Source organism: Nicotiana tabacum, chromosome 2 (genome assembly GCF_000715075.1).
Source record: "Nicotiana tabacum cultivar K326 chromosome 2, ASM71507v2, whole genome shotgun sequence".
NCBI classification, from domain to species: Eukaryota; Viridiplantae; Streptophyta; class Magnoliopsida; order Solanales; family Solanaceae; genus Nicotiana; species Nicotiana tabacum.
Window position 1 is genome coordinate 81,430,443 of NC_134081.1, and position 72,089 is coordinate 81,502,531.

Here is a 72,089-nt window from a genome sequence, read left to right on the forward strand (position 1 = left end):
TACATGCTCAGGATGCTCATGACATTCAAAGTCAGGTGGTTGTTTGACGAAAATTTCTTCCTTTAGATATCCATTCAGAAATGTACTTTTGACATCCATTTGAAACAATTTGAATTCCATATGAGATGCAAAGGCAATGAGGATTCTGATGGCTTCCATTCGAGCAACTAGAGCAAAAGTTTCATCATAGACGATCCCTTCTTATTGATTGTAGCCTTGCACTACTAACCTTGCCTTGTTCCTTGTTGTGTTCCCAAACTCATCAAGTTTGTTTCTGAACACCCACCTAGTTCCTATAACAGTTCTGTCTGAGGGTCGAGGAACCAGGTGACATACGTTGTTCCTCTCAAATTGATGGAGTTCATCTTGCATTGCAGTAATCCAGTCAGCATCTTTCCATACTTCCTTGATATTTTTGGGCTCAATTTGAGAGAGAAAGGCTGAGAAGGCAAGTGAGTTTCTTGACTTTGATCTAGTTTGAATCCCTGACTCAAGATGAGTGATCACATTTTGAAGAGGGTGTGAACTTTTGTGTTTCCAGTTAGACACATGAATCTCATTGCGAGAGGATCTAGGTTCCTCTGAATGAGATCCATTGTAGACATGAGTGCCACTTCTCAGCTCAGCATCAAGGGTTCCTTGCGCGACATCAATAACTCTTTTCTCTACTTCAGTTGTTGTGATTGTGGGACCAGGTTCCTCTACATCAGTTGGAGATATACCTGCACCATCTTCATTTAATTCCTTGACCTGACTCATCATGTTAACCTTTCCATTTGCCATATCAATGAATTCACCAGGTACCTTTGACTGCTCTCCATCTTGATCAATCTTATCATGTGAATCTTTCCCACATAGGTGGTGTGATTCATCAAAGATCATATGTATGTTTTTCTTAACACATTAAGTTTTTTCGTTGTAGACCTTGTAAGCTTTGCTCTGTGATAAATAGCCAAGAAAGATTCCTTCATCAATTTTGGCATCAATTTTAACCAGTGCTTCATTTCCATTATTGAGAACAAAATATTTGCAGCCATTTATCCTCAAATGTGTTAGCTTGGGTTTTCTCCCGTTCAGCAGTTTATACGGGGTTTTGTTCAAGAGAGACCTAATCATGCACCTGTTCACCAAGTAGCATGCAGTGTTGACTGCCTCTACCCAGAAACCTTTTGCAACACCATTGTCGATCAACATTGTCCTTGCCATGTCTTCAAGAGTCCTATTTTTTCTTTCCATAACATCATTTTGTTGGGGTGTTCTTGGAGCTGAAAAATTATGACTTATACTATTTTCAGCATAGAATTCGTCAAATTTTGCGTTTTCGAACTCTGTGCCATGATTAGATCTTATACTCACAACATTATGGAAAAAGCAGCAAACACTGGAAACGTTTCATACTTAGTTCTGAGGAACAAAGTCCAGGTGAATCTGGAGTAGTCATCCACTATGACGAAAATGAACTTCTTTCCTCCTCTACTTGGCACCCTCATAGGTCCACACAGATCCATATGGAGGAGATCAAGTGGCCTTGAGGTGCTTACTTCCTCTTTGGGCTTGAAGGAGGACCTACCTTACTTTCCTTTCACACATGCATCACCCACCTTGTGATCTTTGAAACTTGACTTAGGCAGCCCACGAACCAGGTCCTTCTTGACTAATTTGTTCAGCAACGTAAAACTTGCATCTCCCAATCTTCTGTGCCATAGTTCAACATCATCATCAACGACACTCAGACATGTAAGATCCCTATTGTGTAAGGACTCAAAATCAGAAACATAAATGTTTTTGTATCTTTTTTCCATCAGGACCACTTCACCAGTCATGAGATTTGTAACTGTGTAAATTTTTGACACAAATTCCACTTTGCTTCCTTTGTTGCAGATTTGAGAAACACTCAGTAGGTTATATTTCAAGCTGTTCACATAATACACATTTTCAATTGAGTGAGCGAGTGACTTTCCAATTCTTCCTACTCCCAGAATGTATCCCTTTTTGCCATTGCCAAAGGACACACTCCCTCCTTGTAGGGCTTTGAGTGAAAAGAAATCATCGATGCTTCTAGTCATGTGCTTGGAGAAATCACTATCCATATACCATTTTTGGCTCCTTCCTTTCATTGCTTCCTGCACAAGAGAATCAAGGATTAGACTTAGGAACCCAAATAAATTTGGGTTCCTTGTAGTGAGAAAAAGGGTGAATTAAACTTCTTTTTGTCCAGTAAGGCAATACACGTTTTATAACGAATGGACCAGGTTCCTTAGCAGCAATTACCTTTTCAACAAAAACCTTATTTTTCTGTAGGGACCGAATTCTAGCCTTACAGTTTTCATTAAAGTGTCTAGTGTTGCCACAGTGAGTGCAAAGCCAGTTATCAGGGACAATAACATACTTGCTATGTGGATTGTAGGAAGTCTTTTCCTTTTGGAACCCGACTCCCTACCTATTCCCATTATTGCTTGTATACATGGCAGTGATTGTATCAAAGGACCAGGTCCACTTTAGAGATTTTTCTAGGTCATTTTTAACTCTGCCTAGATCTTCTTGAAGTTGTCTGTTTCTTTCAAGTTTAGCACACATACTAGATTTCACAGATTTGAGTTTATTTTCAAGCTTAATGTGTGCCTCACTTGCGACTTCCTTTCCCTTTTGGATAATCACACAACTGTTTTCCCTTTTTTATTCCTCTATTATTTTTTTTAGGGCCATGACGACTACCAACAGGTCATCTCTCTCTCATTTTCTACGTTTTTAATTTTTTTTTTAGTCAGAAGATCCTTTTCTTTCTTTAGAACCTCGATGGTTTCTTTTAGGTCGATCACTACGATTACCGGACCATCTCTCTCATTTTCTACCTCTCCTAGTTCCATAATTAATGTATTTTTATCATTTATAAGACTGTGATCAGCATCAAATAAAACATTTGTCAAAGATATAAGCTTTTTCTGAGAGTAAGACTTGAAATTTCTTTGAACGTCCAGAAAGTTTTCCTCCTCATCATCATCTTCATCATCGTCAGATTTTGCCATCAGGGCAAAGATAGAATCATATTTAGCTGCTTCACTTTCAACTGCCATCATGGAAGTATCACCTTGTGCATCATCTTCTCCAGATTCGCTAGAAGAATCTCCCATGCAGCAAGAGCTTGTTTCACAACATTGTCAGCGACCTCTTTTCTCTTGAATCTTTTGTCAGGAACCGGGTTCCTCTTGGCTGCTTTGTTTGTGTTGTGCTTGTACTGGTCTTGCTTGAGGAGAGGACAATCCTTGATGAAGTGTCCTGGCTTCCCACATTTATGACATAAGTCATACCCTCTTGGCTTGGTGGAGCTGCCCTTTTGGAATACCTCCATTCCTGCGAACCATTTTCTGAAATCGCTTTGTCAAGTAAGCCATATTAGCATCATCACCACTTGAGTCATTATTGTCATCTTTAAAGACCTGGTTCTTATCCTTCTTGGGTTCTCTTCTTTCATGGTCCTTCTTTTTCTTCATTTCATATGTCTTCAGATTTCCAATGAGGTCATCAATAGTCAGCTTTTGCAGATCCTTTGCCTCTGTGATAACATTGACCTTGCTTTCCCAGGAACCAGGTAGTACACTAAGTATTTTCCTGACAAGTTGTTCCTTGGAATGATTTCTCCCAGAGAATGAAGCTCATTGATGATGGAGGTGAATCGAGTGTACATGTCCTGAATGGATTCCTCATCCTTCATATTGAAGAGTTCATACTCAGTGGTGAGCATGTCGATCTTCGACTGCTTGACTAATATTGTTTCTTCTTGTGCCATTTGGAGAGCTTCCCAGATCTCCTTGGATGATTGACTGGCAGAGATCTTGTTGTATTCGTCTGGTCCAATGCCACAGACGAGGATATTTTTTGCTCGAAAGTTCTTCTCTATAGCTTTGCGGTCAACATCTTTGTATTCCTTCCTTGTCTTGGGAACTGTCACTGCTAGTTCATCAATGGTCTTCATAGGGACGAAGGGTCCATCGCAAATAACATCCAGAGCTCTGAATCTTCAGCCATGATAAAATCATGCATCCTTGTCTTCCACCATCCATAGTACTATCCATTGAATCTTGGTGGTCTGTAGGTTGATTGACCTTCTTCAAAGTTTGGTGGAGCAACAATTTGGATCCTTTCTAGCTGTAAGCCTGATAGAAAGAACCTGCTATGATACCAGTTGATAGAAACTTAGGATCCACCAAACTGTATAGAGAACCTGGTTCTCTATCAGTTCCCACAGAATACACACAATAAGAGATAAGTAAATGACACATCAGAGTTTTACGTGGAAAACTCCCAGCTCACGGGATTAAAAATCACGACCTACACTCGTAGGATTTCAATTTCACTAACCGAGAAACTTTTAGATTACAACCTATTATAACCTAGGAATTAAACTCTTAATCTCTCACTCACTTGTAATAACTCTATTACAAGCCTCTTTGTAATAACTCTATTTTAAAGCTCACAACTCGACTAACTCTAGCCAAGACACAAACACAAGGTTTATGATTTTACAAATGGTTTCTACACAATGCTTCTAGCTAAGCTAAGTAGAAATTACAAGTAAATCACTCTAACAAAGGTGCAACACAACTAAGGATATATAATAACACAATGCTGGAAACTAGTCTTTCAGTATGTTGTTCTTTGTTCTTAAAGCCTGAAAGTCACTTGCAAGATGGCAACACACTTGAGAGGAAACTTGATTATTTCTCGGATGTGCAAGTGTGTATCTTCTTCATTGCTTCATGTTAATAATATCCAAGTGATGTCACTTGGATGATGCAAGCAAATATACGATACAAGGCATTCCTCATAAAGTGATTGCTGCACTGTTCACACTGTTGCGTGTGTGCAGAGGAACAATTGCAACAACTTTACAGCTGTGAGCAGTTGACCTGTACAGTCAGCAAGGGAACTGATGTTCATATGTTCCTTCTGTCGTCTCTTTGACTCTGATTGTTGGAACGTGTGCCCGACTTGAGACTTGTTGTTCTTGAGCATTTTAAGGATATGTAACAGGTTCCCTATCTGGTTCCTATCATTAAGTTTGTTAGATCATCAAAACATAACATGGCACATAACCTATCAAACTCCGATGTTCAAAAGATGAAAGTAGTAGAGATGAGCATGCTGAGATGAGTATGTGGGCATACAAGGAGAGACATGGTTAGGAATGGGAATATTCGGGACAAGGTATGTGTAGTATCCGTCATGGACAAGATGCGGGACCGAGGTTGAGATGGTTCGAGTATGTGAAAAAGAGATGTTAGAACGTTCTAGTGAGGAGGTGTGAGAGATTGACGATGGTAGGTCTGAGGAAAGGCAGAGATAGGCCGAAGAAGTATTGTAGAGAGGTGATTAGGTAGGACATGACGTATCTTCAGCTCACCAAGGACATGACCCTTGATAGGCCGGTATGGAGTGTGAGGATTAGGGTAAAAGACAGATATGTAATTGCTCGTTTTCCATTTTCTTCCAGTAGTAGTAGCGTTATTTTAGGATTCCCATATTCTTAAAATTCTACTACTACCTGATGCTGCTTGTGTTTTGATTGTTCTACTTCCTTGTTGTTCTTACTCTTCCCTGAGTTTTACACTATTACTACATTTCTTTTTTATACTATCGTGATTTGCATGCTTGCTTGGAGACGAGGGCCTACCAGAAACAGTCTCTCTATATGCATAATGTAGGGGTAAGGCTACATATACATTACTTTCCTCAGACCTTTAGTTGTGGAATTACGATGGGTTTGTTGTTGTATATTTCCTTTTAACAAAAACATGGGCAAAATGTGAGCAGACGTCAATTAACAAACAACAACAACAACCCAGTAAAGTTTCACTAATGAGGTCTAGGGAAGTCAATTAACAAAGTAAAAGAAAAATAGATGGAACAGATGATGGATGAGCACTTCGGATTTAATATTTGAAGGGGTCCAACATCCAAATGGATCCTAACTAACCAATCATAAGATTGTGACATTCTTAAAGAGGAATACTATGAGATCAGCATACCAAAACAAACCAAATATAGTAAAAAAATATCTCAATTGTTCTTGTTTAGTGGCTAATCGCAACTTGTGCGACTGCAATTTGTTCGAGTTTATATGTAATAAATAATTATGTTCCACTTAATCCTAACCAGTCAAGCTCGGTATTTCTGCATTCTCAATGTCATTCACCAGTGCTACCTAAAACAAGCTTTTCGACAATAGTTACCTAACTTCTTCGGATATACTACTTTTCTTGTCCAATAAGTTTTATTGTTTTTCTTCTAAAAAAATATTTTTTATGTAGTATTTCTTAAATACTCATAGTTCAACTATTCAAAATATGGAAAATTGTATAACCATATATAATCAATATATTCAAACTTTTCAAAAGTTGAGTTTATTACATTTTTTCAAGCTGAAGTGATTGAAATATATTAAGAACTATAGGTTTTATGTTAATACTTGCGCTCAAACTAAATGAAAGGAAATGAATCTTATGTAAAATTTCTAAAATTATGTAGCTTGCTGTGGTCTACATCATCTCCAGAATTTTGTATTGTTTTGGATAGTGGTACTACCAAAGGGCTTTTAGGCCACTTATATTCAATCCTTTTCTTCTATACATTACTATTAGCCAATCACAGGCTTACAACTCGGCATAGTTTCTATCTTCATTATGCAACCTATACTTTACTTCTTGATGTTATACTTGTAATTATAAAGGTTTTCTTTTCTAACATACAAATGTGTTTACTCATAAAAATTAATATGACTGATTTTTTTATGTCATTAAGATTATATTAGTAGATTTTAAGATTGCAGGCCTCCTCAATAAAACAAAAGCTAAGTTACTAAACTAGTACAGCATATCGAAAAAGACTTCCTCTCATCATATAATAAATTTTCTAAAAATGATTTTATCTACTACACAGTTGTTGTAATTTGTATTTGTACTGCCTTCATAGGAAAAAAGAACAAAGGAGAGAAATATTATTAAATTAAGGAACAAAAGCAGTCTTCTTACAAAAGTTGCAGACACATTCATTGTATCGAATCATATACTAAATTTTTACACATAACCACAAAGGAACAGTAACTATAACATAATATGCCAACTTAAATTCTGAAATCTGCCTAAATAAATTTTTTAGGAAAATCCGCCGCCGCCTTTGGGCGCACTGGGTAACTTGCTCACAGCCGCTGCTGTGTAATGTAAGTTGTTAACCCGTCATTATCAAATTTTCGTCAGGATAATGACAGTCCAAGAATCCGGTGATGAAGCCCAAGCCCAATCATTTCATCTGATTAACGGCACGTCCAAGTCGTGGAAGCCCAGTTGGTAACGCGTTTCACTACAACACAATTTTTTTATAAAAAAGATAAGAAAAAACACGCAATACCATTATGCAGAAATAAAAATTCCTGAATTTTCCCCAATCGTCAAATTCCCAATTCCTTTTCCAACCAAACAGCAATTAAATACCTTCGAGTGTAAAATCCTCTCCAAAATTTTCCTCCCGTCGGGAGCATTTCGTTCCCTCTTTTTTCCGGCGACTGATCGGAGATGGTTTCACCGGAGAATACCAACTGGCTTTATGATTATGGGTTCGAAGAGAGTGCCGTCCCTGATTCGAATTTCTCAGCTACTGCATCTGGGTTTAATTGGCCCATGCAAAACTTGAATGGTTCCAGAAATGTTAGGTATTTTATTTGCTCAAATTTTGCATTTTTTATGTGACTCAGTAAAGGTAGGATCTTTTAGTTGATTGATGAATCTTTATTGTTTCCGTGATTTGGAAAATTTTGGGTCATGATAACCAGTTTGACTGCAGCTGTGCTTTTCCTCTATGTGCCCTAAAGTTTAAACCTTTAGGGACTTTTTTGCTGCACATTTGGAATTTCTAATCTTGGGTTTTAGTTTTTCAGCTGTCTTTCTGGGTCTAGTTTTGGGCCCAAACATAGTCTAACTTGGCATGATTTATATTTTGAACATTTTGTGGTTTTTACCTCTTTACTTTATCTTATTGTGATTTGATGGCACTGTGTTACTTGTAGTGTTGTTCAGGTCTAAGTTTTAGAATATGAAAGCAATTCATTTTTGTCATTTTCCAAATGAAAACTTAATAAGATTTTGGAAGTAATGGATTTCCACTATCTTATCTACGTGCACAGGTGGTTAGTAGAAAATACATCGTTTTACGGAGAATTATATGTATCTTTTGGATTAGAATTTAGAGGCCTACCTAGATTCAACTGTAGAATTAAGATAGAATTGCTGAAAGTGTCGAATTACCAGAAGTTTCCTCTTTGTCCGAGTTGAGAAGGTATAAACTTAATGATTTTCAGTGCAAGCTACTATAAGGTTCCTAACATCCAGCCCTTAGTGGAGTAGCAGCTTGAAGATATAATACTATTGTCGAAAACTGAAATATTTGACTTGTCCTCCCTCGCGTGTTACCTACTATCCATCAGAATCCTGCATTTCGCTTACTGAGTGATGGCATCATCAGAATCTGGTAGTAGTGGCAATGATTGGATAAGAAATAATGCAGAATGAGGATGTACTGAGAATGGAGGATAGGGAGATACTTTTAGCACAGAGCATCTGATGTGCAGAAAGAGGGGAACAAATATTAGTGTAGACATTACGACAAGGTTTGAAGGGAATAGGCAACAATATTCATAAACATCGTTAAAGGGAAGCACAAAATAGGAAAAACTTAAACTAGGAGGATGCTATTTCTTTGGTGAGAATCTTGATGGCAGTAGGTTGAGGAAAAAATATTAGTACCACTTAACTTATTGAGAACAAAAGGAGGAAATGCTAAGAGAAGGTGCAGAGAAGAAAGAGGAACAGATATGGAGAGGAAAATTAGAGGAAAGAAGTGTTTGGATATTTAAAGATAGACTAAAAAAACGAAGGATATAGAAGGAAGCTAAATAGAAAGGAGAAGAAAACGAAGACAACTGGTACTACTACAAGAACCAACACGACAACTATGCCTCAATCCCACACTAGTTGAGTCAGCTATGAATCCTCCATATCGGTTCCACTCTGTTTTGACCAATTTTATTGCAATATTGATAATATGTCTTCAAAGATAATTTTACATCTCACACTTATCCCTACACTTACTTTTAGATTGACATAAGTTTCTAAACACAGCGAGGAAGCTCCTGGCAAACGTTGGACCTAATGTAATCATACCAACACGAGTAAGCCTTAATCTCAACTAGTTAGTATCGCCTGTATGGATCTTTTGCTTCTACTACTAGAACTGTAAATTAAGCACAAAATGGAATAATGTTCTTTAATCTTGGCTAAAGTTGAGCCATGCTGGGGAGGGGGATTCAATGTCTGTAGTACTCAATTGAATGACAAAAATTTGCTTGATTGTCAGCTAGATGTGTTCAGTGCACGTGATTTAAAATTTCTGAATTGATGTAGCTATTGCTGTATGAAAATTTTCGATAGATCAGCAGGGAGTTAACAGGATGCATCATGAAAGATTTTTTGCTTTCTAGTTCAAGTTTGTGCATTCTGCTAGGTTTCTGTTGACATAATTTTCAGTCTTTCATGTGCCTGATTCTTCTGTTTATTGTTTTAGTTTTGACCTCTGTTTTCCTTTTTCTTTTTTGTGCTTGTTTCTAGTGCTGAAGTTGATGGATCCATTGGTGAATCAGACTGCCCAAAGGAAAATGGTTCTAAGAAACGGTAAGAACTTTCACCTTTTCTGGACATTTTTGTGGTAATCTCGATTATTGTTGTTGAATAAAGATGTGATGCTGCACTCAATCATTGGATGTAGTTTAATTTGAGTGGCTACTGTTGTCAACTATTGTTAATCAAATCAGTGAGGTGACACGTTCCTCCCTCTCTTTTTTAAGTTCTGAGATTTCTTTACCTTTTTTATTTCTGTGATTCATCGTTCTAAGAACATCTGCTGCTTCTGCTTTCAAATTGGCGAGATGTAAGTCTGAAATCCTTTCAACCAATTTATGTGTTTCTCACAATTTTAGGTAATTGTTACAGGGCTAGAGTTGAATCATGTGCTCCAACAAGTTCCAAAGCTTGCAGAGAGAAACAGCGGAGAGATAGGCTAAATGACAAGTGATCTCACAACCCATTATATAAGAACTTTTCTCTTTATTTCATGATGAATTGCTAAAACTGACCTAATTATCAGGTTCACGGAATTGGGTGCACTCCTTGAGCCTGGCAGGCCCCCCAAAACGGACAAATCTGCCATTCTGGTGGATGCTGTTCGCATGGTGACCCAGTTACGTGGTGAAGCTCAAAAGCTGAAAGACTCAAATTTGAATCTACAAGAAAAGATAAAGGAGTTAAAGGCTAGTATTACTTTTTTATCTTGCATCTGTCCTTCCACGTGGTTAAGCAACCCCTTGACAAGAGTGGGTTGCTCTAGTGGTGAGCACCCTCCACTTCCAACCAAGAGATTGTGAGTTCGAATCACCCCAAGAGCAAGGTGGGGAGTTCTTGGAGGGAGGGAGCCGAGGGTCTATCGGAAACAGTCTCTCTACCCAGGGTAGGGGTAAGGTCTGCGTACAAACTACCCTCCCCAGACCCCACTAGTGAGATTATACTGGGTTGTTGTTGTTGTTGTTGACAAGAAAAGCTAGAACATGAGCAAAGCTAGAACTTGTGTTAACTATTCTGTTCCTGAACTTCAAACATGTGTTAACTTGTGTAGGCCGAGAAAAACGAGCTTCGAGATGAGAAGCAGAAGCTTAAGGCTGAAAAGGAGAAGCTAGAGCAACAACTGAAGACTATGAGTGCGCAACCTGGTTTCTTGCCTCCTGCCATACCTGCTGCTTTTGCCGCTCATGGTCAAGTTCCAGGAAGCAAGCTGGTGCCAATCATGAGTTACCCTGGTGTTGCAATGTGGCAATTCATGCCTCCTGCTGCTGTCGATACATCACAGGACCACGTGCTCCGCCCTCCAGTTGCTTAACTAGTGGCAGCTAAAGCCTACGATGGCTGACTTTACTCTCCAGTTAAATTATTCGTCTAGTCAATGGCCTCCGGTTGTATTAGTTTTTGCTCAAGTTCACGTACTGTGGATGATCTTTTGTGACCTTTGAACTTATAATGGATTAATGCCTGGCGTTATGTGTAAAATCTAATAAACTTAACCAGGAACTGACCTCTAGATTTTACTCTGTTGGATATCTGTCCTGTCCTCCTTTGCTGTGGCTGGTAGGGTAGTAATTAACCTCTGTGCTGAAATTGATGATAAAGTCGCTGTTTCAGTTTGCACTGTTTTTACGGTAAAGTCAAATGAAATACTCCTATCTATGAGCATATATTACCAATCCGATAAAAATAAAAATAAATGATTTCCATTTGAATTATCTTTCCTGCTAGTAATGTTGTAGACTGCTAATCAGCTAACTTAATGAATTATTTTTGTTTGACTTTTTCAACAAAAATGTACCAGCTCGAAGGCTTGAAAGTGAATTGGCATCCTAAATGTTGATTTAAACTCGCTGCATTTCCGAAATGGATAATTTACTGACTTTTCTGAAGAATGCTGGCTTAAAATTGTAGGAGAATACAAATAACGTTTTCCGACACTATAATAAAATCAATATTAGACAGCACTACCTCAAGTAAAACTTATTTCCTATGCATCGATCAGAAATTCAGAATGCATATTACCGTAGATTTGACATATTTTTATACGTAGAATTAGCTTATAATACACACACACGCACATACATACACAAGCACGAGATTGTAGAATATGACACATCAAACTACTTTACCATCAAAGGTTTTCATTGTCAATAATTGGGTAAATGTAATCCTTAATCTTGATTTAAATTCAAATTATTTTTGCATTTTTACCTTGTCCAAGTATAATACTAAAAAAGATGACCAAAGTTAAAAAAAAAAAAAGGAAAGGTAAAATGAAAAGATAAATCATAACTACATCATTCTTTTTCGAAGAATATAAAGTAACAATTACTCCGTTATTAGTGATTTATACAAGATGACAACAAATGAGTAAAATGATTTACTTATCATTACTAAAAACTAAAAAGTACTATACTAGTTAGTTATTTAAATTGCATTTCGATATTACTATATTAAAAGGATAATTGTTTTTTAGTGAAATGTCGTTCGCTTTTTTTTACCTTTAGAAATAGAATTTATATTGGACAAAATTATCATTTAAATAATTATTTTAATATTATCAACTAAAATCTTTCTCATTAAATTATTTCTTATTTGAATTAAGTAAGAAGTCCTAATATTCAGGACACTAAAATCAGTTAATTTATTTTTATAAATAATCTATATACTATTATAAGAAGTAGAAGGAAAGTTTCTTTTTCAAGGAAACTCCGCCATAATTTTTGCGTTTCTTGTCCTTGAATTTTAATCTACAAGGTCAATTTTGCCTCAATATTTCCTTTCACACCAAACTTTTTGCTACTCTTTTCAATCGATAAGAATTTATTTAAAGCTTGGTTATTAAATTATATGGATACTTTTAGAGATATCCTCACATTTCGCTCTTTCACACCGACTTTCCCCATGATAAATAATATTACGCTTACCTTTTTTTTTTTTTTTGGGTAACAATTGTTTTTACCTATTTTTCATTAATGTGAATAAAATACAATTTGAAAAACATGGCTTGTTTTCAATACTAGCTCTTATAATTATTATTATGAATATTTTCTTTAACAAATAGGAAAATATATCTACAAATAGTATTACCATTAGCGTTAGAAATAATAGTCATTATTGGAAAAAGATAGTAATCATTTGTTTGTGGTAATACTTTAATAATCATTTGTTGGAAAGGGAACAGAAAGCTAAAATATTCATGAAAATAATAGAAATATTTTTTTATTTGACTATTGGTTTCAGGAGAACTCAAAGGATACATAAGAAAAAACTAGGAAACTAAAAATAGCTTATGGTATTTTTTTATGTTGCCAAGCAAAACTGTAAGAGTCTGTTTAGAAAGCCACTTGAGAATTGGATTTGGGTGTAATTACACAGCTTGACATATTTGTCTGACCAAATAATTACTTGGTCATCATGAAATTTGGTGTAATTGGAGAGGTGTAATTATACTCTCTAATTTTTAAGGGAGGTGTGAATTGGTGGTACTTACGATATGTAATTAGAAGGTTACTTTTTAATTTTTTTCCTTTTTATTTTTATTTTTATTTATTTTCTTTATAACCTTTTATTTTCATTATTTTAATTCTTTTTATTTTTATTTTTTTAATTTCTTTAAAAAATATTTTTCTTTGTACATTATTTATCTTTTATTTCTCTCAATTTACTTCTTGTGAATCCATGTAATTGCTCGTATATTTTATTTCTTATTTGTTTTATTTTCTTCATTTAGCGTAACTGCGTTATTATTTTTGTTTTTGAAACTACACCTCCTAGTATTAGAAATAATGAGTCATTAACAAACTTGGCATATAATGGGTGATGTTATTAAAGTAGAATTTTGTTGTTGAATGAGACTATAAACTTATTATTTTTCCTAATCTTAAGTTGTATTAGAACTTATTTTTATTATGTTGGAATTTGATATATGTTAAACTATTTTTTTTTAAATTTTGAACTTGTGTTATATTTATGGTTTCAATTTACTTATTTTAGTAGTATTGACTTGTTATTTCACATCGCATATTGTTCATTTTTTTTTAGTTAGAATTGACATATTAGTTTTGTCAAATATTTGAATAATGTTATGACATTATATTTATAAATATTAATTTCTTTTATCAAACATGCATTCCATGATGTTCTTACAAAATGTATGTTTAATTTTTATAATTAATTAAACTAAATATTATTAATTTGGAAAATATATATTAATTAATTTTACAATATTAGTTATAAATTATGATTATTAATTAGTGTATATTCAAGAAACATTATGCATCTTAAATACCAAATCTAATATCATTTATACTTCTAAAAAAATTATTTATAGTATATATATATATATATATATATATATATATATATATATATATATATATATATATATGCTAATTACTTCATTTAAAATTTAATCTAACTGTGTAATTATAATTGTGGCAAATAATACGTTTGTAATTACACTGTAATTATATTATGACAAACAAATAGGTCATCATAATTACTATATTGAGTAATTATTAGGCTGTGTAATGATGGTAGGCTATAATCCCGTATTTTAGTCATAGTTTGCACTCTAATTACTGTATTTATTTGTGTTTGAGCTTAAATAATACTTATTGTGTGTTTAATGCCTTGCATGAAGTGATTCCAAGTTAAAAAAATAATTTGGAACTAAATCGAATAATGTGGAGCTTTGAAATCTGAGTAAAAACCCAAGGAATTAAACTGGGATCGCGTTCGGGGGTCGAGAGCCAAGTCTGGATGTTAAAAATTAAAAATAAAATAAAATACTTTGTAAAAATAACACTGTCGCGCCGCATGGGGTGGCGCCATGCGGCGCCCCATGCGGCGCGACAGTGTAAAATTCGGTTGCCTGTCAGAAACTCGCTCTCTGAACTTTCCCACTAGCGCCCTTGTCACGACCCAAAACCAACCGTCGTGATGACGCCTATCATTAAACTAGGCAAGCAAATTACTCAACTATTTCAACATAACCAAAAGGTTTAAAAAATTACGAAAGCATTTAATAATTAATGAAAACCTTTGGAAAACAGAAATAAATACGCAACCCAATACAATCTCTCCCAAAACTGGGGTGTCACGGAGTACATGAGCATCTACAACGGAAGATATTCTAATACAATGTCTAAAGAGTAAAAACTGAAATACAAGTAAAGATAACGAAGGAGGGCCAAGGTTTGCGAACGTCATGCAGCTACCTCGATAGTCTCCCGAGATCCTGACTCCACACTCAACAGCCGCCGTTATCGTAAGCACATGGATCTGCACACGAGGTGCAGAGTGTAGCGTGAGTACAACCAACTCAATAAGTAACAAATCCAAACTTTGGACTGAAAGTAGTGACAAACTCAACCGGCATAGTTCAATATAGAAATAACAATGCATAAACGTAGGCATGCTTTCAAGTTCAACAGATAAACTCAAAACAGTAAAATAGATCAAATCTGAATGATAAGAAGAATATAACTTCTCTACTTCTACATGCAAATGTACATGCTGTATGTGATGCACCATGCTGACAGCCTCATGTGCTCACACTCTCAATTGCTCAATCACCCAGTACTGTATATGGCCAATTCGACCGAGGAAAGATCCATCCCGGAATATATACATCGACTGACCATCAGTCACCCAGTACAGAGTAGGGCCAATCCAGCCCGTAGGGAAGATCCATCCCCAGGTATATAATGCTTCGGCCAAGATCCATGTCCAGGGAAGATCCATCCCTCAATATAATCAATCGCGCTCACTGGGTGTGTGTGCAGACTCCGGTGGGGCTCCTTCAGCCCAAACACTATCATAAATCAGCATAACCGATGTGGCATGCAACCCGATCCCATAAATGTTACTCATAATCAGGCACTTAGCCTCACTCAGTCATCAATCTCTCCAGTCTCTCTCTCATGGGCTCACAATGTCATGAAACTAGCCCGAAAATAATTATATGATGTATCAATAAATAACAACAGAGAGTGAGATATGATATGAAATGAATGAATATGACTGAGTACGAAATATCAATGAAATCAGTAAGACAATAGCAAGAAACGACCACTATGGGTCCCAACAGTATCGACATGTAGCCTAAACAGGATCTCTAGCATGATTAACAGCTCAACTACTTATCCCATGATGAAAATGCATACATTAACAAGATAAGTCAACTATACAGTGTCATGCAATTGACCAGGTCACAATCCTCACGGTGCACGCCCGTTACTTGGCATGTGCGTCACCTCAACGCCAATCATATAATACATATTTCGTGGTTTCGAACCCTTAGAGCAAAATTTAGAAGTGTTACTTATCTCAATACGAGAAAATCCCTATTCTAATACGCCTTTGCCTCGCAAATCAGCCTCCAAATAACCCAAATCTAGCCACAAACGGTACAATACAATCAATACGGGCTAAAAGAATCAATTCTAAAAGAAATTACTAAGTTGTAACTCAAAATCCGAAATTGGTTCAAAACTGCCCCCCGGCCCATGTCTCGGAATCCAACAAAACTCCTAAAATCCGAAATCTCATCCAACCACGAGTCCAACCATGCAATTTTTATCAAAATCGAACACCCAATTATCCCCCAAATCAACTCTCCAAATCCCTAGCCTCAAACTCCCAAATTACACCTCAAAAACACCTAAACTAGGTGGGAAAATCAATGGGAATACAAGATTATTGATAAAAAACAAGCACAAAGGACTTACCTCTAGAATCCCCTCGAAAACCCTCTCAAAAATCGCCTTAGTCCGAGCTCAAAATGTTTGAAAATGAAGAAAATCGCGAACCCTTATGTTTATATGTTCTGCCCAGTCAAACCGCACCTGCGGTCCAAAATCTGCTTTTGCAGTCCTGCTTTTGCGGTGAAATCTCTGTATTTGTGGAATTCACTTACCCAGCATGTCTTCGCTTCTGCGACCCTTGCCCCAGATCTGCGCGATCGTAGGTGCAGAATTCACCATCGCACCTGCGAGAATTTCGCTCATGCGCCCCTAACGTCGCATCTGCGACCACGCAGGTGCGGAAAATGATCTCGCACATGCGACCTCTGCTAAAGTCCTTCTTTCCCGATTCTGCGGCTCCCTTCTCGCTCCTACGAGCTTGCATCTGCGGTTCCCACTCCGTAGATGCGATTACACCAGTAGCTGCCAACTTCAGCAATTCTTTAACTTCAAACCTTGATCCGTTAACCACCAGAAATCAACCCGAGGCCCCTGGGACCTCGACCAAATATAGAAACAAGTCCTAAAGCATTATACGGACTTAGTCGAACCATCAAATCATCTCAAATAACATAAAAAATACAAATCACACATTGATTCAAGCATATTTAACTTTAAAACTTCCAAACTCAACACCCGACGCCGAAACCTATCAAATCACGTCCGATTGACTCCAAATCTTGCACACAAGTCGCAAATGACACCACAGACCTGTTCCAACTTCCGGAATTTGAATCCGACCCCGATATCAAAAAGTCCACTCCCGGCCAAATTCCCCAAAAATCCAACTTTCGCCATTTCAAACCCAATTCCACTACGAGCCTCAAAATCACAATCCGAACACGCTCCTAAGTCCAAAATCACCCATCGAAGCTAACAGAACCTTTAAAATTCAAATCCAAGATCGTTTACACATAAGTCAACATCCGATTGACTGTTTTCCAACTTAAGCTTTCCATTGTGAGATTAAGTGTCTCAAGTCATTCCGAAAACTCTCCGGACCCGAACCAACTAACCTGATAAGTCATATAACAGCTACAATGCACAAATGGAGTAGTAAATGGGGGAACAGAGCTACAACTCTCGAAACGACCGACCGGGTCGTTATATCCTCCCCCTCTTAAACAAACGTCCATCCTCAAACGGGTCTAGAAACATACCTAGAGTCTTAAATAGGTGTGGATATCTGCTCTGCATCTCCCACTCGGTCTCCCAAGTAGCCTCCTCCACGGGCTGACCTCTTCACTGCACCTTCACTGAAGATATATCCTTTGACCTCAACTTCCAAACCTGCCGATCCAAAATGGCCACTGGCTCCACATTATATGTCAAATCACCATCCAACTGAACCGTGCTGAAATCAAAAATATGAGACGGATCGCCCACATACTTCCGGAGCATAGAAACATGAAATACTGGATGCACACTCGACAAACTAGGTGGCAAGGCAAGCTCGTAAGCTACCTCCCCAATCCTCTGAAGCACCTCAAACGGCCCAATGTACCGAGGGCTGAACTTGCCCTTCTTTCCTAACCTCATAACACCCTTCATGGGTGAAATCTTCAGCATGACCTTCTTCATTCTCCTCCACCAATAGTGTTACCTCAAGTCCTGATACATCTTCGCGGCACCCGGATAAATGGAATACCGCAAACTGTGGGCCTCCTCAAGAATCAACTCACGTAGCCCGTCCACATTGGGCACACAAATCTGACCCTGCATCCTCAATACCCCATCATCCTCAATAGTCACATCTCTGGCATCACCGTGCTGAACTGTGTCCTTAAGGACAAGCAAATAGGGATCATCATACTGGCGCTCTCTGATGCGATCATATATGGAAGACCAGAAGACCAAGAAACCACACAAGCTAGAACCCGGCTGGGCTCCAAAATATCTAATCTCACTAACTGGTTGGCCAAAGCCTGAACATCAACTGCAAGAGGTCTCTCTCCAACGGAAATAAATGCAAGACTACCCATACTCACTGCCTTTCTACTCAAGGCATCGACCACCATATTGGCCTTCCCGGGATGATACAGAATGGCGATATCATAGTCTTTTAGCAGCTCCAACCATCTCCGCTACCTCAAATTTAGATCTTTTTGTTTGAACAAGTGCTGGAGACTCCGATGATCCGTAAACACCTCACAAGACACACCGTAGAGATAATGCCTCCAAATCTTCAATGCACGAATGATGGAAGCTAACTCCAAATCATGAACATGGTAGTTCTTCTCGTGAGGCTTCAACTGACGCAAAGCATAAGCGATCACTCTACCCTCCTGCATCAACACACACCCAATATCGATCCGATAAGCATCACAATACATTGTATAAGAGCCTGAAACTGATGGCAAAAATAGAACTGGAGTTGTGGTCAAGGCAGTCTTGAGCTTCTGAAATCTCTCCTCACACTCATCCGACCACCTGAAAGGAGCGCCCTTTTGGGTCAATTTGGTTATGGGCGATGCAATAGACGAGAAATCCTTCACGAAGCAACGATAATAACCGGCAAAGCCGAGAAAGCTCTGAATCTCCGTAGCTGAAGACGGTCTGGGTCAACTCTGAACCGCCTATATCTTCTTCGGATCCACCTGAATACCCTCACTGGACACCACGTGCCCTAAGAATTCCACCGAGATAAGCCAAAACTCACACTTGGAGAACTTAGCATAAAGTTTCTCCTCCCTCAACTGCTGCAACACAATCCTCAAATGTTGGGCATGCTCCTCCTGGCTATGAGAGTACACCAGGATATCATCAATGAACACTATAACAAATGAGTCGAGATAAGGCTAAAACACATTATTCATCATATGTATTAACGTTGCTGGGGCATTGGTCAGCCCAAAAGACATCACAAGGAACTTATAATGACCATAATGGGTCCTGAATGCTGTCTTTAGAATATCCGAGTCCCGAATCTTCAACTGGTTATACCCATACCTCAAATCAATCTTGGAGAACACCCTCGCTCCTTGAAGCTGGTCAAACAGATCATTAAGGAGCGATAGTGTTCATAGAGCCATAATTAATGATAACAGATAATCAAATGCACAAACTCATAGTGCCATCCTTCTTCTTCACAAACAGAATTGGTGCACCCCAAGGAGACACACTAGGCCTAATAAACCCCTTATCAAGGAGTTACTGAAGTTGCTCCTTCAATTATTTCAACTCAGCTTGTGCCATACGATATGGTTGGATAGAAATGGGCTGAGTACCGAAGTCAATGTCCCTGTCGGGAGGCATGCTCGATAGATCTACAGGAAACACATCTGGAACCACCCGCACCACCGGAACAGAATCAATAGTGGGAGCATCAGCACTAACATCCCTCACAAAGACCAAATAAGATAAATAACCTTTCCCAACCATCCACCGGGCCTTCAAATATGAAATCACTCTGCTAGGAACATAGTCTAGAGAACCTCTCAACTCAATCCTTGGAAATCCCGGCATTGCCAACGTTACGGTCTTAGCATGACAATCTAGAACACCATGACATGGAGACAGCCAATCCATACCCAAAATCATATCAAAGTCCACCATACTAAGCAACAAAAGATCAACTCTAGTCTTCAATCCCCCAATAATCCTTACGCTCGCCGGCAGCACCTGCTCGCCTGTGCGGCGCCTGCAGTTCCCCTAGCTGCAGGCCAGTCTACTTCTTTTCCCAGGTTTTCAAGCACGATCATGTGCATGTAAGTGGGACTCGCCTATAGGGTTAGCCCCAACTTGTGCTACCCGTAAGATGTCTAGGCCCTTATCCCTAGACATATCGTGGCGCTTCATCTTAGGATCACAATCCATGCGCGCCCTTGGGGATTAGCTCAGGACATGTCTTGTCCCTCGCCCAAGACTGAGCATCGCTCTCGCGTGCACAACCCAATCCTCAAGCTTGATACTCACCTAGTACATCCGCGACTAGCTCGTGACTCGCCCGAGTAAGGCAACCTTTAGCCCTTGGCCATTGTCATGCGCTTCTTTCGTTCCATGCCCATACATAGCCCTCGCGCCACGCTTCCATCCCGTCTAGTGCAGTTTTGCCCCACAACTACACGTTTAGGCCAACAGACCCTTGCTTGCATGGTTGAACTCAAGCCATGCTTAAAAGTCAACACATGATGCCCCTAAGATAGGTGTGTCAAGTATCCAATCGGCACGGAGGTCTCCTTCCAACATTCGGCAGCTCGCGGGGCTGGCCGTCCCACACATTGAGCCTCCAGTGCCAACTTGATGCCCAACGCTAGCCCGAAGGCATTGCGCCGTCCATAGAGTTCACAAACTCGTATGGATACCTTCGACACTCATTTGAGTCATCTAGGCAGGCCCTAGAGGTCGCCCCCAAGGTAGCTTGTTCTATACGGCTTGGTGGCAACACGTATGGGGGAGGCAGTTCAGAGATTTCATCACCTAGACCCCCCTTATATATGCTTAAAATTAAAAAGCCCAAGTTGCCCGAGTAGACAGTTCTACATCAGACAATCAGAAGAGCCTTTTCTCACCAGTTCATTGCCGAAATCACAACCCCAAAGTGCGAGTTGTGACATCCTCCCACACTCATAATGTCATCGTCCGCGATGACACATCATGGCCTACGACATCCCGGAGTCTTCCCCCTCAGGTATGCCCATTTCGGCTCCCTCTGTCATGTGGGTTGGACTTCCTTGAAGTCCTGTCTCAAAAAGAGTCGTTCCCCATGCATTTCTCCCCCAAGTATCTTCCAAGCGTGCCTCTGTACTTCACCTCCTTTCAGTGTTCGCTTGGAAAATGCCTCCACACTTGCACCCTCTGGTGTCTCACTTTGTAGTTGACCCACATTAGTCAACTACACCTTGACCCTCACGACCTTCATGTTAGTCTGAAGCTTTCCCTTCACAAGTTAGCACCTCAATGTGCTTTCTGGCACCGCTCCCGTAGCCTTTCGCTCCCGTAGCCTTAAGATGCCCTCTGGCATGGCTCCCCTAGCCATTCGCTCTCGTAACATTATAACGCCCTCTGGCATAGCTCCTGTAGCTTTTCCCTCCCATATCTTTTCCTTGCCCTTACTACCTTGAAGATATGTTGGCTTTCGGACTCACAACTTCGCCCATATGCCTCTTGCATAGGCGGTATCCTCCCACACTCAATGTGGAGGATTCTTCTTAGTGTTGTCATCCCACCCGGCATTCGGCCAGCTCTTGGGATGACTCTTGGTGAGTACTACATTCTCAAAGGCATAGCATCGCCGCATTCCAGAACAAAGCTCTTTGTTTTCCAACTGTCACTTCCTCAGCAAGTAGCCAATGGTCCCGGTAGTACTTCAATACTCGCCTTATAGATAGGTACTCTCTTGGTCCTGCTAGCACGGCTTCCCGATTCGGTGTGCCTCGCACTTGGACTCTCAACGATCCCCGATCATTCGGCGTACCTCTTTCCAGAATGATGACATCTTCCAACTTGGAAATTCGCCCAATTCTGAAGCTTAGCTATACCCTTGAATTCGATTCCTCACCTTGGCAATACCCTCAGGCAGCTCACAAGTCTATCCCGAAGGAAAGACATTCAACTGATGCGTTGCACGAATCCTTGGCAAGATCTCTGCTATGATCATGCCCAAAGTTTATAGTCCACGGTTCCCACTCTTTTTCAATATGGTTGCACGACCTGGCAAACATGGCATTCCGTTGACCATCCGACTCATCGGCATATCACCTCATTCAGTGGCGACCTAGACTTCTGAAAGACAATGGAATCACCCATTTCTTTCTTCGACCAGCAGTATCGGGTTTTCGATCTCTGGTGGCATATGAACATCAATCTATGCTTTGACATGATCTCCGCACTGACATCCAAAATGCACTCGCCATATCCACCCTTGCCTTGACATTGTGCCATGGAATAGTATGGCCTTAATCGCCTCTGATACCACGTGGTCACAGAACAGTTTTCTGGGAACTCCGTGAGGGCAGCAAGATAGCCTGACTACTACTCTTGCTTCAGCCCTAACCAACAAACAAGCACAATATCGTGCTTTGGACCAAGGCAATCACACAAACTCAAAGTTTGGAAGATAACGAAATGAAAGACACACAAAGATGGGAGGCCAAGGCCAATTTTTGGGGTTTAATTCATATACAAAAGAAGGAAATACAAGTAATGAGATATGCCTTCTAACAAGGCCTAAGTATGCCTATTTATACAAAAAATGTCCACATGCAGCTAGGATGGCTGTGGACCCGCCCAGCTGTGGTGCACTGCTTTGTGTTGGCTTCATGTGATTTCCAGGAAGGTGTTGGCAGCCCATGTGCCAATTGACTTATCCAGCTATTGTGCCCCAGTTCTTACTGGCAGATTGTTGCTCCCATGTTCATCTAGATAGGATGTGGCACTACCTAGCTGTGCAGCACATGCCTTTGCTGGCAGCATGTTGCTTCCATGATTGTCCTGGCAGACTGTGGTCCTGCCCAGTTGTGCTGCATGTGACTTTGCTGGCGAAAAGTAGCCCCTAGGAGGGCCCGGACAGCCTGTCAGATTGTTGCCTCTATGTGCAAAGACCTTCTGGTCTTTGGCAGCCAAGTTTGGCTCATTTGGCAGTCCTTTAGGCGGCAAATTTGGGCGGAAAATATGCGGGTCGGTGCACTCTCTCCCACTTGAAATGGCGACGACCTCGGCGCCACAACGATTCAAGTAGTCATGAACTTTATCTTTGAATGGCCACAACGCGTCATATTTTTCCCACGATGCCTCCTCTGGCGATTGCCCTTTCCATCGGACAAGAAATTGGGCGCTTGAATTTCCCTAACCTACTCCTTGTATCACCCGATGGTTGATAATGGCCTCGACTTTCTTGTCGACGACCGAAGAACTTGTGAAAACATTGGTCAGCTACATTGCCTCTGCCCCATATCACCTTTGTCTCTACAAGGTGCCTCTAACGCACTGACATGCCTCGACCCAAGTAACTTTTCAGGTTGCTTCCTTGAATCCTCCAAATTTGGAGGTGCCATGTACGGACCCATGGCAGATGGCTTCGACCACAGAATGAAGTCGTTACCCTTAAGGACTCGTTGTTCACAAGGAGTCAAGGCTTTGTCCATCTTGACCTCCTTAGTCCCTGTCCCGACTGCCAAAACCAGTGCTCCCTCTTCCTTTATGCCTTTCACGATTTGAATCGCGGACAATAGACTAACAACTTGCGATACCCGAACTGTTGGTACCACATATGGACCCCATGGGTCAAAAATGTAGATCTGGTTGAGAAATGGGCATATGAATGACTTTACTGCATCCCAATAGTCCAGTCCCAGTACCAGATCAAACACATCCAGGGAAGCGACAAAGAAACTCACGTTTCCCCGCCAAGCTCCTAAGTTGAGCTGCACATTGCGGGCAATCCCTTTCACATTAGTGGGTTTGGCGTTTACCGTCTTCAGTACAGAACTGCTAGGCCCAAACACAAGGCCAAATGACTTAGCCTTTGCTTCAGACACAAAATTGTGTGTCGCGCCGGTGTCTACCATGATACGGACAGATTGTCCGTTCAGTTGTGCATCCACGAACAGTGATCCTGGCTCTCCTGACTGGCGCGCCTTGCCAATCATATCGTCGCCTAATGCATGAACCAGTAGTAGCCGAACCCTTATGTTTATATGTTCTGCCCAGTCAAACCGCACCTGCAGTCCAAAATCTGCTTCTGCGATCCCGCTTTTGCGGTGAAAGCTCCGCATTTGCGTAATTCACTTACACAACGTGCCTTCGCTTCTACGACCCTTGCCCCGCATCTGCGTGACCGCATGTACGAAATTCACCATCGCACCTGTGAGACTTCCGCTCCTGCACTCCTAACGCCGTATCTGCGACCACGCAGGTGCGGAAAATGACCTCGCACCTGCGACCTCTGCTCACCTCATTCTTGCCCGCTTCAGTGGCTCCCTTCTCACTCATGCGAGCTCGCATCTGCGGTTCCCACTCTGCAGATGCGATTACACAAGTAGCTCCTAACTTCAGTAATTCTTTAACTTTAAACCTTGGTCCGTTAACCACCCGAAATAAACCCGAGGCCCCTGGGACCTCGACCAAACATACTAACAAGTCATAAAACATCATACAAACTTAGTCGAACCATCAAATCACCTCAAATAACATCAAAAACACAAATCGCACATATATTCAACTCTGAAACCTATCAAATCACGTCCGATTCAAACTCAACACCCGACGCTGAAACCTATCAAATCACGTCCGGTTGACTCCAAATTTTATACACAAGTCGCAAATCACACCACGGAGCTATTCCAACTTATGGTATCGGAATGCCACCCCGATATCAAAAGGTCAACTACCGGCCAAATTTCCCAAAAAAACTACGTTCACCATTTCAAGTCTAATTCCACTACGGACCTCAAAATCACAATCTAGACACACTCCTAAGTCCAAAATCACCCGACGGAGCTAACGGAACCATAAAAATTCAAATCCGGGGTTGTTTACATATAAGTCAATATCCGATTGACTTTTTCCAACTTAAGCTTTCCATTATGAGACTAAGTGTCTCAATTTATTCTGAAATCTCTCCGGACCTGAACCAACTAACCCGATAAGTCATATAACAGATACAAAGCACAAATAGAGCAGTAAATAAGGGAACAAAACTATAACTCTCAAAACAATCGGCCGGGTCATTACGGCCCCGCATGGGGCGACGCAAGGCGCGGCGCTCCTGTACAAATTTCTCGGAGTATTTCTCCTACTTCGGCTTGGAAAGGATAGTTTCATCCGGGTCCATTCCTACATGGTATAAATACACTAAAAAGACGTTTTATAGAAACTTTTGACCTGGGAAGCTTTGGGAGAGCATTGGAGGCTACAAGACACGGGATTTTATCATCTTTCCATCAATTAAATATGGGAGTTTGGATTGTAACGTTAGATTGATGCTTTCTCACTCTTTAATTATATTTGTGATGACTTTCTCCATAATTATGGAGTAGTTTATCTTAGGGTTTGACATGATTTGGTAATTTGGTTGTTGTTATGGATTTGATTACTGTTTAATTGCTTGAATTTATTGGAGGAGCTTTAATAGAGTTGTAATTTTATTCTTTATAGTGTTTAATCGAAAGAGGAACATCTTATTGAATATCATTACAGCATATGCCTTAGTTTATTTTGGTGATTCTTTGAAGTAATCTAGAGAATGTTTTGAGTTACCGTTTAAATTAAGATTGAGAAATATTCGAGAGAAGTTTCTCTTAGATAATTTCAACTAATAGATTCTTGCAAGTTTCACCGCACTTCATGTTAGTTTATTTGAAAGATTTAGATTTAATCGAGAGAGGAGTCTGAATCGGAAGTATAAGCTAATCACCTATTGAATTCGTAAGAATCGATAGAACCTCAAGAGTGAAATATAACATTATCATATCCAGAATAAAAATCTTGCATCTATCATGTCAAAACCCTTATTTCTCACATTGATAAGAAACCAATTCTACGAATCTCTAGTTTTTTGCAGTCAATTGTCAATTGCTTTACGTTAATAGTTAATCGTAGTTCATAATAATTCCACTCAGTTTTGATAATCCTGAATAGAAGTTAAACCAGGAATTACTAGAGCATTGTTTAAATCCAATCCATGTAGACACGATAATCTTACTATACTATTTTTGGCTAGCGAGCATCAATTTTGTGTTATGTTTTGCGCTTGTAAAATTTTGGTGCCATTGCCGGGGATTGGCAATCAATAGTGTTCAAAATAATTTTTGGTGCTAATTCCGGAATTAATTTTTTTTCCTTTTCTTTTTATTTTTTTTATTAGTTAACTTGTTGTTACATCTCGCGTTTCTCGTACGTTAAAGTTTCGTCTTCAGTTAATTGACATAGACTCGGGGATGAGATTATCTTGAGGTTAGCATATTTATGCTATTTATAACAAGTAATAAGTAAGTGCCATAAAGAAAAGGATACACAAATTAAAGAAAATGAGTTTCGTTGAAAGTTGTCGATTTGGGATAAAATACGGTCCGAGCTATAATACATGATACTTATGGACTAGTAACATACAAGGTACCATATGACCGTGATAGTAGGATGTATAAAGTGTGTTAAAGTGAGTAGTATTTTAAGTAATTTGAGATAATTCTTAATTATGTGGGTAATTGATTAATTATTGGGTAATTAATAAAAGAGTGGGATAAAGATTTACCCCCCCCCCCAACGTGGCAAGCAACCCCTTTTCCTTTAATGACTAAGAACTAAAGAATGCAAGGTGTCACACTTTGGAAGAAATGTGACACCAAGCATTAATTAAAGGGAGCCACTTAAAGTTAAGGATAATTCCCTAACTCAATTCATTTTTTCTAATCTCTTAGAAAGATTCTGCCAAAAACATTACAATACAATCATATTCTAATCCAAGGAGCATAGGAACGGGAATTTATTTTCCAAATAGCAACACTTCATATTTGGAATAAAACACTTCATATCAGAACGTTAGAAATTCCAACAAGAATTATTAGCATTAGCAACGTGAGCACCTTTTCCAAGAATATCATACGGGGGTTTCCTCTACTCCAGGTATGTTAAGGCTAAGCCCTTCTTTCATTTTGGTATGATCTCGTAATTACATATGTTTGATAACGAGGCATAAAGAGAAGTTCATACTCCCGAATTTATGTATATTTTTCTAGTCTCAAAAGTTACAATATTCTCCTTATCGGTACTACATATTTAACCGAGTATTGTCTTGTTCTAGTCAAGAAAGCAGAGAGCATATATATCCAGTATTACAGTATTTTCATTACCATCGAGCTATAACCGATGGGCAGGCCCCTATTGGGCAACCTCTGATCAGATGGTAAGTTATATATCGAGCCTACTGTGGCCGAGCGCTTATGAGCTAGCCCAGTTGGTCGAGATACAGAGCCTAGTATGGCCGAGCGCCTATGAGCGAGCCTATCACGGCAGAGCAGTTATATATATATACCGAGCCTTATAGGGCCGGACAGCTATTTTACTTACTATATTGAGAGAGTTGAGTCAGTATCAGCATGTAAGCATATGTTCAGATTATCAGTTCAGTTTCAGCTTTCTGTGTATTGCCTTACATACTCGGTACATTATTTCGTACTGACGTCCCTTTCTGGGGGCGCTGCATTTCATGCGTGCAGGTTCAGACAGACAGACGGGTAAAACTCCTCAGTAGGTGTTTCCCGAGTTCAGCTTTATCGGTAAGCTCCCCGTCCTTAGGAGTTGCCGGGTCTAGAAGTTTTATGTACATCTTGTGTATATATGTAGATAAGTTATGGGTAGATCGGGGACCTGTTCCGATCATAGTACATCTATTAGTAGAGGCTTGTAGACATATCCTGTTAGTTAGTACAGTATGTTGGGCTTGTAGGCCCTGTACGTATATTTTGTTGGCTTATCAGTTATAGTAATTATGACAGCCTTACCGGCCCAGCTTTATGTTGATATTTAGTCAGTGTTAGTCTCTATTCAGTTTTATATTTTGCATCGCACATTTTCTTGTAATGTGGCCCATGGCCAAAGTATGACATTACATGTTCAGAGTCTCTTAGTCGCAAGTGGTATGCAAGTATAGGTGAGGCACTGGGTGCTGGTCTCGCCCCCAGGCTCGGGGCATGACAAAAATGGTACATCTTAGGGTCTTGTTTGTAGATGTGTGGTGCACCACATTATATAAGCAGGGGACTACAAGGCATCTAGGAGTTGGCTACCCTTCTTTCAAATCTAAATCGTGCTGTAGAACTGAGTTATAGGAAATTTGAGTTAAACTTATGTGTTGGCATTTGCATGCACAAATGATGGTAACTAGGAAGACTACAGCCAGCCAGAGGAGAGAAACAACAGTAGGTGAGGGGACTAGCAGGGTACCCCCAGTAGATGGGGACCAATAGGAGGCCCAAGGAGAGACCCCTACTCAGCCATTACCGACTCCTCCGCCACATGAGGAGATTCCTAGGGAGACCGCACATCTAGTTCCCCCTCCGCTTCCATCAGATCAGGACTTAAGGAGTGCGGTGCATTTGTTGGCACAATTGGTAGCTACCCAACAACAGGCTAGGGCATCCGCTAGTGCAGGACTTTTTGAGGGATCTGGGAGTTCAAGGGTCCGAGAGTTTATTGCTTTGAGTCCCTCAGAGTTCACGGGGATAGATCATAGGGAGGACCCGCAATATTTCATAGATCAGCTTCACAGGATCTTTCGGATAATGCATGCTACGGAGAAAGAGGCAGTTGAGCTAGCAGCTTTTCAACTCCGAGATATAGCCATCCTTTGGTACGAGGGATGGGAAACGTCCAGGGGATGTGATGCACCTCCTACTATTTGGGAGAATTTTTCGGATGCCTTCCTTGACCAGTACTTACCGCGAGAGATCCTACAGGTCCGAGTTGATCAGTTTCTAGCCCTCAAGCAGGGCAATATAAGTGTTCGAGAGTATAGTCGCTGTTTTGACTCATTGGCTAGATTTGCACCATCCATAGTTGCTACTATGCGGGATAGAATCCACAAGTTTATAGCAGGGTTGGCCCCATAGTTGACCGAGGCATGAGCCACCGCTGAATTACAGGATAGTATGGATATCTCCCGGATTTAGGCATTTGCCCAGAATATAGAAAGGGGTAGGCGTCGGCAGCAGGGTACAGAGAGGACTGACTCAGGGGAGCGTAAGAGGATGAGATTTGCCAGGTCTCAGAAGCAGTCTCAAGGTAGTTATAGGCCCCAGTACTTCGAACAGCCACCTAGACCTCTGCCACCTCAGCTACGGGGTTACAAGTATGATCGCTATACTCAGTCAGGACCATGTGAAAGCTCTCAGGCGTCAAGTTTGCAGCGACAGTGAGGTTCAGGGCAGACATGGCCATTTTCGCAGCGGTGTGCCATCTGCGGTAGATGACACTTAGGCCAATGCCGAGCTGGTTCTGATGCTTATTATACATGTGGACGTCCGGGGCGTATGATGCGAGATTGCCCAAATAAAGTTTCTGGGGGTAAGGCACAACCAGGAAATTCAGCAACAGGATTATCTATGTCCGTGCATCCTTTAGGGCATGAGTCTCAGTCTTCTGCTGGTAGAGGTCGAGGCAGAGGTAGAGGTTTCAGTTCAGGTGATAACCAGAATCGTAGCTATGAGTTAGCAGGTCGACAGGACCAGGAATCCTCACCAGACGTTGTGACAGGTATGTTGACCATTTGCTCTCATGATACTTATACCTTGATAGACCCAGGATCTACTTTATCGTGTAATACCCTATTTGTCGCGGGGAAGTTTGGTATAGTGCCTGAAATACTAAGTGATCCTTTTGCGGTATCTACACTGGTCAGAGAATCGATTATTTCTAGACGGGTTTACCAAGTTTGTACGGTATCAGTTTGTGGTCGTCAGACCTCAGCCGACCTAGTTGAGCTAGAGATGTTGGATTTTGATGCAATCATGGGCATGGACTGATTGGCAGCTTGCTATGCCACAGTTGATTGTTGAGCAAAGATAGCTAGATTTCATTTTCCGGGTGAGCCAGTCCATGAGTGGGTAGGTAATACAGCGACACCCAGAGGTAGGTTTATTTCCTATCCGAAGGCGAGGAAAATGATCGCAAAAGGGTGCATTTATCATATTGTGCGAGTTAGAGATATAGATACTAAAATACCTACACTTCAGTCTATTCCACTAGTCAAAGAGTACGCAGATGTATTTCCAGATGAACTTCCAGGTATTCCTCCCGAGAGAGAGATTGATTTTGGCATCGATTTGCTTTCGGAGACTCAACCAATATCCACCCCTCTGTATAGAATGGCACATGCCGAATTGAAGGAGTTGAAGGAGCAGTTAAAATATTAACTGGAGAAAGGTTTCATCAAGCCCAGTACTTCACCTTGGGGTGCACCGATACTGTTTGTGTGGAAGAAAGACGGCTCGCTGAGGATGTGTATTGATTATAGGCAACTGAACAAGGTAACTATTAAGAATAAGTATCCACTTCCAAGGATAGACAACTTATTTGATCAGTTGCAGGGAGCTAGATGCTTTTCAAAGATAGATTTGAGGTTGGGGTACCACCAGGTTAGAGTTCGGGAGAGAGATATCCCCAAGACAACTTTCAGGACCCGATATGGCCACTTCGAGTTTCTTGTCATGTCCTTCGGGTTGCCGAATACACCTGCCGTATTTATGAACTTGATGAACAACCTATTCCGGACATATTTAGATCTGTTTGTGATAGTCTTTATTGATGATATTTTGGTTTATTCACGTTCAGAGGATGAGCATGCGGACCACTTGCGAGCGGTACTCCAAACCCTCCGTGATAGTAAATTATATGCTAAGTTTTCTAAATGTGAGTTCTGGTTGAAGTCTGTAGCATTCTTGGGGCACATTGTATCCGATGGAGGTATAAAGGTAGACACTCAGAAGATTGAGGCTGTGAAATCCTGGCCTAGACCAACCACTCCAAAAGAGGTTCGTAGCTTTCTAGGCTTAGCAGGATACAACCGGAGGTTCGTATAGGGTTTTTCTTCTCTTTCGGCACCATTAACGAAGTTGACGCAGAAAGAAACTAAGTTTCAGTAGACGGAGGCTTGCGAGCGGAGTTTCCAGGAGCTTAAAAATAGGTTGACTTCAGCGCCAGTTCTAGCACTTCCAGGGGGTCCAGATGGTTATGCCATGTATTGTGATGCCTCAGGTGTCGGGTTAGGATGTGTCCTGATGCAATATGGGAAAGTAATTGCGTATGCTTCAAGGCAGTTAAGGAAGCATGACCGGAATTATCCGATCCACGACCTCGAATTAGCTGCGGTTGTCCATGCACTTAAGATATGGCAGCATTATTTAAATGGTGCTCATGTTGATGTATTCACAGATAATAAAAGCCTAGAATACATCTTCAAGCAAAAAGAGTTGAATTTGCGACAGAGGCGATGGCTTGAGTTATTGAAAGATTATGATGTTAACATTCTCTACCATCCAGGGAAAGCTAATGTTGTAGCAGACACCTTAAGTCGCCAATCTATGGGTAGCTTAGCACATATAGAGGCAAAAAAAAAATAGTTAACTAGAGAGATTCATCAATTGGCTTGTTTGGGGGTTCGGTTAGTAGACTCTGGCAATGGTGGAGTTATACTCCAAAATACTACAAAATCATCTCTCATAGCTTAAGTAAAGGAGAAGCAGTACGAGGACCCAGAGTTGGTCGAGTTGAGAGAGCGAGTTCCGCAGCAGAAGAAGTCGTTGTTAGAACTCAAGGGAGACGGGGTTCTCTGAAACAGGGGTCGTTTGTGTGTTCTATATGTAGCAGGGCTACGAGACAGGATTATGTTAGAAGCACATTATTCGTGGTACTCCATTCACCCTGGGTCGACGAAGATGTATCATGATATTAAGGATGTGTATTAGTGGAACGATATGAAGAAGAACATTGCTGAGTATGTCGCTCAATGCCCTAGTTTCCAGCAGGTGAAGATAGAGCACTAGAAGCCCGAAGGGCTAATGCATACTATAGAGATCCCGACATGGAAATGGGAGATGATTAGCATGGACTTTATCACGGGTTTACCTCGTTCTCATCGTAAGTTCGATTCCATATGGGTGATAGTCGATAGGCTCACGAAATCAGATCATTCCTTACCAGTCAGATCTATATATACAGCAGAAGATTATGCAAAATTATATATTAAGGATATAGAGCAACTACACGGAGTACTAGTATCTATTATATATGACCGTGTGGCCCAGTTTACAACACATTTTTGGAGGTCATTTCAGAGAGGTCTAGGAACTCATGTGAATCTCAGCACAGTTTTTCATCCACAAACTGATGGGCAAGCCGAGCGCACAATTTAGACGCTCGAGGATATGTTACGAGCATGTGTGTTGGATTTTAAAAGAAGTTGGGATGAACATCTACCTCTTATCGAGTTTCCATATAATAACAGTTACCACTCCAGTATCCAGATGGCTCCGTACGAGGCTTTGTATGGGCGTAAATGCATATCTCCTATAGGGTGGTTTGATGTTGGAGAATATAGGTTACATGGGCCAGACTTGGTTCAGCAGGCCATAGAAAAAGTAAAACTCATCCGGGAGCGACTGTTGACAGCTCAGAGTCGTCACAAATCATATTTTGACGTGCGGCGATGAGATTTAGTGTTCTGGGTTAATGACTGATTATTCTTAAAGGTGTCACCTATGAAGGGTGTGATGAGGTTTGGAAAGAAAGGAAAGCTTAGCCCACGGTATATTGGGCCTTATAGGATCATTCGGAGAGTAGTCCAAGTAGCTTATGAGTTAGAATTGCCCTCGGAATTGGAGTCTGTCTATCTGGTCTTTCACTTATCTATGTTATGGAAGTGCATTGGAGATCCTACTCGAATAGTGCCCACGGACGATGTACAAATTACAGAGGACTTGTCATATGAGGAAATTTTGGTTGACATCCTAGACCGACAAATCCACAAGCTACGGAATAAGGAGGTAGCCTCCATGAAAGTTTTATGGAGAAGCAAGAATGTGGAAGAGATGACGTGGGAAATGGAGGAAGAAATGAAGTCTAAATACCCTCACCTATTTCAAACTGAAGATATGGCTCGAGGTGGGATACCTCAGCACAGTTCTATTCAGGCCAGTAGGTCATCAGGTAAGCTCTCATTTTTTACTCTCAGAATTTATAATGGACAGTTGTGTGAAGCCAAGTGTTGCTATTTATAGACAGTGGCCATGTGTGGCATGTATAGTATGTTTTCTGGCTGCGTACAAGTTGGTTTTAGTCTAGTGTACGGAAGAGACTCTGGCAAATTGTTTCCCAAAGTGTCTAAGAGTAGACATTCGAGGATGAATGTTTCTAATGGGGGAATGATGTTACATCTCGCGCTTCTCGTACGTTAAAGTTTCGTCTTCAGTTAATTGACATAGACTCGGGGATGAGATTATCTTGAGGTTAGCATATTTATGTTATTTATAACAAGCAATAAGTAAGCGCCATGAAGGAAAGGGTACACGAATTAAAGAAAGTGAGCTTCGTTGAAGGTTTTCGATTTGGGATAAAATACAGTCCGAGCTATAATACTCGATACTTATGGACTAGTACCATACAAGGTACCATATAACCATGATAGTAGGATGTATAAAATGTATTAAAGTGAGTAGCATTTTAAGTAATTTGAGATAATTCTTAATTATGTGGGTAATTGATTAATTATTGGGTAATTAATTAAATAGTGGGATAAAAATTTAACCCCCCCCCCCCAACATGGCAAGCAACCCCTTTTTCCTTTAATGACTAAGCACTAAATAATGCAATGTGTCACACTTTGGAAGAATGTGACACCAAGCATTAATTAAAGGGAGCCACTTAAAGTTAAGGATAATTCCCTAACTCAATTCATTTTTTCTAATCTCTTAGAAAGATTCTGCCAAGAACATTACAATACAATCATATTCTAATCCAAGGAGCATAGGAACGTGAATTTATTTTCCAAATAGCAACACTTCATATTTGGAATACAACACTTCATATCAGAACGTTAGAAATTCCAACAAGAATTATTAGTATTAGCAACATGAGATTTTGCGATTCTAAGGGAGTACGGTGCAACCTTTTCCAAGAATATCATACTTATTTTTTTCCTACTCCAGGTATGTTAAGGCTAAGCCCTTCTTTCATTTTGGCATGATCTCGTAATTACATATATTTGATAACGAGGCATAAAGAGAAGTCCATACTCCCGAATTTATGTATATTTTCCTAGTCTTGTAAGTTATAATATTCTCCTTATCGGGACTTCATATTTAACTGAGTATTTTCTTGTTCTAGTCAAGAAAGCAGAGAGCATATATATCCAGTATTACAGTATTTTCATTACCATCGAGCTATAACCGATGGGCAGGCCCCTATTGGGCAACCTCTGATCAGATGGTAAGTTATATATCGAGCCTACTGTGGCCGAGCGCTTATGAGCTAGCCCAGTTGGTCGAGATACAGAGCCTAGTATGGCCGAGCGCCTATGAGTGAGCCTATCACGGCAGAGCAGTTATATATATATACCGAGCCTTATAGGGCCGGACAGCTATTTTACTTACTATATTGAGAGAGTTGAGTCAGTATCAGCATGTAAGCATATGTTCAGATTATCAGTTCAGTTTCAGCTTTCTGTGTATTGCCTTACATACTCGGTACATTATTTCGTACTGACGTCCCTTTCTGGGGGCGCTGCATTTCATGCGTGCAGGTTCAGACAGACAGACGGGTAAAACTCCTCAGTAGGTGTTTCCCGAGTTCAGCTTTATCGGTAAGCTCCCCGTCCTTAGGAGTTGCCGGGTCTAGAAGTTTTATGTACATCTTGTGTATATATGTAGATAGGTTATGGGTAGGTCGGGGCCTTGTTCTAATCACAGTACATCTATTAGTAGAGGCTTGTAGACATATCCTGTCAGTTAGTGCAGTATGTTAGACTTGTAGGCCCTGTACGTATATTTTGTTGGCTTGTCAGTTTTAGTAATTATGACGGCCTTGCCGACCCAGCTTTATGTTGATATTTAGTCAGTGTTAGTCTCTATTCAGTTTTATATTTTGCATCGCACATTATCTTGTAATGTGGCCCATGGCCAAAGTATGACATTACATGTTCAGAGTCTCTTAGTCGCAAGTGGTACGCAAGGATAGGTGAGGCACTGGGTGCCGGTCTCGCCCCCAGGCTCGGGGCGTGACACTTGTCTTCAAAATTTCTTTTTTGCACCTGGCATGTGTTAGGGAGAAAGCTTGAAGAAAATTTCCTGATTTTGAACTCTAATGATGTGAAGATGGAACACAACCAACCTAAGAAAACGGTTGCAGAGTTAGCAGCTGAACACTATCACAAGTCTGCTATTTGTTTTAAATCTAGTGGAAATCATTTATGGGTTGACTGTCAAGCAGGTAAGTATTCTTCCTATGGTTCGTCTTTTGAACAGTCACACTTTATTTCCAGTCCGTACAGGTATGAGGTTTTATATGGGTAAAATCTTAACTCTGGTTGGGATGAATACCCTTATTATGACTGGAATGAAAGCGAAGTGAGATAACCAGCCCAAGAGGAGAATGGTATTTTAGAAGAGCTTATGTATAAGTTCACGAATAGTGTCGAAGACAACCACCTCAAGAAGTTCTTATACAAAATGCTGAAGCCATTAAGAACCTAACAACGCAAGTGAGTCAAATAGTAAGTATACTTTTAGAAAGCTCATTGCATTGTGATAGTGAATATATGGAGGAAATACGCTGCCAGAATGAGCCTACCCAGCAGATGATCATCTACAGAGAGAGCTTTCCACTCTGCAAGTGGACTCTGAGTCAATTGAAAAGATTGAAAATAAGGTTTTGGTTGAGTGTGAAGTAATGGAAGAAGAGTTTAAACCCCCATCCACCTTTTTCACATTTATGATCTTTAGTAGAAGAGAATGGGGGAACAAATGGTCTTGGGCATACCACATGAATATTCACATGACCTTTCTTCTTTGTTTTCTTATTCTAACCTTGATCATGTGGATTTTATTTTTGGGAATTTATAGGAAGATACATGGATTAATCCTGTGAAAGAATGAAGAAACAAGACGAGGATGATCCTACAAGAATAATTCACCGCTCAAAAAGAGGACAAGCAAGAAAGAAAAGAGCGGTCTTGCAGATATCCTCAAAAGATTTTGGCTTAATGAGCTCCATAAATAATCCCAAAAAGCGAAAACGGGGGATAAATTCAGAATTAGGAGTTGAGTTCATAAGTTCTCGAAAATAAAAAAAATTCAGGGGAGTTTCCTTTACCTCTTGCTATTTACTTGTGTGTCATGGGACATGTCACAATTTAAAGTGTGGGGCGGGGGATGTAAATATGTACACGTTTGTTTGTTTTCGTTTCTTTTGATTGATTTTTTTTTTACTTTTCCCGACGATGAATCTCTTCGACGGTTTTCTTGAGGGATCAAAGTCAAAGAAAAAGAAAATTTTAGTTTTTCATTTTTGTTTTATTTTCTTAGGTAGTGTAACAATTCCCCTTTGGGTTTTTTGTACCGCGATTCTTTTCCAAAGGTTTTTCCTGAACCTGGTGTAGTTAGTTTTTCTTTTATTAGGAATAATGAAGTCTTGTGCTATGGTATTAAATGAAGATAACTATTCTTGACTTCGTTGTGCCTTGAGAGAGATGAGTGCCTTAGTTGTGATGCCTAAGCTCAGTTCTTGACTTGTCTATAAGTGCCTTAAATTGTTTGATTTTGACTTTGCTTAACTGTTTTGACTAGAAAGTCAGGATAGATCTGATCCTGAGTAAGTTATGTGACAATGTGTGAGTGAGTTGTTGTGATATTCTGTGCATGTCAGTTGATGTCTAGAACTTGCCTCGTGTGTTTGCAAAGCGAAATAGTAGTCTTGTTCAGTCTAGGAAGTGATATAGACATTTCTTTGTTGAGCCAATTATATGTTTATGACCTGCCTACTGTTGTGTATCTTAGTAGCCCCTTTAATCTTGTAATCCTACTTCTTTGGCAACCACACGGCAAGCCCGATCCACTTTGTTTGAATTGATTTTTTGTTTGAACCTTCTACCTCTCTTGAGCACTTAATTTTGTTATGAGCTTGTAAAAGCTAAGTGAGGTATGGTCGAGTTTTTGAGTGGAACTATCAAAAAAGGAGAAAGGTGCATTGTTTGAAAAATATTTTGAGAGTCACTTGTAGAGAATTTAAAGAAACAAAATGAGTTTGCTTGAAAAGAAAAAAAATTAGAACTTAGAAGAGAATTTTTTTTGATTCCTTGCTAGTGGTAGTTCTCGTATTATCTCTGCTTAAAGATATGTGGAGCTTGATGCTATTATTATGTAAAGGTTAGGATGTGGTTCAACACAAGTGTGGGGTTTAAATTATGAAATTGTATGTATTAAAGTACTCAGGGAGGTGTAGTCACTATATCCAAATGTATCCTACCCTTCCCGTAGCCTACATTACAACCAAATTAAGTTCTACTTGTTCTTTGACTGAATGAGCTCGAATTAGTAGAGTTACACTACGGGCAAGCTTATAGTATATCTTATGTGGCACATGAATCTTAATTTTGAGAGAGTGAATTCTTTCTATCTTGAGTTCCTAATTGTTCTTGAAATCTGTTATGTGTGAAACTACTTTCTATTGCTTGGGTGAGGGCACATGATTTGTGAAAGTAAGGTAAATTCTTTGACCTCTGTGTTAGAGTAAGTGAGCTGGTGGAGAAAAATGCATGGCATTTTTGAGTCGAGTCTTGAGGCTAGTATGTTATGATAGGGTACTTGGTCTACTTTAAATTTTCTTGGCATGATGAGTTCGGAAAGTTGTCTGATAAGAAGGTCGTCTCTATGTGAAGTTCAGTTTGATTGCTCGAAGACGAGCAATGGTTTAAGTGTGGGGTGTTGATGTAGGCTAGAATTCCGTGTTTTAGTCATAGTTTGCACTCTAATTACTGCATTTTACTTGTGTTTGAGCTTAAATGATAGTGAATTGCACTTAATGTGTGTTTAATGCCTTGCAGGAAGTGATTCCGAATTAAAAAGATAATTTGGAACTAAATCGAACAATGTGAAGCTTTGAAGTCTGAGTAAAAGCACAAGGAATTAAACCGGGATCGCGTTCTGAGGTCGGGAGCCAAGTCTGGATGTTAAAAATTGAAGAAAACAAAATACACTTTAAAAACACATTACTGTGCCGCATGGGGCGACGCGGCAGTGTAAAATTCTGCTGCCTATCAGAAACTCGCTCTCTGAACTTTTCCACTAGCATCCCGCATGGGGCGGAGCATGGCGTGACGCGCCTGTACAAATTTCTCAAAGTATTTCTCCTACTCCGGCTTGGAAATGATAGTTTCCTCCGAGCTCGTTCCTACATGGTATAAATACAACAAAAGGACATTTTTGAAGGAACTTTTGACCTGGGAAGCTTTGGGAGAGCATTAGAGGCTATAAGACAGGGGATTTCATCATCTTTCCATCAATTCAATACGGGAGTTTGGATTGTAACGCTAGATTGATGCTTTCTCACTCTTTAATTATGTTTATGATAACTTTTTCCATAATTATGGAGTAGTTTACCTTAGGGTTTGACATTATTTGGTGATTTGGTGATTGTTATGGATTTGATTATTGTTTAATTGCTTGAATTTATTGGAGTAATCGAGAGAGTTTGATTCATTGTAGTAATCGAGAGAGCTTTTTGAGTTACCGTTTAAATTAAGATTGAGAAATACTCGCGAGGAGTTTCTCTTAGATCATTCCTACCAATAGATTCTTGCAAGTTTCACCGCACTTCATGTTAGTTTATTTGAAAGATTTTGATTTAATCGAGAGAGGAGTCTGAATCGGAAGTATAAGCTAATCACCTATTGAATTCGTGAGAATCGATAGAACCTCAAGAGTGAAATATTACAATATCATATCCAGAATAACAATCTTCCACCTATCATGTCAAAACTCTTATTTCTCACATTAATAAGAAACCAACTCTGCGAATCTCTAGTTCTTTGCAGTCAATTGTCAATTGCTTTACTTTAGTAGTTAATCGTAGTTTGTAATCATTCCACTCAGTTTTGATCATCCTGAATAGCAGTTAAACCAGTGATTACTAGAGAAATTATTTAAATTCAATCCTTGTGGAGAGTATACTATCTTTGTCTAGCGAGCACCAATTTTGTGTTGTGTTTTACGATCATGTTGGAAAGGGAACAGAAAGCTAAAATTATCAATGGAAAAAAAAAAAGATTTCTTTTATTTGAATGGTTTCAGGCGAACTCAAAGCATACATAAAAGAAAAACTAGGAAACTAAAAATAGCTTATGGTATTTCTTTATATTACCAAGCAAAACTGTAAATATGTCGAAGGCTGCAAAAGTTGTAATAAGGTAATTAAACAAGTCACTAACCCTGGTTCTAGAGACAAATATAATATATATATATATATATATATATATATATATATATATATATATATATATATATATATATATATATATATATATATATATATATATATATTAATCATGACCAAGAAGAAGAAAAAAGAAAGAATTGGAAAAATTAAGAATATCTCTTTAAAAAAATCAATGATATAGAATTAGATAATATGTTTATGTATATACTGAATTTTGAGAAAAATGCACCAATCATATTATTCAAGAAAATTCGTGTTTGATTGAACTTTGTTTTTTACTTCTTTCTTAATGCATTTAACAAAAAAAATTAAAAGTAGGGAGACCCAAAATAAAAACATTAATATGTCAAAATGATCATTTAGAATTAGACAACTTTTTCACCCTTCAATCATATAATAATATGTGTAAAAAATGTACATACACATTCTATCAAATATTATCATATATAGTTTCTCCAATTACCCACCACGATTAGCACATTGTGCTTCTCTCTATAGATTTCTAAAGCAAATACATAACCCATATAACAAAATCATAATAAGGCATTTGATGACTTCAGTAAACATATTTTTTTCTTTTATTGAGCTACATAGAATGGACACACATTATTTTCAAGAACTTACTATCTTTTAGTTTATATTTAATTAATAACTCAAAAGTATTGTTTAGTAATAACAGGAGTATTTGTACAATCTTAAAATATTGTACTCATCAATACACGCAGAGACTAGTTTTGTATATATTTATGTGCCTCGAATTCTTGGAGCCTAAGACAAGAGCCTTATTGGCTTGGGGTGTAAGGAACAACCCTTGATAAATTCCTAATCCGAATGTTAAAAGGAAAGAGAAAATTAGACTCTTATATATACTTACTAAAGTTATTAAATCCTAATCCTAATGTTAATAGGAAAGGAGAAACACTTTCTCTTCTTATATAAGTACTACTTACTACTAAAGTATATTACTGCCCTAAATGCAACTTGCATGTGCTTCTATTCACTTCCGCAATGGCTAACCACCTATTTCATCAATCATTGAAGAAGAAATTGCTGGATCTTTTTTCCTTTAATTTTCAGTTCAAGGAATCGGATGATAACAAATTACAAGGCGGCACTAAAGTCCAAGAACTCACATTGATGAATTATTACTACAGCCACGCTAGTTCAAGGGTCAGTACACAACAAGAAGATGAAAATAAGTTGGGTTATTATTCAATATCTCATCAAACAACTGATAAAAGTAATGGCATGTTTAGTGAAATATCCATAAATGAAGTGTACTATTCTCATAATCATGGTCATGGTCATGTTCGTGTTCGACGTGAGGTTAATTCAAAAGTTGAGAAGAAGAAGTGCCCTAGGTGCAGCAGATGGTGCAAATATTATTCTACCAAAACCAAAAGTACTGCTGCAGGTTCAGTTAGTACTATCATTACGTGCCCTAGTTGTGGCAAGAAGTTCGATCCTAAGGCCACTTTGTCCGCCGCTAATAAACTTGCTACCAAATCTTCCTTGCACTGGCAGAAACAAGATCAGCGGAGGTTGTCTCTACAAGTTCGTTGATGTTTTGAACGAGAGGCGCCCGCAGTGAATTTAGAATGAGAGTAATCTTATTTAAGGTTATAATTTTTCTTGTATATGTATACGTAGATGGAAGGAATGAATACTTTAGTTGAACGTGTAAAACCATCATAGATCTTACTATATTTGGCAATTTCTATTTTGCGACTTGAAGAGAATTTGGGTATGTTTTTGGTATCTTAAAATTACTTGAAGAATGTACGTTCCCTTGCTAATCGTTCATATAGTAGAGATAATATAAACTTGATGTAGTTCGGACAAATTAAATTTGTATACTAAGGTTTTCTGCAGTAACAAGTCGTATTTCTATTCCTGCTGAATGAATATCTTTTTGTTTTTTGTACTTTAACTTTTTTTTTACTCATCAAGAGAAGCAATTAATGGTCCATTTGATTATAAAAACAATTTTAGCCATCTTTGGTTGATGTTTTTAAGCAGAGGCGGATTCAGGATTTAAGAATTTGATGTTTATGGGTTCCTGCAACAATCTCGAGTAAATTTTATATTTACACTGTTTGAACAAAAGTTATTGGGTTCACGTGAACCCGTAAACCGCAAGGTGGATCCGTCCTGTTTTTAAGACTATCTTGGCAGTGTCAGTTTTTGGAGCAATGTGTAACTATGGTTCTAATTTCTTGAATGAATGAAATTTTGATATCACATAATTGTCGAACACGGTGAAGTTGTCTCCGTGTGACCTATAGACCATGGGTTCGAGCCGTGGAAATGGAAGCAGCTATTAATGCTTGCATTAGGGTAAATTATCTACGTCACATCTCTTGTAGTGCGGCCTTTCCCTAGACCTTACGTGAATGGGGATACTTTGCATGTGCAACTGCGCTAACCTATCCATAATTATCGAACACAATAATATTATTTGATATTATTTTTTCAGACCCCACTAGTGAAATTTCACTGGTTGTTGTTGTTGTAATAATATTGTTCCAAGCATCAACAATTTTAAGAGAGAAATAACCTGTACAAATTGGAGACCGAATATATTTTTAGAAACCCATCGAACTTTAGTCCCTTCACTTTTTAACCCATCCTTTGATAAGGGTGGGATTTTTAGTCCTTGTTTTTTCTCGTCTGTGATTAGTTACGTAGGGAAAGGGCGGCCGTAATACCACATTCAAGAATACTAAAGAATTCATCCATTTTTTAGCCCTAGTTCAAATTGAGCATGCAATCAACCGTGACAAGAGGACCGGACGTTAGACGTTACTGTTAATTAGGTGTTAAAATTAGTACGTACAACAGCGGGATCAAAGAGAAAACACGAGCCAAAAGATTTCACTTCTCTGCCTCAGGTTGAATCTCCAGTTAGTATTTTTAATTTGTTTAGATATCTGTATACCCATAAAAATGTAGAGAATCTCTTAAGTTAGAGAAGTAAATTTCTTCTAAAAGATAAACTTTTGAGTACCGAAATGAAACAAAGCCCAAATAGAGCAGATGATATATTCATACAGCCTAGCTTGGGTTATCAACAACAACAACAACAATAACAAGCCCGGTATTTTTCCGCAAGTGGGGTCTGGGAGAGTGAGATATACGCAGCCTTACCCCTATCCTAGAAGGGCAGGCAGTAGCGGAGCCAGAATTTTCAAGGGGTGTCAAAATATAAAGAAGTAAACACACGAACAAGTAAATGAGAGTCAACGTATAGTAATTAATATATACATATAAAATAAAAATTACGAAACTACACAGTGTAATTTCCGGACGAATGGGTATCAATTGGCTCTGCCACTGAGGACAGGGAGGTTGTTTTCGATAGACCCTCGACTGGAGAACGGATGACAAAAGTAATTGCAACAAGAAGGAATAACAACAAGATAAAAATACTAAAACCAAGAAGCAGTTAAACTCTAGGTAATAATAGCAATCTATGAATAAAAGGATATCATACTAACACTAATGCTAGCGAACTGGAAAGACAGAGATACGCTCGACTACCTACTAGCCTTGTACCATAATCCTCGATCTCCACACCCTCCTATTTAGGGTCATGTCCTCAGTCAACTCCAGTTGCGCCATGTCCCGCCTAATAACCACGCCCCAAGACTTGTTAGGCCTACCTCTACCCCTCCTGATACCCACTGAGGCTAACCTCTCGCACCTTCTGACTGGGGCTTCTATACTTCTCCTCTTAACATGCCTGAACCATCTCAACCTCGCCTCCCGCATCTTTTCCTCTACAGAAGTCACTCCCACCTTATCCCGAATAACTTCATTCCTAATATTATCCAACCTGGTGTGCCCACACATCCACCTTAATATTCTCATCTCAGCTACTTTTATCTTCTATACATGAGTATTCTTGATCGGCCAACACTCTACGCCATACAACATAGTCGGTCTAACTACAACCTTGTAGAACTTACCTTTAAGTCTCACCAACACATTTTTATCACACAAGACATCAGTAGCGAGCCTCCACTTCATCCATCCAGCTCCGATAAGGTACGTGACATCCTCATCAATCTCCATGTTACCTTATATTATAGATCCAAGGTACTTGAAACTACCTCTCTTAGGGATAACTTGTGTACCAAGCCTCACCCCCATGTCCGCTTCCCGGGTAACGTTGTTGAACTTGCACTCCAAGTATTCTGTCTTGGTCCTGCTCAACTTGAAACCCTTAGACTCTAGGGTCTGCCCCCAAACCTCCAACCTCACGTTAATACCACCTCGTGTCTCGTCAATCAGAACTATGTCATCAACAAATAACATATACCATGGCACATGTTAAGGGCCCGACTCTTTGACATTGGGCGTGGCGCGACTGTGGTAAAGATTGGGCGTGATAACCTTGTCATTGGCCTATGTGCGTGTAAAATGATCATGCGGGCAATGGACAAGACATTGTCATGTGGGTTGTTGTGTGCAAGTATTGGCTAAGGTCTTGGAGCAGGCAAGATATGCTTGGCAAAGGCTTGACAAGACAGTGTGGGCAAGTTGGGGCGGCATGGCATGGCATACGCCCCAAAGTCAATGACACGGGCACTTCAGGTTGTGGCAGCGCCAAGTGCGGGCTAAGCTAAAACACGGCAGTGCGGGATGATGGAAAATGATTTAAATATCTAAGGCAAGGCTATGTGAAGCAAAAGACAAGGAATGGCACGGGTGAAACAAGTGTTGATATGGGCAAGGCAGAAACTCGGCCAAGGCATGTGCGGGCGGCATTGGCGTCAGACGTGTGTGGAGAAATCATGGGCGGCAGGTTACGGGCAAGGCATTGGTGCGGAGCAATGTCAAAATGAGCTAAGGCTGGGCGCAATGCCAGCCTTGGGCGTGCAATAGCTGACCAAGTCAAAGGGCATATGCAGTGCACATGCCAAAGTAGTGGGCGGTTACCTGTTTGTAACTACTTGTACCCATGTTTGTTTAGTGCTTGTATCCACTATCATTTCGTGGAGATAATGAACCTATGTAGTTGGGTATGTCAACTACAAGTTAGGATCAGATTTAGCAATAGCCCGCCAAGTGGCAAAAGCTGTAGACAACAAGTGTCCATGTGCTCTCAAGTCCCAAAGGCTGCCTATGTGCTATAAATAGGCGCCTTTGGACTTAGTCAAATTTTAAGTGAGAATTTTGTGTGAAATTCAGTAAGGGATACAAGAGAGAAACGTGAGGATTTCTAAGTGTTTCAAAAAGGGACTAAGGCTGGGCATTGGGCAGGTCTTAGTGTACAAGATTGACTGGTGATCTTGGCTAGACGAAGTGGGCTGTGGACGACTTGTGTTCATAGCAAAGTGAGGGTTTCCTTTGTAGATTTTCGAATTAATTCAAAGGTTGGGATTTTTCCGTATTTGATTGTGTTCTCTTTATATTTGCTGCCTAATTTCGTGTAAGGCCAAACTTGCTGAAAATTTGGCTAAGTGTTGGAAAAGGCTGAGTCAAGTGCGCAACTTGACTGCTGCACGGGCGTGACTTTAGGATGACTAAAAACGCCCCCGTGACAGCACCTCTCTTGAATGTGTCGCGTCAATGCGTCCTTCGCCAAGGAAAATAGAAATAGGTTAAGAGCTGATCCCTGGTGCACCCCATCACAACTGGAAAGTGTTCTGAGTCTCCTCCCGCCGTTTTAACCCGAATCTTAGCTCCATCATATATGTCCTTAATCACCCCTAATATAGGCTATTGGGACCCCCTTTAGCTTCCAAGCATCTCCAAAGCACTCTCTCGGGACCTTATCATAAGCTTTTTCTAGGTAAATGAACACCCTATGTAAGTGCTTATTCATCTCCCTATACCGCTCCACCAATCTCCTCACCAGATGAATAGCTTCCATAGTCGAACGTCCCGGCATGAAACCGAACTGGTTCTCAGAAATGAACACACTGCTTCTCACCCTCACTTCAACCTCCCTCTCCCAAACTTTCATCGTATGGCTAAGCAACTAAACAGTCTGGCTTGGGGTTGAGACGTAGTAATTGTCTAATTGATGTTGTTGTCTCCTTTAATAAGATCTATGGGAAACAACCCCTCTACCCGCACAAGGTAGGGGTAAGGTCTGCGTACACACTACCATTCTCAGACCCCACTTGTGGGAATACACTGAGTATGTTGTTGTTGTCTCCTCTAATAAGAATATTTGGTTTGTGGAAGTAAAACCTTTTCGAATGAGGGATGCTCTCTTGTATCTTTGCACAATAATATGATTTGTTTTCAAATTTTGTGGAATAGTTGACTTACTGTTAGTCAAGATAAAACAAGATGTTAATTCTTACTGGAAGGAGGTGGAAGCTATGTACTGCAATCACTTTATCCTTTGGTCTGTGTAGTATTTTCATTTCCCAATATATCATCATATGTTAATTATTTGCTAATCCTGCTTGATAGACCTGGAAATACACTTAACACGGCGAACGAAAATAGTATCTTTTTTACCATCTGTATAAGCATTTTTGGTTGAAAGAATCCATCATACCGTATAGAATCTAAACTGCAAAATAAAATACATTGGAGAACCAGAAATTCAAGTGATCAGTAGGAGTTCCAGGGTGTCAAGCTCAGGGCTATTGCCATCTTGCATCAGGAATTGGAGGCCTCCATTCCTGTGACCGAACTTTGTTCTCTCATTTATCAACATTACTCTTATCCCAGGTCAACTCAAGATGCTCTAATATGACAGCTTTTGATAAATTTATCAGAGAAGTTAACGTACTTTGTCCACAATGGACGAAGTTGTGGAAATGCTATATCTAGCCAAGGTTTTGCTCGACCGTTGAAGTGGATCACACCAGCATTTTGAGCTTCCGCTACAGTTGTATTATCTTGGTACCCCAGTCCTAGCATGTGCCAAAAGGGATCAATGGCGTGGACGTGGCCATGAAATGCAATTAGACCAGGAGGTAATGTCCCTAGCTGCCATAAACTTAGGTCCGATTTCAAGTTCTGCATACGAAAAGCAAAACTTTATGATAGAATGTTCAATTATGACTTTCGATAACTTTGCAAACAAAAACCTTTTTTGATGTCACTTGTAGTTTACCTGTTCGAGCCAGTAGTGGTATGTCTGACTTATATTTGTTTTCCTCCATGCTTCTAGATCAAAAATATTCATGCCATAGGCCCACGCGCATTCGCTGGGATTAAAGCTTCTTGCTATTAGAGGATGGGAGAAGTTTAAATAACTTTTGAAGCGCTTTGACATGACATACTTGTCCCCTCCCCTGCATGTCTCCACTGCTCCGTTCACCTTGCCATTCATGTCAATGTCCCATAGAGGTGAAAGATCCGTTTGAACGACGATGTCATCATCCAGGAATACTACCTTATCCAGACTGGGATACAACTGAAAAGAGATTTATATTCTCAGTATATAATCATTATCCAGGAAAATGGGAATTTACCGTCACTCGTGGATGTTACATGTAATTCAAGTGAAAGATATATGTCTTTCAGTGTCTTACCTCTGGCAAATGTATCCTTATGTGGTTCATTAGTGAATTATACTTGGGACTGAGTGCTTGTAATTTTGCTGCGATGATCTTAGGCTTCTCAGTTTTGTTTGCCACAATTGCTGATGACCCTCCCCTGAACTGTGATCTAGCTTTTTGGTCTTTCTCCATAGCTTCCAGAACCGGTACCTTCCCCTTTGTGAACCAATCGAAATGATGCAACCCTTTAACCTCAATGACAGCCGGTGTTAAAGGATGCAATGAAAACCAAGCTTGCATAGGTGCATAGGTTTTTCTATCTGTGATTATGTGAAGGACTATTTTTTCAGGGCGCAAGAAATTCTGCACGAGTGATGAAGCAACAACTGAAGCAGAAAGAACATTGTCAGAGGCAAGGACGAAATGGAAGTATGAGTTATCAACAAGGGCGGGGACAAGTTCAGGCGATGGTAATTGGAGACGGGCATTGGAATTGGTGGAATGCTCATGCGCGAGCTTGAGAGCAAGGCAGTGCAGCTGTTTTGGGATGCTACTAGATGCCACATGTCGATACAGGTATTCTTGGATTTTGGCAGTTCTCGTCGTCTGTTCTAGCAGTGTGACCTACAAAGGGAATATGCACTAATCAGGCTTTGACTTGGAACCAGTCACATTATGAGAAACTGTTTACATTTAGATTGATCATAGGATTTCCTTTTTGCCTAGAGTGTCTGAATTGTCGATATCTTATGGCCTTTTGCTTCATTATATGTATATTCCTGTATATGTTGTGGAATGCACGATAAGAACATAATACCATAGCTTTGAGCTTGACAGCAAAGGTTTTTGCGTCTGGTCTTCCATCCTTCATTTCTGCAATAAACTCATCTAATGTTTGAGGAGATTCGGGCCTTGTTCGCATTTCAGTTTGGTCCGAAGGTTCCTCTAATACTTGGTATATCACCTCGGGAACCTAGCAAATGCAAGGTAAATAAGAGACAAGAATATGTAATCCCAAAATTAGCTAATAAAAGCACTAGTAAGGGGGGATATCTTCATTATTCAATAGGGGAATGTCACAGTGTTATGCACAGGGAAAAGATACACGACTCAGAAGCATACAGTTGATTCAAGCCGTTTCCCCAAAATCCTTGGTCCAATTTTTTTCCCCAAGCAACCTGTAGTAAAATGATATTTTTAGAATGCATATAGCAGAATGATTTTCAGCCTTATCGTCCATGAAAGTAAACAAAGGAGGAAAGTGAAAGGTGATATATGTGTCAAGCCTTTAATCTGCAGAAATAGATGTAAACTTTTTATCTGTTCGCTTCCCTGAGAAAGATCTCTAAGTATCCTCTTTCCAAATTTAACAGATTCTGCAGTTCCTTCAGTAAGGCAAGTTTAAATTCAATGCATATCTAGTAACATCAACTTAAGTTTTCTGTATTCATAAATGAGTAAGAACATTTGGATGATCACAAATATCTCAATGTCAGGTAAGTTAAGTAAGGACAGATTTAGTTTTCTTTTACAAGCTACAGCTAACTTGAGCAACATTGTTCTGATTATCTTCGACTCTCTAAAACATAGTATGCATTTGCTATTTTTATTTCCATTGTAACACATATATTTCGCGATGTACTTACTATGCATTACTGCTAGTATGTTATAAGAGATGGTAGCATTACTGCTTCTAGAGCTGTTATATCTGTAGCAACTGAATATTTGCTAACACTATGTAAGATTATGCATGAAACTAAATTCCTCCATTATCCTTTTCCTAATGCTGCTTAATTAATGTACCTGAACATATTTTTCAAATCTTGTATATAGCACTATAGAAAGAGAGAGAGAGATGCACCTAGGGTCGAACATTTTCGTTCTCCATCGATGGTGTCTATAGCTGTTAACACAAAGACAAACCGGAGCAGGAAAGTAAGGAACAGGAGGAAGTAGAAGACCATGCGATACGATAATCTTTTGGAGCCAACTTTTACTTTAATAAAGTCCTTGAAACCTTTAGCAGGGAGAACAGTGACATGCCTTAGACTTGGTGATATGTGGAGCTGCATTGCTTTTAGCATTCAATAACAAAAGGAAAAGGAGCCACCCAAAAATAGGCAGAAAAAAGCCACAGTGCTTGAACTCTGACTATAACCAAAATGTTGGTACTTTTAGTCTAGTCATTCATTAGGCAATAACTCAGAGAAGAAGTTGAGTAGAATGCAGAAGACCTCTGTAGAGAGATGCTGTAAAAGGAAGTACTTGGAGAGGGAAAGGAGTGGTAGAGTTGTTTTCAATCACCTAACCTTGCTTAGTATAGAGGTTACATATGCAGGTTTTACCAAGTTTGTATATTAATTTTTCACATGAAAGAAAACTCAAGAATTGTAGTAGTAGTAGTTTGAAGGAAAGAGACACAACACTAATAAAGAATTGTAGTAGCAGAGTTTGGTGTTGCTTCACTTTGCCTCCACATGAAGTTGTTAAAGAATAGAAGCTTGATTTATACAATGTAGAAGTTTAGGCTTTTGATTGAACAGAGTTTCTAAAATGGAAAATGACGCACTGTCTTTCTCCTTTTCTTTTCCTTAGTCATCATACCAGGGTGACTCCAAAATCTAAATCCTGGTGGGGTCAGGCCTCTAGTTGTTGGTTTGTTGGAGCTAAACCTATTTTGGAAACATTAGACTATTTTAATTATTGTAAATATTACACTGCCTTATACAAGTTAGCAGCATAATTTGTGGTAAAGTTATCCAGAGATAACTATTTGCTTGTTTCTGGGCAGTTTGGAGATTAACTTTAATACTCTTCCACGTGAATTGAGTTTGGTTTCCTAGAGTTTATATTATTTGCTTAATTAATCCAATTATGCTCAATGAATTCAATGTCTTTTGTCTGATCAGGCAATTAACATCATCATCTATTCATCTATGCACGCCATTTTGACTTGGGTGAGTTTAATATGTGTTTTTTAAGGGTCAAAATATTTGACAAGTTGTATGGACCATGTATTCATTCAAAGGTTGAATAAATATCAACTCATCCTAAAAGGTAATTGTAGTTCACTGCTTTCCAAATCAGTTTCCCATGAAAGTTTTAAGTTTTATCATTTAAGGGTATAATAAGTTATATCCTCCTTTCAAACCTGTTTCCTGTGAAAACTTTTAACTAATTTTTAATATTCTAGAAGAAAATAACTCTTTTTTATTAATGCTTAAAAACAAGCCAAAGGAGTTATCTAACCGTTTTCGTTATTGAAACGTTAGTTGATCACCTGTCATTTGGTAAGGACCTTTCGTTCAAGATTAGTCTTTTTTGTGAATTGAATCATTGATCTAGAGGAATAAGGTTCCTACTAAAAATGGAAGCGAAGGTGAAAAATAGAAACTTACTGATTTTATACTTCAAAATTTTCAATGTTCTAGACTTAAGCAGTACTAAATAAGTAGTATGACAATTGATAAGTAGTTTTATGATCAATTTAGTAAATCTTATTTTTTAGACATCAAAGACTTTATAATTATAGTATTTGACGTTCCTAATATTAATTGACTGAACAAAAAAAGGTTCCTAATGCAAGAACTCCTACGTTCTTATTAAAATGCCATTTCTATCACGTACTACGCCTTAGACTCATTCACAGAAAAAATAGTTCTAAAAAAAATTCACTAAAAAGGATTCGCGGTTAACAAGCTGGAGGAGCAGCGACAGCGCAGGCGAGGTAATTCATTTTTGGCGTTGTCTCCAAATATTTTGTTAACGATAGACTAAGATATAAGTTAACGAAAATAATCAAATAAAGCAACAAGTTATAAGATCCGAGCTATTATTTTTACATATTACAACTATTTATTGGACAAGTTTCAGAGTCTAATATTTACAAAGTCAGAGCATCCACATGACTTTGCTCGTTGGGTCAAGGAAACCTATACCCTTTCCTTCTCTACATTTTCCCCCACCAATATTAACACTTACAGAGACCTCCCACTTAATCAACGAATAACAAACACCTGACAAGATAATGAAGACAATATATTAATCAACTGCAAGATTCAAAAAAGAGTGAAATTTCAAATAATGAAAATTTTTCATTCATAAAAATGAGAGTGAAGCAGAGATAACTCATACTGTAGATACTTATTTTAGCTTTCATTCATCTCACCATGTTCAAAATAAGACACTTCTTTTAGCTTACAGAAGTTAGGGAGAGCGTGCAACGACTTCAATGATCTGAGGAAAATCTTATTATCATGTGTCCTACATTTATTTGAAAGTGCATGCATAAAGCTGATGAAAACAAGCAAGAAAGCAAAATCAGTTACCTTCAATCAACGTCGTCAACTTCATCTTCGAAATGATTCTCCATTTCTGTGCCATCTAGGTTATTATTTACAAACTTAGACTGTGTCTCTTTCACAGAGCTCTCCATACTATTTACAAAAGCAAGCCGGCTGTCCGCTTTAGGGCTCTCACTACTATTTACAAAGCCATTAGCTGTTTGACTTGTCATTGGGCGACCATCCAACCCAGTTACTTCTCGGCCACAGTGAACTTCGCTCCTGGGACCATTCATAGAATGATGCGATCCATAACCACCATTAGCCATAAGATTGCAGTTTCCAGAGAACTCCAGCCTAGGAAGTGACTGCTGGCTATGGTCACTGTTAAAACATGCCCTAATAACAAGCACTTAAACTTCAGAAAACATAACCATATTTCAACAAGAAAGTATGGGCAAAACATTACAAAATGTAGCAGTGCAACAACTAACGATTTAACACATGACCTACAAAACAGTCATTGCCCGCCCAAAGGAACATTTCAGCTTTATGCATGTTTTAAAACACGACTAACAAACCATCAAGCAGACCCAAATAGTTGGGTAACTTCCTATAACAAGGATGACGCATTCACAAACAGAAATAAACACTAATTACCTCCCTTGCTGGGTCTTGGAAGCTTGAATGTAATCAAAAACTGGAATTAAATCTTTTGATCTCGCCTCGACTAAGTGAGTTGAAATTGCTTCTATCTCAGACTCTCCTCTAAAAGCACAGACATCGCCTACATTAATCCCATCTGTAACAAATGATTGAAAATAGATCTGCAAGACAATTACAAAAGCACAAAGGAGATATCAGCCATTACACAATGACAGCATGAGATTTACTGACACAGACTGAGGTACCATACAAATAGTGAAGTACCTCCGATTTTGCCCATAATGGAATCTGGGGTTTATGCATTTCAAGCTCCACTTCAGATATATACATATGATGTCTTTCATCAGAACTTCTCTTTTCTTCTGTGATTGTGTTCCTAGTCTTGGAATAGAGACCATTTTCCACCTTTATGCTTTCAGGAAATACTTTACTGCTATCAGAATCTCCAACTTCACCATATATATCAATATTACCACCTCGCTCTTTGCGATTTTGTTTCTGGAAAATATTCCACTTCTGGATTGCATCTATGACTAATCTGGTATCAACTTCAACGCCTGACTCAAATGTTGTAGCCACTGCAGGAATGGTTGTAACAGAATCTAGGCCAGAACACATACGTAAAGCATATTGTATCACACAGCCAGGAGAAGAAAAAACCAGCAAGTGATAATTTGATTTTAGAAAGGCTGGATCTGTATATTGGTTATAGTTTTTGTAGTGCTGAAACGCTGAAGCAATGGACCCAGATAGAGAGCTAACGTTTCCAGTTGCAGCAGCGGCAGCACCACTTAGAGTATTTTTCCAACCATTAGCTCCACTCCTTATTCGGCCAACAGCAGAAAGTGCCACGGGTGGGCTAGATCCACAAATGCTTTGTTGATTAAGCACTTGAGAATTCATGGTCCTCTGAGCTGAAGGTTTTGTCATCACCCCAGAGCCATTAGTGCAAGCACTAAAACATGCATCAGCAGTGTGAAAATCAACTGATCTCCCTGAAGGAGATATCGCAAAAAGATGGCCAGTTCCTCTAGAAGAGCTTATCATAATCCACCGGCTATCACTACTAAAACTTATGTCTTGTATGACCTGAGATTTTCAAAAGGAAATAATAATTGACTTCAAGCCTCAAGAACCAAACAAATTCAATAAGGAAGAAAAAGCAACTTAGGAATACTTACAGCGTTGGTCAGTCCACGCTGCAGCGTATAAAGATGGACATAAGAAGACCCAGATAGTCCAGGCATTATACGAAATACATTGATATTATGACCTTGAACTGAAGCTGTCACCAGAAGAGTAGTGCTAGGATCAAAGCACAAAGCTGAAATGGGACTCTTATGTGCCCTAAACTGCGCAACAAGAACTTTGCTGACGATGTCCCTGACTATGACCTGCAGATGCACAAAATGAAACAAGTTAGATCAGAGTTCAATGCTGGTCAAACCCACCACTATATATAGAGCACTGAACGGTAATCACTTACCACCATTAGAAATAATAAAATACAAAGCCCAAAATGTGTGGACATACATAAATGTCCACAGAACGGTAGACACGGCATGAGAGTTAATATGATGATAAAAGTAAATGTTGGCAAAGCTCCCAAAAGCCTAAAAATGACTTCATAAAAATTTAAACCAACATTTTTGAAAGACAGTTGATAAGAGTAGCTTATACCATTCCAACACTGTCCGCATCTGGAAAATGACCATTAGCAGCTCCGGGCACCTTTACACGAGCACTCCCAGACTGAGAACTATTACCATCTGGTCGCAGTTCAGAATAGTACCTCGACAGCTTCTTGTACCCAATGTCCCCTAGAGTCACAATACCAGCAGCAAGTTGCTTGCTTGATTCCTTTGCATAATGAGCGACAAGGCTCCCATTTGGAGCTGGACTTGGGAAACTAGCCGAAGGAGTAAGGTGCTGTGGATTGACTCGACCAGAATTCGAGACTGAAACTGGCTTCCACTATAGGCTATCCACCTGGGACCTACTGCGAGAGGTCCCACACCTATGGTTCCAGGAGCAGGAAACCCCGTGACAACAGGATTGGTGACAATAGTATATTCCCTCTCTAGAGTTGCAGCATCAAAACAGTGTATCTGCAATAAAAGCAATGTAATCCTTATGTCTAGCCAGATAAACCTGAGTAAAACTTTGTGACATCATGTCAGATACCTGAGCTGCTTGTAAGATTGCAATCACTCGGGAGCTGCACCTTACCAAGTGAACAACTGATCTGAACTTCAATTGATGCACGTAAGAGTGAGATCTCAAGGAATAAAACCAAACAACAGTAGGCAGAAAAGTGGCACTTGCTTGGTTATGATTATGTTGGAAGGCTCCATTATGAGGAGTTCCTATGCCCTCCCCACTGTTACTACCACCAGAAAAAGATCCATCGGCACAAAGTATCAACATTGGGCGACTAACAGAAAATTTGTCGTCAGGAATCTTCGATGCTATTAGTTTCGGTAACACTTGCACAAAAGAAACAGGACCATCATGCCTGGAAACTAAGTTGCACACATTATCACCATCTTCAACATCCCAAACTTGGAAGCCATAACGACACCCCAGGAGCAAAATTTGCCGAGTTGTGCCTCTCTCACATTCCAACATGTCAAACCCGGCCCAGAGAACCTGTGTGTGGTAGAAGAGGAATATGAAATACGCTACATTTCCCTTTGCAAGAGCATCAAAGTTCCGACCTTATTCACATAGCAACACAATGAATCTCTAAGCACGAGCAACAAAAATATTTGAACTAATATCATAAAATGCTATCTAAAAATTAGACATCCAACAATGAACAACCTACTTAATACATACATATAAATGTGTGTGTGTGTGTGGTGGGGTGGGGGGGGGGGGGGGTATATGCATGTATGTGCAGTTTGACCAAATCAAACAACCAAAGTAAATATTCGCTAGCTTTCAGTATTAGGATCATCATGAAAATTGATCTGGAAATCTTATGGCCCCTTAGCCATATCTTTGAAACCGGATTCAAAATTACAATTGCACAAAAAAAGAATCACAAGTTAATGTTAACTCCTCAACTTATCAAGGTATCAACCTAATCTACACTTAATACTTGAGAATCAGCCCATCAGAAGACAATCATCAGGCTTTTCAGCCTTAAAATAAAGCAACCAATAGTTGTATAAATCCCTCTTATATTCTTCAAGCTTATCACCAGCTAGGATTGCCCCAAGAAGGCCCCTGACTTTTAATTAAATCTTCCTTCCAGAGCATCCTGGCTCCAGGGGCGAACTCAGGATTCTTAGAGGATGGGTTCACCACTAGTTTGATTTTATTAATAAAAAAAATAGATGAGCTCAACAAGGATCGAACCCTGGTCCCCAAGGAAAAATTTCAACTACTTAACCAGTGAACCAACAACACAAATCTAACCATGGGTTCACAAAGGTAGTACTTAGACAAATTATATGAATTATTACACATAATATACACAATTTTTGTCGAAGACTACGGGTTCAGGTGAACCCTTTGGTAGACCGTAAATCCGCCTCTGCCCGGCTCTACCTTCCCATCATGAATCAGACCCTAAAGCTTTTCCAACAGCAGCATCTAATTTTTAATGTCCAACCCTGCAACTGCCTTCTGAAGTTTGGCATCTATGCCAAAGCACTGTTATACAATTTATATTATTGTCCACGAATAACTCTTTTTCTTTTTCTTTTTGTTCTACACATGGAAGGGGAGTTTGAAGCAACGATAAAGTTGTTTCTGCATGACCTACAGGTCAAGGGTGCGAGCCGTGGAACCAGCCACTGACTCTTGATTCAGGGTAGGCTGCCTACATTATACCCTCTAGGGGTGCGGCCCGTCCGCGGATCTTGCATGAATGCGGAAAGCTTCGTGCACCAGGCTGCCCTTTTTGTTCTACCGACAAAAGCATCTTTGTAATTTGAAGTTAAGTGGAGGGAACGGAAACCTTTGTTTGGACGGAAATTCACCAGCTACAGGCACCAAAACACAAGTGCCTAGCTTGTAATGCATTAAATTACATAGTCGTAGGCGATTTACCTTTCCTTTTGGACTATAAACCTACATTACTTGTCAAAGAAATAAAGTATAAAATCTCCATTACTTCAAACTTCTGATTGCCCCAGATGACATAAGCTTTTTCTTTTTTTGCATGGGGTGAGGGAAATTGGTTAAATTTTTGCATTTATTGGTTAAATCTTTTCATAAAAGCACGTTTAAAGTTTAAAGTCCATGACGATCTCCTATAATTAAGGCCATGGATCTCCAGCTCACACTTTCTTTCATTAATGCCATGTCTCTTTCACGCACTCTTCCACCCTCCCTGTGCCCCAAAACTTCTCTAAGGTTGGCCAAACTTTCACTACCTTTATTTGACCCAACACTCAAGCCCACCCAAATTACAAGGACATGGTAACATGAATTTTTTGTCATCTGTCTTCAGACCTCCATTCTCTACATATGATTAACACTCCCATTTTTTTGGGTTAAAAAAATATGATTAACACTCCCATTCGTAGTATTAAAGTTCAAGCAACATTAACATGCATTTAAATTCTTAAGTGCAACACTAGTATGCCACATATGGTATGATTCGATAAATCTGGATACACGACAATGGCAAAAAAATCAAAAGAAAAAAGGTCCAATTATGCATAAGGATCATTCATGTAGAAACAACAACCAGACAAAACCCACGCGGGATCTTAGACCAACACGACAAAACGGAAGTTAGCAGTCCACAAATAAAGTAAAATATCAATAACTCTAACGAACTGTACGAAAGAGCCAAAACACCACATTAAATGAAAAAAGGTTATATGCCGTCACATAGCATGAAATCTAAAAAACACTACAAGAACAAAATCTCTGGTAGCTTTAGCATGCTTTTCAAAACGAGATAAGAAGAACCCGACAAACTCATCCATGGGTCCCAACTCCTATGATACTATATCGAAGAAAAGGTCATTTTGCAATTATGAATATCCCCTGATCACAAATGCATCCAGAAAATTGTATTCCTAATTCAATAAGCATGCCCGATCAAACAGGTCTCTCCCAAAGAACCTAATGCTACCCATGTACCAGTTAAGATATGCATATCCTTTCTTTTTTTATAAGGAAAAGAGGCCATTAAATATGCATATATACACAATATACGGCATAATCAAAAGTGTAATTGTCATTGGAGAGAGAAAGAGGCCATGATAAACTAAATAGGAATGATAGCAGATCAGTCAATGTGGAAGTATCTCACTTCCCCTGCTGATCCATATAATTATGATACATTTCTTTTGCTTATATTCACTCTCGCTGTGGCAACAAGAAAAAGTTCACATGATATGCAACCTCAGAAGCTTAACCGACATAAGTTCTACTTGGGAGCTAAATTTTGTGCAAAGAATACTAACCACAAAAGAGGGGAACAATACACCGTATAAAGTAAACTGAAATATTGTCATTTTCAGCCGTTACTCGTTTAAGGTAAAATTAGTATAACATTCAAAGCATTAAGGAGTTGCAACCAGAACTGCATTAACCAACTGCTTCCAGAATTCAAGACATTCAACTATAAATATACAAGTAGCAACCCCTGGTTAACAAGTATATAAGTTTCAATCTTTTTACACCTACAAACTACAAAAGGGCATAGGAACACGGGAATAGCACCTGATCATGGCTGGACTCATTATCCCTCTCCACGATAGCCGAAGCAGCTGAAGCTGCTGACTTAACTGTGGAAGCAACAGTTGAGGCACCAGAGGATACAATCTTAGAGAGAGCTCGAAATGAACTCGGGAAAACACCATGCTTGCCCCTCCCTGACCTAGGCACTACTCCACCTTCAAGAGGAGGTTTTTGGTCATCATTCCTCATTCCCATGCCCCAGACCACAAGGGCAAAACAAATACAACACTAAAATAAAAAACAACCCTCTGATTCTTGAATCTTCTATTTTCTACTCTCCTGATCATAACCCTTAAGCTTATTCCTATATATCACCACTTCTTGATAAGCCCTAGGGAAAAAACGTTACATGGGAAAAGTCTTAAACTTTAATTTCACAGCTGTCTTCATCTTTTGCTTCCAACACAGGAAAAATCCAAACCCCACAACTGAAAAATCACCGCTTCTTCAAATCACAACAGAATAGCACAAAAAAGCTATTGAATCCCAATCTGTCTTCTTCTAAACTTCCCTTTACTTTACAATAATGAACACAACTACCAAACCCCACAAGATAAAAATGAAAATCAAAACTTTAAACTTCTAGTAAAACACAACAACAAATTTTTCAAAAAACTTTCTTTGTTGTATTATGCACTTGACAAATCTTTATCTACCTGTACATCAAATTCATAAATCAAATATATATTTTTACAAAGAAATCACAAAGAATATGTACAAATTTGGATCAGATGATCCTGAAAATTGAATTTTTAGGCTTTCAGTACTTGAACAGAAATAGAGATAGATTCCTAACTCATATACAAATTTTGTACGTATATGCATACATATTAAGCGTATGAAGAAAGATTTGAAGGATCGGATAATAATGAAGAAAAGATGATGGAAGAAATTATAAAGTCTCTCTCTTTACGTCTCTCTTTCTCTCTCTAATATATAAGTTATATTAAATGCTTTATTTTCTTCTTTTTTTTTTAATTTTCTTTTCTTTTTCAATTGCTAAAGCGTGAGAAATTTGATATATATTCAACGGAAGAAACCTCCCTTCACGTTTTCGTCCGTCGTCAGTCTTTTTCACCGCCGGTAGCCGCTGTAATAGCAGTAAAAAGTTTACCTCCGTAAAAAGATAACGGTAACGGTAACTTGGGGAGAACGCAAAAGTACAAGAAAAGTCTCAGTCCTTGCATTTTCCTTGCTTTGACCAACCTGAAAATATAGGCCATTGATCATTCGAAATGATGAATCTCATCCGTCAATTCAAAATGAGCACTTTACTAATTACAATATAATTTGGCTGTTGTAAGTTTTCGTAATTACAAAAATGCCACTGCCGCGGGGCAAGAGATGTAAATATTTACCAGCCATGTAGATTTGAAATATATGCGAATGAGTTTAACGATTATGATATTTTATATACTCGTGGTCATATATTTTCATAGCCCTATAGATTTGTTGGAGTGAGGGTTTAAATTTGCAATATTTTACATATCGTAGTCATATTTCTGGGTGCATTACTGTTAGGGAAATGACCGTTAGTACTACTATCAATAAGTGCTACTAATATTTTCTTATGTAATATTGCAATTTGATAAAATAAAAGTATGTTATAATTCACAAATAATGTGCAAGATCCACATGTATATACTCGCAAGAAGATGCTAGATTAACTAAACAACCTAAGTGTTGGAATAAAGTTAGATATTTTATATGATTGTGAATTGAACTGTAATAAGTATTGATGTATTTTTTTCTTATTTCGTAAAAAGTATAAGTTTCTAATTAGCAATAGCTTTGTGGTCTAAAATTTTAAGAAATATTTTCTTAAGTTATTATTATTTTTATTTATGTTATTCTTCCACATATATGAGTAAATACATAATATTTATGTAATCAATAATTAAATTTAAATTTAACTTAATGTGTAATTAAGTTGTGTGTGTAAGTTGCAAATAAGTCTATGCTTTTGTGTCGTGTTCAATAAAATATTGTAGAGCTCATATAATGGGAAGTACTACAACTATTTTACATCATTTTTATTGATTTATATTTAGAGTTATCTACCCACACTTTCAGAGCAAAATAAATTTGACTCGCACGTGGTTGTCAAACGATACAAGTAGTAGTAATTTGTACTATTTGTCTAATGACTACATGTCTTCACGTCAACTCATAAAAAAGGAAAAATTTCACATAAAAATAACTGGACTCCCTACTTTTTAATTCTATAGCTCTCATTTTAATTTATAAAAATTGCATCCCAAAAATAATAAGCTAAGATTCAACATTCAATTCCAATAGATTTTCGAAATTACTATTTAATTTTTAAATAAGATTGCTCAAGCTTTTAAGTTAATTTTTGAATAATTAACCGTGACTCAAATATTAGTTTAATAAATTAAATCCATTTGGGTGGTAAAAATTAGATTTTTAACAAGCTTAAATATGTGGGTTTAAATTTCGAATTTAATTTTTTGAGAAATTTGGAGTTGGTGTTATTTAGACTTGTTAGAAATAGTATAAGGAGGTTGTATATAAAATTTGAAGTCATTTAATGGAGATTTGGATTGGTTTTGAACAAGAATTGCAACTGAAAATCGTGAAAGAATTTTGTCTACATACGCTTGTATAAAAGTGTATAAAAATGTATAATAGTGTATAAGATGTGTTTATACACTCATAAATACTATTATACAAGATTATACATAATTATACAAAAAACTGACTTCTTCTTCTTCCTTGCGTCTTTTCTTAAATTTAACTCAATTCTAATCCAAATCATTTCAAATTTAAATTTTGAACTCCTTTTGATATTTTCAATCAATTGGAACAGCACCCAATCCAAACAACTAACAAACTCAAAAAATCATATATTCGAAAGCAAAGCTTTGAATGGCCTTCAATGGTGAATTTCTACTCTTCAATTTTCTTACATTGCAACCAGGTGACACGGGAGGAGGGGGGACCAGAAAATACACGGCTCGGCCCCTTGAAGCATATGTAGAAGATGTGAGAAAAAGAGAGAGTGAAAGCAATGGTGGTGAGAACACAGATTTAACTCCATAACTTTTAGAAGCAATGGTTGTAAGAACACAAATTTTGAATTTGTTAGTGTTTTCAAAATATGTACAATATGGGATAGATCTGGTAAAACATAAAAACATGGGCTATTTTTTATTATGGTATGAAGTCACGTATATTTTCTTGTAATTCTTTCTAAAAAAAATACGTAATGTAATAATTCCATTATAGTCTTACTGTATACTATGCAATTTCAAGTTAGAGTTGTCTAGCACCCAACTAACAATTTATTTTATATCATTCCCCAAAGAACTTAGAAGACCATATAATGGCATTTCTCCTAGTTCCAACTATCAACGATCAACAATAGACTTTAATTTCATGGGAAGGATATACTTCTTCAGGAAGTGAAATACTTTTTCAAAAAGGTATCAAATTATTTTATATTTCAAAATTTTCCAACATCACTAAAGAGAAATTAACGTTTACAACTTGTTTGGATAGTTATTGGGTATCGTTTCATAATGTATTAACTTTGTATTGTTTTATATTATATTGTGTTGTACTATTAAATATAATGTTTGAATAAATTGTACTTTCTCTATTTCAGTTTATATGAACATATTTCCTTCGTGGTCCACTCCAAAAAGAATGGCATCTTTCTAAAGTTGAAAATAATTTATCTTAAACTCCCAATATAAGGCATGCTTAACACCACAAGTTTCAAAAGAATTATAGTCACACAAATGTTATGGCTTGTTTATCACCACAAGTTTTAAAAGTCTTTATTTTTTTCTTAAACTCCGTCCCCAATCAAGTAGGTTCAAATAAATTGGAACATGGGGAGTATCATTTTTCGCCGTTTCATAATGTCACGTACCCGCAGTTTAAAGAATAATCTTACAATATTATTAAAAAAATAAGTTACGAGGTAATGTTATTATAACAAAAGATAGGATAAAGGGAAAAAATTATTAAATATAATTAACGACAAAATGAGAAAAAATATAAGGTAACAATATGCATCAAATTGGGTCGTTACATAAAATAAAACTTTTATTTGTGACAAGACAACACATTTAACGATGCAATACAATAAAATTAAGTAACAACCAGAAATAAATATTATATGCATGAAAAGAGTTATGCTTTTCGTTTCTTGAATAGGGAGTTAGTTTTAGAGCTTACAGGATGTGTGCAAGGCTTTCTCGGCCAAACTTTGGTGGAACTTTAGGACTCATAATAATATTTTGAAGGATTTTTTTTAGGCTAAATATTGCAAAAAATCCCACCTTGTGGGGAAAAAATGGAATTACGGCCACTCTCATACTTGGAGGAGGATGATGGACATCAAGAACGATGTTGAACCTCATATCTTATGGAACTGGAGATGTGGCATTCTGGCGGGATAATTGGACAGATTTGGGTGCTCTAGTGTCTTTTATCCATCTGGAGAGGGCTTCTAAGCATACCAGAGTGAAAGAATTCATTCAGAATGGGACATGAAATTATGACAAACTTCAAAATTTACTCCTTATGAATGTTGTCAATACTATTGAAAAGTTAGAGATTAATGGAAGCGGTAAATACTGCCCTTACTGGCTCCTTGAACCCACTTGAATTTTTTTTACCAAATCTCTTAGGCAACTACTTAGGGAAAGAAAAGAGGGCACTCTTCATGGTAGGAAAATCTGGCATAAAGGCATCCCATGTAAGATTTCTTTCTTTGTGAAAAGGTTTTTACAAAAAAAAATTACTACAAATTATGCCCTCAAAAAATTTGGTGTGGTAATTCCATTCAGATATTCTTGTTGTTCCATTTATAAGGAAGAAGATGCTGACCACCTTCTTAATGGGAGCCAGATTGCTGATATGGTTTGGTCCTACTTTTGCACATCTAGCTATGTTCAACACAACAACCATCACATTAGACATAGATTTATGATGTGGTGGCTGACCAAACCCAAGAATGATATCCATGCTACTATGATTCGGTGTCTTCCTTTGGTAATTTACTGGGATATATGAAAAAGTAGGTGTGCGGCCAGGTTTGATAATAAGAATATGTCTAGTTGGTACATAATCCATCAAGTTACCAACTATATCAACCTCATTCTTAAAAGTCACTTTCCTACCTTACAACTTCCTACCTAATGGCTTGATAAATATAAAGTTGTTGCTAATTTGAAACTTGCGATCCAATCGCAAATTATTATTTGGGAAAAGCCTACTCAAGACTGTGTCAAGCTTAATGTAGATTGTCACGACCCAAAATCTACCTAGTCGTGATGGTACCTAACCCAACCCGTCAGATAAGCCAATTAATAATTATCCAATTTAATTAATATTTAACTGACTCTAATACACTCCCCAAGGATTGGTAGTACAAATCATGAGCTTCTAAGATTAGAATTTACAAAGCTTATATGAAATAAATACATCATCTGTTCGAAATATATATATAAACAAATTTTTATAAATCTAAGGCTACCATGAACAAGAGGCAGTTATGACCGGGACACAGGTACATCTTCAAATCCACCTCCCGTCGATCACAGCAACATCAACATCCAATATCTGCACGCAAGGTGCAGAAGTGTAGTATGAGTACAACCGACCCCATGTACTCAATAAGTAACAAACCTAACATTAGGTTGAAAGTAGTGACGAGGTAGAACAAAGGTCAGGGTCCAACACCAATAGCCAACAACAGTTCATAACAACATAATAGAAGTAATAAAAGAAGTAGCTCAGAGATAAAATGCTCAGCTCGTTCACAGTTCCAGAAAAATAGGCTTGATTTTCAAGTATATCAGTGAAAAATCGAATCTTTTAGCGAAATCACCAAAATATGAGTACGTTTTGTAAAACTGTGATTTTTCCAAAAACTTTTCAATAACAGATAGGATGTTTCATTTTCAAATGGCATGAGGAAAATACATCTCTATGCCTACATGTCAATGAGTATGTGAAGTCATGAATAACGCAATATCGTACAGCACGAGGAAAAATGCATCTCTATGCTTGTATGCCAAGTGCGCATATCAATGCGATACAACTCGATAATAAAATCATATGCATACTCTTAGAGTATCAATTCACTCAGCTCTCCCAGTCACACAGTCCTCATAGTCACTCATTCCTCACAATCACTCAATCTTCCCAATCGCTCGGCACTCGGTACTCAGTAAGTACCTGTACTCATTGGGGGGGTGTACAGACTCTAGAGGGTCTCCTTCAGCCCAAGCGCTATAAACCGCACGGACAACTCACGTGCTATAGTATAAATATCTGAATTCGCACGGATAACTCATGTGCTGCACGGACAACTTACGTGCTATAGTATCAACATCTTGATCCGTACTGATAACTCATGTATTCCACATACAACTCACGTGCTATTGTATCAATATCTAGATCCGCACGGATAACTCACGTGCTGCATGGACAACTCACGTGCTATAATATCAATATCTCAAAAATCAGGCCCTCGGCCTCACTCAGTCATCAATCTCTCCAGTCTCTCGGGCTCACAGTATTATGAAACTAGCCCAAAATGATGATATGATGTATCAATAAATAACAACAGAGACTGAGATATGATATGCAATGAATGTATATGACTGAGTACGAAATTACAATTTAAACATATACTTCGACAGCAGAACTGACCTCAGTGGGTCCCAATAATACCAATATTTCCCTAAGCATGATTTCTAACATAAGTCATGACTCAGCTTCTCTAACACATAAAAATACATGGAAAAATACAAGTTAATTGACTATACAGCTCTACTAAATCAACTGAGTCTCAATTTCTACGGTGCACGCTCACAGGCCCGTCACATAGCATGTGTGTCACCTCCAAACAATTCACATAACACGTATAATCAAGGTTCATACCCTAAGCTCCAAGCTTAGAAGAGTTAGTTACCTCAAACAAGCCGAATCCAATATCGAGCAAGCTAAACAATACTCCAGAAATTTCATTATGCACGTATCAACTTCCAAACGGCTCGAATCTAGTCACAATTAATTCGATTTAGCCAACACAAATTATAGGAATTAATTCCATATCAAAATACTAATTTTTCCTAAAAATTTAGAAATTACACTCAAAAAATGCATGTGGGGCCCACATCTCGGAACCCGATAAAAGTTATAAAATATGAACACTCATTCAACCACGAGTCCAACCATACCTATTTTACTAAATTCCGACATCAACTCGACCCTCAAATTCTCAAATTAAACCAAGAGGGTTTTCTAAATTTTCCAACTTAATTCATCAATTAAATGTTAAAAACAACTATGGATTCAGATAATTTGACCAATATTGAGTTAAGAATACTTAACAACTATCCAATTTAATTATTATTTAACTGACTCTAATACACTCCCCAAGGACAGGTAGTACAAATCATCAACTTCTAAGATTAGAATTTATAAGCTGGTATGAAATAAATACATCATCTGTTTGAAATATACAAAAACATATTTTTATAAATCTAAGTCTACCATGAACAAGAGGCAATTATGACCGGAACACGGGTACATCTTCAAATCCATCTTTCGTCGATTACATCAATATCACCATCCAATATCTGCACGCAAGGTACAGACGTGTAGTATGAGTATAACCGATCCCATGTACTCAATAAGTAACAAACCTCACCTTAGGTTGAAAGTAGTGACGAGCTGGAACAAAGATTAGAGTCTAACACCAATAGCCAACAACAGTTCATAACAACATAATAGAAGTAATAAAAGAAGTAGCTCAGAGATAAAATGCTCGGCTCGTTCACAGTTCCAGAAAAATAGGCATGATTTTCAAGTATATCAGTGAAAACCCGAATCTTTTAGCGAAATCACCAAAATATGAGTACGTTTTGTTAAACTGTGATTTTTCCAAAAACTTTTCAATAACAGATAGGATGTTTCATTTTCAAATGGCATGAGGAAAATACATCTCTATGCCTACATGTCAATGAGTATGTGAAGTTATGAATGACGCAATATCGTATAGCACGAGAAAAAATACATCTCTATGCATGTATGTCAAGTGTGCATGTCAATGCGATGCAACTCAGTAATAAAACTATATGCATACTCTCTGAGTATCAATTCACTCAGTCCTCCCAGTCACACATTCCTCACAGCCACTTATTCCTCACATTCACTCAATCTTCCCAATCGCTCGGCACTCAGTAGGTACCTGCGCTCACTGGGGGTGTGTACAGACTTCGGAGGGGTTCCTTCAGCCCATGCGCTATAAACCGCACAGACAACTCATGTGCTATAATATAAATATCTGGATTCGTACGGACAACGCACGTGCTGCACGGACAACTCGCGTGCTTTAGTATCAATATCTGGATCTGCACAGACATATCACGTGCTATAGTATCAATATCTGGATCCGCACGAAAAACTCACGTGCTGCATGGATAACTTGTTACACCCCATATTTTCGTACGTGAAAGTACGCCATAAATAAATTGATGAAAGCTCGGAAATGAGATATTACATCCCGCATTTTTGTACGTTAAAGTTTCGTCGTAAGTTAATCGACGTAAGCTCGGGAATGAGGTTATTTTGGAATTATAAGTATTATGATATTTCAACCAAGTGATAAGTAAATTGAGATAATTCCTAATTATTGGACTAGTGGAGGATTAATGAAGTAATTAAGGAATTAAGTGGATGACTTTTTGATAAGTCTTATGACCAATTACGTGGCAGCCCCTCCATCCCCATGTATGACTCTTAAGTCATCAAAATATGTGGCAAGACTAGAATGTGAGAATTGGACAAGTCTTATAAAGTGAGTCATATATAACTTTGGAAAAAGAGAACCAGTATATGTCTTAAAGACATAAGAATCACATTTCCATTTTTAATTGACGTGAGATTTCAAGAATCTTAAGGAATTCAAAATATGATGTCCCATAGCGTCTCCAACACTTCAAAACCCGAGATTTCAGAGCACCTTAATTAACGTGAGATTTTACAATATTAAGAGAGTACGGTACAATCTTTCTCAAGAACATCATACGGATTTTCCCTACTTTGATCCACCGTTACATGTTGTCAAAATTGACATGTGTTAGAAGGATTGTCAAGAGAATCGACCTAGGTATGTTAAGGCTATCCCTTCTTTCTTTTGGCATGATCTATACGACACGAACGAAACGAGCAAATGTACAATTTTCATAAATGACTCTATTCATAGAAATATTAGGGGTGTCTATATTCTTGATTACCCATGTGAATTATTATTATATCTTCTGTTCATGGGTCTCATAAAAATACGTATTTGATAAAATTTATCCGACACGCATATTATTTTTATGACATTCTGAGAAAATCTTATTAACGTATTTCTTATGCATTTCATGTATTTATACATGTACATTGACCCATGACTAAATGGCATTATATATGTGTATATTATATGTATATGTGATATTGGAAAAGGTTATAGCGTTATATACGCACCACCACCTGATCAGCTGGTATACGTTGATGATTTGCCCACAGTGGCCGAAATGATATGATGGGATGCCCTTAGAGGTTTGATGATGTTATGAACGCATATACCTATGCATGGTATGACATTTATATGCATATGCATAACATTATAAAAATGAAATGATTCACAGAGCTATGCAGACGTACATGTCGAGTCTTTTACTTCATGTTTCTCTCATGTCTATTATTTACTTATTTCCATTCCTTACATACTCGGTACATTATTTGTACTGAAGTCCCTTTTTGCCTGGGGACGCTGTGTTTCATGCCCGCAGGTCCCGATAGACAGGTCGAGAGTCCTCCAAGTAGGCTATCAGCTCAGCGGAAGATGTTGGTGCGCTCCATTTGCTCCGGAGTTGCTTATTTGGTCAGTATAATTAGGACATGTATTGATTGGTATGGCGGGGCTCAGTCCCGACCTTTATGATACTTATGTACTCTTAGAGGCTTGTAGACAAATGTCATGTATACAGATACTTGTATGGCCTTGTCGGCCTATGTTTTGAGTTTACAAATGATCATGTTGGTCTTATAGGCCCGTATGTCACATGTGTAAGTTTTTATATCAGGTTGGGTCGTCCTATATGGAGTACTCCCCCATGTTCATTCTGATTAGCCCATGATGGCCCGTTTGGCCCATTTGCCAATGAAAGTACGATAAGAATGATATGCTATGTTGGTACTCGGTTGAGTAAGGTATCGGGTGCCCGTCACGGCCCATCGTTTTGGGTCGTGACAAAAGTAGTATCAGAGCAGTTCTGTCCTAGGGAGTTTGCAAGCTGTGTCTAGTAGAGTCTTGTTTATGGGTGTGTTGTGCACCACACTTATAAGCAAGAGGCTACAGGGCATTTAGGACTGTCACTCTTTCTTCTTACTCTAGATCATGTGGTAGAGCTCAGTTGTAAGAACTCAATTTCCTAAACTCTATTTTATTCATAATAAGATGATACCTACATCCAGAAGGACAGTTGGTAAGAGATTGAATGTGACTATGGAAAAGTTGAGTTAGAGGTACTCAAATTTTCACGATGCTTATGATAAATAAATATAAGGTCTTCAGTAGATCGTGTGTGTACTAAGATGTGTAAGCCTCTGGATAATGAGCCTTGAGGCAAGAATACCTATCCACCTTTATGGTTGAATACAATAAGAGATTCAGAAGATAAATGCAAGTTTCAACAAACAAAAGAAGCAAGATGAAGAAGGGTACGAGGCGCCCAGTTAATGAGGGTTAACAATATTTACAATTCAGGCAGAGGAATATAAGCATTCTGAGTTACCTTCAATAGTAACGAAGATATATACAATTGATCACACCCATTTCAGTTATGCCCTCTGGGGGCTGACAAGTGTAGTTTAAGAGAAGGACGGGATATCAGGATCCGGCTGGGGTTAGATTAACCCAAAATGGTGAATGGATTGTTTGTGTTAGTTGACATTTTCGAAGGGTATTACAAATATGGTAATAGATCTCCTTGTGAGACACCCAGATGGTGCACTTTAAAATAGTACAGCTAGATATGAGTACTACAAAGATAGGCACTGGAAGCCTTGAAGGGATGAACATTACCTTAGTGTGGCTCACTTCTCTAGTAGAATGGGAATGTTAGGCAACCCGAAGAGCCAGGGGATGGAGCAAGGGGAGCTAAAAGCAAAGAATGTCTTGTTGAAATTTTCTAAATAAAGTAATAGACATTAATGTTAGGGGAAAATAAGAAAAGAGTTAATGAAGCATTATGAGTAAGTTCTGATGCATGGATGACAACGGTAGATCAAAAAGATGACAGTATTACAGAGTATATAGTCAAGTGAAGGAAAAGACGAGAGGATCCAGGCCTTGAAATAACAAAAGAGTATAGGCCACAAAGTCATATCCTCATTTCGAGAAATAAGTTCGTGACTCCAATGCGACTACCAGAAGGGAGAGTTAAATCCTAGAGTAATAGAAATCAGTATGGACTGGTGAACAAGATAAACTAAACATGAATTAGGGAATGAATGATTCGATAATGGTCGACATCATGAGAATTTCAAATTTCGTTCCGGCGATAATAGAATGGACAACAGAAGAATACTCTTTAAAGGTCATTCGGGAAGATGCTTCCCTAAAGCAAGCAAGGTGAGTAAAGTTAAGCTTAAGGGACTGTATGTGCCAGTTACACTAGGTGTTTCCTTCGCGAGTAAGGAAATTAGTTACCCTTGGTACATAAAGATTACCGCAAGGCGAATGAGGGTTATCGATGATGTGAAAAGACGCCAAAGATGAAGAGGTAAAACATTTATATGTAGATTATCGTAGCACTAAATGTTAGTACTCCCCTAAAGGGGGAATATGGTGTGATGTGGCATTAAGTCAGAATTAAGTGGTTCTAGTAATTATGGAAAGGTAAAGGAAGAATGCAAAAAAAAATAATGAAAAAGGGATGAGATTGCACTTATTCCAAGCCTACAGATATGCTACGATTCCAGAACATTGTGCAAACACGATGTCAAGGAGAGAAAGTAAGGGTTCCTACCCGAGATGTTATTGATAAATAAGGAGCCACTGCGAGACGTAAGTTAATGCAAAGGAAGTAACCCAAGAAAGATTACGCAAAATATTGATATGAGAATGGGCCAACGAGTAGTTAGTAGTTGATTCAGGAAGAGCCTAGTTATGGCTAAACAAGAGGACACAGACAAATCAAGAGATTGTGTAAGACGTACATAGTGAACCCCAACATAGGGAATTCAATCTCACAAATACGACATCGTGACCCTTAAGAAATATTCAGATAAGAGTTGGGGTAGTTAAAGGTTCCGTATGAATGTTATGGAAATAAAAGATAGTCTCATTGGGAAGACAGTCAAAATATCAGTTCAGAACAAACCTACAAGCACAAGGGCGTAGAAGTAAGTAACTACGGATAATTATAGTCAAGGAAGGACATCAAAAGGTCCGTCGAGTATACAATGTAATAAGCCTACAGATTTGCAAGAGTCAGAGGGTCCTCCCTAAGTACTACAATGAAAGACTAGTTGAGGGAATAAGCAAGAAGGCTTCAACCTAAGCACAGTGACCTAGAGAGGAAATGGTCTTGTAAAAACAGTCTCACTACAATATTGTATGCACTCCATAAGGAAGTGGCACCTACCGTGGCTAATGAACGAAAAGTAACATCAAAAGTAATATTCGAAATCATATGAGTTGCACGAAAATTTCGGCATGCGTGGGAACTAAGATAAGTTAAGTATGCACGCAACAAGGGGACACAAAGACCAGGAAAAGTAATAGCTTACGCTTAAAGAAAGTTGAGAAGGAACGAAAAGAATTATTAGATCAATGATCCAGAGTTAGTTACGTTATGAACGCACTTGAGATTTCGGAGCATTATCCATGTAGTATATATGTTGACAATCATACAGCCGTAGAAGACTCTGATATAAGTTTAAAAAAAAAAGAATTGAGTCCAGGTCATAGACAAAGGATTGAATTGTTAAAAGATTGTATCATAGATATTCCATAGCGCCCATGAAAGGCTAAAGTAATAACTAATACCATGAGCCGCAGATCGGAAGATAGCTTAAGCCTAAATAAATATTGATCAGAAGAAAGAGCAAACTAAAGAGTTACATCAACTAAGTAAATCAGGAGTCTGATTATTGGACCCAAAAAATTTTAGACATCGTGATTGAGAAAATTGCAGAATTACTCTTAATATCAGAGGTACAAGAGAGATAGTACAACAACCATATTTTATGACGGCTCTACGATAAAGCCAGTTAGAAGAATACCCGCCTTGTAAGAAGTCAGTATGAAGCTCCCACCGAATTATGTATGCACTAGAGGTGCAAGTATTATAATAGAGCTTCAAGTTGTGGATGTGAATCATACCTATGTGGAAGGGGGGGTCATGAGAGAGATAGAAGACGTGATGCGAGATTTTAAGGTAAGTAAGGTAAATGTGAACAACGTACGAGATACTCAGGTACAGAAGGTTGTGAATAATCTATACTTCAGATAGAGGGCTAGAAGCGTTGGGATTTAATATCCAGGAATGATAGCGGCATCGTTAGTGGCATATCTTCCAGCCTATGATTTTTACGTATTGAGAGGTCTAGTTAAGAGAGTAAAGAAGAGTTAGAGGCGATGTGATGTCTCGCTTGATGTTCCAGAATGACATAAGGAAATCGATGGTGCAAGCAAGTTGAAGGAAGGTTGCGAGCAGTATAAATAGATACGTATAGGTCGCAAGCTAAAGTATAGTAAAGCGAAAAGGATTTATGACAAGAATAAGGATAAGAAAGGGCAAGTGAGAAGGTGACGAGAATGGAGAAGTCCTCAGGATTAAGCCCATGAAAACAAGAGAGTTGATGATTTCTCTAAGTTATAGAAAGCTCAATATAGCGTGACTGAACTCAAAGAAGTCTAAGACTAATGGCATTTAAAAGAGATGGAATGTCGCCCTGATAGTACAATGAGGGTGTAATTGTGATAGATAAAGGATGACGATTGGGCCTTCGATTGAGTAATGATTTGATGAATTGTACAGGATAAAAATATCCACGTAAGGAGAATCACATTGGGGTGCTATGAAATACGATTATGGAAGTATAGTATCGTATCTCCCCAGGTGGATCAGGAAAATCACTTCAAGTGTTCCACGACGCAACGTGAGCCCTAGTGATTATGTAAGAGGTTTCAAGTTATCAGTGGTAGATTTTAGATCAATATTGAGGTGAATAAATAATGGATGGACAAAAGTCACAAAGTATGAGATGAGATTAGGCCGTCATTCTTAAGATGAACAGTAATAAGGAAGTATTAAAGGACTTAGATTTATACATATGGGATAAGCAACGAAAGTAACCTGGAGTTTGGTAGCAGACCTTAGTAACGATAAATCGAAGTAAGAGTTATGGTACCGTATGAACTACCTAGATGCAGTAAAAATCACGTGGATGGATATCCAGGTCTATGAAATAAGATAAAGAAATATTCGTAAGTTTGACAAAGTACCGAGCAAAGAACTTCAGTACACTTATAGATGCCCAGAGGGATGTCTTGTCAAGTTCTGTATATGTCGAGGCCTAGAGATTTGCTAA

The 72,089-nt window shown here is 38.6% G+C and overlaps 2 protein-coding genes and 1 pseudogene across 2 annotated transcripts; 1 reads left to right on the plus strand and 2 right to left on the minus strand.

Moving 5' to 3' along the window:
- Nucleotides 1-7,096: 7,096 nt before the first annotated feature.
- Nucleotides 7,097-11,144, plus strand: LOC107762037 (transcription factor ILR3). Its single transcript, XM_075235279.1, has 5 exons — nucleotides 7,097-7,705; nucleotides 9,657-9,719; nucleotides 10,038-10,115; nucleotides 10,192-10,354; nucleotides 10,717-11,144. The coding sequence occupies exons 1-5, from the start codon at nucleotides 7,569-7,571 to the stop codon at nucleotides 10,975-10,977; spliced, it is 702 nt and encodes a 233-aa protein (XP_075091380.1). The 5' UTR covers nucleotides 7,097-7,568; the 3' UTR covers nucleotides 10,978-11,144.
- A 34,638-nt stretch (nucleotides 11,145-45,782) lies between these two features.
- On the minus strand, nucleotides 45,783-49,038 carry LOC107832564 (putative galacturonosyltransferase 12). The gene is made up of 6 exons (XM_016660425.2): nucleotides 48,662-49,038; nucleotides 47,923-47,978; nucleotides 47,618-47,773; nucleotides 46,834-47,424; nucleotides 46,413-46,715; nucleotides 45,783-46,315 (listed from the first exon to the last, which is right to left on the minus strand). The coding sequence occupies exons 1-6, from the start codon at nucleotides 48,882-48,884 to the stop codon at nucleotides 46,031-46,033; spliced, it is 1,614 nt and encodes a 537-aa protein (XP_016515911.1). The 5' UTR covers nucleotides 48,885-49,038; the 3' UTR covers nucleotides 45,783-46,030.
- Nucleotides 49,039-50,581: 1,543 nt separating this feature from the next.
- Nucleotides 50,582-58,410, minus strand: LOC107832563 (autophagy-related protein 18f-like; annotated as a pseudogene).
- Nucleotides 58,411-72,089: the final 13,679 nt, after the last annotated feature.

What these genes read in the sequence shown, in the direction of transcription:
- LOC107762037 (XM_075235279.1), top strand. Translation starts at nt 7,569, where the DNA reads ATGGTTTCACCGGAGAATACCAACTGGCTTTATGATTATGGGTTCGAA. An exon ending in AGAGATAGGCTAAATGACAA is followed by an intron (nt 10,116 to 10,191) that starts GTGATCTCACAA and finishes CCTAATTATCAG; the next exon opens with GTTCACGGAATTGGGTGCAC. An exon ending in AAAAGATAAAGGAGTTAAAG is followed by an intron (nt 10,355 to 10,716) that starts GCTAGTATTACT and finishes TAACTTGTGTAG; the next exon opens with GCCGAGAAAAACGAGCTTCG.
- LOC107832564 (XM_016660425.2), bottom strand. Translation starts at nt 48,884, where the DNA reads ATGCTAAAAGCAATGCAGCTCCACATATCACCAAGTCTAAGGCATGTC. An exon ending in GGAAACGGCTTGAATCAACT is followed by an intron (nt 47,774 to 47,922) that starts GTATGCTTCTGA and finishes TGCATTTGCTAG; the next exon opens with GTTCCCGAGGTGATATACCA. An exon ending in TAAGGATACATTTGCCAGAG is followed by an intron (nt 46,716 to 46,833) that starts GTAAGACACTGA and finishes ATCTCTTTTCAG; the next exon opens with TTGTATCCCAGTCTGGATAA.